This window comes from Acomys minous, assembly GCF_964271855.1.
Source record: "Acomys minous genome assembly, chromosome: 3".
Taxonomy (NCBI): Eukaryota; Metazoa; Chordata; class Mammalia; order Rodentia; family Muridae; genus Acomys; species Acomys minous.
In genome coordinates, this window is record NC_140485.1 from 71,919,505 (window position 1) to 71,980,452 (window position 60,948).

The 60,948-nt window shown below is 48.9% G+C and overlaps 2 protein-coding genes across 3 annotated transcripts; one reads left to right on the forward strand and one right to left on the reverse strand.

The window, feature by feature from the left end:
* Nucleotides 1-25,529: 25,529 nt before the first annotated feature.
* On the forward strand, nucleotides 25,530-26,365 carry GTSF1L (gametocyte specific factor 1 like). The gene has a single exon (XM_084777648.1). The coding sequence runs from the start codon at nucleotides 25,840-25,842 to the stop codon at nucleotides 26,290-26,292; it is 453 nt and encodes a 150-aa protein (XP_084633774.1). The 5' UTR covers nucleotides 25,530-25,839; the 3' UTR covers nucleotides 26,293-26,365.
* Nucleotides 26,366-29,517: 3,152 nt separating this feature from the next.
* Nucleotides 29,518-60,110, reverse strand: MYBL2 (MYB proto-oncogene like 2). 2 transcript variants are annotated; one of them, XM_084775086.1, is made up of 14 exons: nucleotides 59,798-60,110; nucleotides 55,321-55,417; nucleotides 54,396-54,467; nucleotides 53,020-53,112; nucleotides 51,128-51,348; nucleotides 46,249-46,408; nucleotides 41,132-41,419; nucleotides 39,268-39,678; nucleotides 38,416-38,555; nucleotides 35,243-35,345; nucleotides 33,468-33,581; nucleotides 32,435-32,536; nucleotides 30,448-30,597; nucleotides 29,518-30,033 (listed from the first exon to the last, which is right to left on the reverse strand). In XM_084775086.1, the coding sequence occupies exons 1-14, from the start codon at nucleotides 59,815-59,817 to the stop codon at nucleotides 29,905-29,907; spliced, it is 2,100 nt and encodes a 699-aa protein (XP_084631212.1). In that variant the 5' UTR covers nucleotides 59,818-60,110; the 3' UTR covers nucleotides 29,518-29,904. The 2 variants fall into 2 exon arrangements, with proteins under 2 accessions (XP_084631212.1, XP_084631213.1); XM_084775087.1 differs by having other exon boundaries at nucleotides 35,243-35,342; nucleotides 59,798-60,109.
* Nucleotides 60,111-60,948: the final 838 nt, after the last annotated feature.

A 60,948-nucleotide genomic window follows, 5' to 3' on the forward strand; every position in this document is an offset into this window, starting at 1 on the left:
GAGAGCACCACCTCTATGAAGTGTCCTCTGACCTCACTATGCATGTCTTTGCACACTCACATACCTATACACAGATATACACACAACAACAAGAATTTTAAAGAAAAAAAAAAGTGAGGTACAGGAAAGGTTAGAACAAGAACTGCCTGCCTCTGCCTCCGGAGTGCTGGGACTAAAGGGGAGCACCACCACACCCAGTGCCCCCCCTTCTTTTTTAAGGCTCTCTCGTGCCCCAGGCTGGCTTGGAATTCACTATGTAATTGAGAACGACCTTGATCTTTCTGCGCCTGCCTCCTGAGTGCTGCCATTAAGTATCCAGCATGGAGGGCTGTGGAGATGGCTCTGCGGTTAAGAACGATTTGCTACTCAGGCCCAAGGACCCAAGTTCGGATCCCACTCAGTCACATAAATTCAAAAAAAAAAAAAAAGCCAAGCATAGCCATGCACGCCTATAAATAACACTAGCACACTCCTGGTGGTAACACTAGGACACATTCTCAGGTGGCTCACTGGGCAGTCCATCTAGTTGAAATACACTGAGTCCGCAGTTTGATGAGAGACCCTGACTAAAGAAAACAAGGCAGCCGGGCGTGGTGGCGCACACCTTTAATCCCAGCACTTGGGAGGCAGAGGCAGGCGGATCGCTGTGAGTTCGAGGCCAGCCTGGTCTACAAAGCGAGTCCAGGACAGCCAAGGCTACACAGAGAAACCCTGTCTCGAAAAAAAAAAAAAAAAAAAAAAAAAAAAAAAAAAAGAAAGGAAAAAAAAAAAGAAAACAAGGCAGAGCACAATAGAAGGTTTCCCTTCTATTCCCCCCTCCGGCCTCTACCTGCACATATATATGCACACATGCATATGCCACACACATGGGCATACCACGTGTACACAAAAATGCGGAAAACTGTACACAATGCAAAAAAAAAAACCTGTACACACTGTGGGAAATAGGACTACACACCCCACAGAAGAAGCTGCAAGAGCTTGTGTGCCCCACTCTGCCGTAGCTGTGAAGCAGCCAGGGAGGGAGAGGGCAGAAATAACGCACTGTTCGCCTAGTCCCCAGCAGATACTTCTCCTGGAAACCATCCGGCCTCACCTTGGCATGCCCCTCCCCTTGGCACTTCCGGTGCCCACAGGATAGACAGGAACCCAGAGGAGCAGACAGCCGCAGCGTCAAAAGAGTCTCGTCGCAGCTGGGCGGTGGTGGCGCACGCCTTAAATCCCAGGGCTTAGGAATCAGAGGCAAGCAGATTGTTGTGAGTTCGAGGCCAGCCTGGTCTACAGAGCGAGTACCAGGACAGCCAGGGCTACACAGAGAAACCCTGTCTCGAAAGCAAAACAACAACTTTAAAAAAACAAAGAAAGGTCCCATCGCTACTTCCTTTGGCTCTTTAAGGAGTTCGACTAAGAAGGAATGCCCAGGGCTGGAGATACAGGCCAGGGCTAGAGCTTTGGGTTCCATGGCAGCAAACAGAACCGCGTGAGGCTCCATCAGTGGCTGCACAGGCAGGTGGGGTGAAGGAAGTGACGGTCCCGCCACCCTCACAGTGGGCCGTTAGGAAAAGGAGAGACTGCTGAGTGGAGAGGGTTAAGGAGCCGAGCCAGCAGCCCCCACAAACACCTTCTATGCTGCACTCCTGGCTGTTTCCATCCTGTGAATTTAAATGCATTCTGTCACACTGAGTTATGTCACCCGGAGGAAATGCCCAACCCGGCAACGTTTTTAAAGATTATTTTTTAGATCACCTATCACTATCCATTTGAGGAACGATTGTTCAATCTGAAAAAATAAATTCAAAACTGTCCCCATCTAAGCAAGATGGAAAAATAACTTTTCCCTATTCTTCCCTTTCCTTTCTTTTCATTTTTTTTTTTTTAAAGAAAGCTTATTTCTGAAGGACAGATTTGAAAATCCATTTTCACCTTGACGTTCTGGCTGGATTTGAGCACGTAAGCTGAATATCGGCCCTTATCATACTGATAGACAGCGAGTGGACAGGCAGCTGTGTGACCCCAGGCAATTCACTTAACCTCTCTGAGCCTTAATCTCAATCGTTAACCTGTGATAACAATACCGACCATGTCATCCAATGAGATGATGTTCAGGATGGTCCTTGAACATGAGACAGGTGCAAGGTGTCTGTTCCACTCACCTTTAATTCATTAAGGGCAAGGAGCAGCTCTGGCCAGTTTTTTCCATGCGGAGGGCTGCATACTAGACCTGGAACACAAGAAATACTTAGTATTAATGTATGTTGGATGGATGCATACACGCATAGATGGATGGATGGGTGGGAGGATGGGTGGATGGATAGAAAGATGGATGGAGCCAGGTGTGGTGGCGCATGCCTTTAATCCCAATACTTGGGAGGCAGAGGCAGGCAGACCGCTGTGAGTTCGAGGCCAGCCTGGTCTACAAAGCGAGTCCAGGACAGCTAAGGCTATATAGAGAGACTGTGTCTCGAACACACACACACACACACACACACACACACACACACACACACACACACGAAGAAAACAACAACAACAAAAACCTAAACTCTCCCGAAAGATGGATGAATGGATGGACAGATGGATGGGTGTGTGTGTGTGTGTGTGTGTACGGGCAGACAGATGGATGGATGGATGGATGGATGGGTGGATGGATGGTAGATAGGTAGGTAAGTAGGTGAGATGGATAGATGGATCCTACTTTGCTTTCTGCTGCTGTGATACACACCATGACCAAAAGCAACTTGGGGAGGAAAGGGTTTTTCATCTTATAGTTACAGTCTATCACCAAGGACAGCTGAGGCAGGAACTTGGAGCAGAATCTGACACAGAGGCCATGGAGGAGTGCTGATTACTGGCTTCCTCCATTGGCTCTGCCCAGACTGTTGCCTAGAGATAGTTATTGCCCTGCACCTCTCCTGGGCAACACAGTAGAGCTGGCAAAGGAGGCAGGGGTGCAGGTGAGCCAGCCTTGAGGGCAGGAAAGCAGGAGAGATGACCCTGCCCCTTGGTGGCTGCAGCATTGGGTGAGCTAGCCGGAGCAGTGCTGAAGAGCATGCCCTGGTGTGGGGGTGTGGGAGAGCTGGCAGGCTGACCACTCAGCTCCCATCCAGGCCCAGATCCTGGGCTTTGAGTTTGCCCACCCTAACATCTACCCTATCTATAAACTGCTGGAGTGTGTGAGGGGCCAGTCCTGCAGATCCTAAGCTACAGGATCTCCATGACACAGAGTGACAACAGGATATCCAAGAGGAGTTCCAGTGAAGATGGATCCTCATCAGAAAGTGTAGCAGAATCCAGAGGCCTCTAACCGAACCAATGACTCATTGCAATGAATATTTGAGGGACTGGAGATATGGTTCAGTCGTTAAGAGCACTGACTGCTCTTCCAGAGGTCCTGAGTTCAATTCCCAGTACCCACATGGTGGCTCTCAACCATCTATAATGCGATCTGGTGCCCTCTTCTGCTGTGGAGGCAGAGCACTGTATACATAATAAATCTTTTTTTTTTTTAAATGAATATCTGAAAGTAAAGATGTGTGGACAAAAAGCTATACTGTGAGCTGGGAATGGTGGCACGGGCCTTTAATCCCAGCACTCAGGGAGGCAGAAGCAGGTGGATCTATATGAGTTCGAGGCCAGCCTGGTCTACAAAGCAAATCCAGGACTGCCAAGGCTACACAGAGAATCCCTGTCTTGAAATAAACCAAAAAAGGTATATTGTGGGACACACTTTGATACATTACAGCTTCTACAAGATTTTGTTGTTGTTGTTGTTGTTGTTGTTGTTGTTGCTTTGTTTTGTTTTGTTTATTATTTCTTATTTTCTTTGGGGGGAGTTGGAAGGGCAGAGGGTGGATATTAAGAAGTGATGGGGGGATTAGTGGGATTGGGGTACATGGTGTGAAATTCACAAAGAATCAATAAAACATTTTAGAAAGACAGATGGAGGCAATGGTATGCTAAGGGGAAAAAGCAAACAAATACAAAACAGCTTGCAAACCAACAAACGGCCAAAAGTAAATAAATAAGCAACCCCTATGTGTAGCGTCCTCCAATTTCCAAGGCGTTAATATTTGCACTGAGGCTTGTTCCAAGCTTCTAACATAGTATGACCACATGCATTCAGAGCTGCGGCACACAAGCCTCTCTCTGAGAGCCTAGAAGTCAACATCTGTACCAGGTGGGACACAGGAAGAAAACAAACGAGAGAAGAAAGTGAGATGTCCTGGGGGGAGGGGGGATGTGCGGGAGGGGGGATGGAAGGTTCCCAGCACAGCTGTGGGCTACACCTAGTCCAGATCCCGTCCACTGGAGCCACCCCTTTCTTTTTCTTGCTTTCTTTTTTATTTTTTATTTATTTATTTATTTATTTTGAGACAGGGTTTCTCTGTGTAGCCTTGGCTGTCCTGGACTTGCTTTGTAGACCAGGCTGGCCTCGAACTCACAGCAATCCGCCTGCCTCTGCCTCCCGAGTGTTGGGATTTAAGGCGTGGGCCACCACCGTTCAGCAAAGCTGCCCGTTTCTGAAGGACCAGGCTAGGAGAGCCTCCGTAGTGCTGGACCATGATCCTCCAACAGCTTGAAAAATGGGACCCTCTTCTTCTCACAAAATCACACTTAACAGCGCGGTGACCATCTCTGCTAATGCTTCTGGGCCTAGACTGCTGGGCACACAGCCCTGGGGAACTGCGTGGAACTCTCTAGAACTCTCCCAGCTACCCCATAACACAGACACCTGCCATGCCCAGGTGGGCAATGGGCTTGCAGCGGCGCCCCCTCCCCTTCACGGGGTGATTGGCATTCTGTTTCCCCAACCTAAAATATCAGAACAAGAGAGATCTGTTGGACACTTGACCGCTGTAGGCTTAGAACTCACAAGGAGCAGGGAAACAGGTCTGCCCTGGTTCTGTCCTAGTCTGGCTGTGTGTGCCTAGGAAACCTCTTACCCACTCTGAACCTTATTTTACTCACCTATAAAAATAAGATGAGGGCAGCAGGTCTTCAGAAATCAGCCAGTTCATGCTGTGTTATGTAGTTTCCAGTGACTTCTAGAAGACCAGGACCCACTGAGTTTAGAGTGTATCCATTTCTGACATTTTATGACATCCTAATCACTTATTGTATTAATTTAAATCATACAGGATGCTTTTTTTGTTGTTTGTTTGTTTGTTTGTTTTTCCAAAAGAGGGATTCTCTGTGTAGTCCTGGACTCACTTTGTAGACCAGGCTGGCCTCGAACTCACATTAATCTGCCTGCTTCTGCCTCTCTGAGTGCTGGGATTAAAGGTGTGCGCCACCACGCTCGGCTCAAATGCCTTTCTTTTAAAAGGACGTTTAATTTGAAAACTTGGGGGGGGGGTTGTTTTGTTTTTTAATGCAGCGATGTTAACTCCTGGAACACCCTCATATCCAATTTTACCAACTCTGGTGGGAAGAAAAAAAAAAAGCGGCCATCCACTTGGCTGTCTATTCCTCTAGGGCTCCAATCCTGAGACAAAAAAACCCTCAAATTCAGAGCTTTCATCCCCAGAGAAAAATGACCCTCACCCACTTCTGCTTTAATGGGGAGAAGGGGGGCAAGAGCCAGGAGCACACTTGTCACTAAGGATCCCGGCAAATCTTCCGAACCCACCTTCCGAGTAGTTGATGACCGCCGAAAATAACCAGCAGCCACCCAAACACTGCCTGGACAGGAAAGCAAAGAAGACACTGGAAAAGAGATCTCCTGATGAAATACAAGCAATTAAGCTAAAAGTCCTATCAAATGCAGCCTGCCGCTCAGCGGCCTGACACTTAATTGGATTTTCTTTTTCCATTGCCCAGCTCCTTTTCCCTGAGAAACAGGCTTGTTCACCCCAAGATCAAGTTTCTGTCCCCCAGAAACCAATGAGAGGCAATCAACTAATTGGCCCAGGGAAGGTTTCTATGTTTTTAAAGAAAGTTTTCTCAATAATATTAAGAATCGAATTTTATGTGCCTGATCCTCTTTCAGGCTTCGACTTCCTCAGGGTACGTGGGAGCCCTAGATTCAAGGCCAGTTCCATCTTTATCCTGAGTTTGCCACATTTTGTTTGTTTATTTGTTTGTTCTAGCTCTAATACACAGGGAAGACTTCAAAGGCTGTTTCTGCCTCTACGTCTTTTTTTTTTTTTTTTGAGACAGGGTTTCTCTGTGTAGCCTTGGCTGTCCTGGACTCACTTTGTAGACCAGGCTGGCCTCGAACTCACAGTGATCCACCTGCCTCTGCCTCCCAAGTGCCTGGCTCTGTCTTAAGTTCCGTCATCCAGAGCCAGGGTGACAGCATTGTCTCTGCAACTCCCAGCCCAGCCATCACTGTACCTAACCTCCCATGCAGCCCGAGCCAAAGATGCTGCTCCACACCTGCACCCCCACTTTCTCTATGTGCACCCCATGCACACATTCACTTATTGTAGCTCACACCTGCACAGTCCCACATGTCACTCTGCCCCATGTGTACAACACACCCAGGTGCACGTGCACATTGACACCCTCATGCACACACATGGAACACACATGCACATGTGGGCACACAGTTACACATGGCCCCTCATAGAAAGTCCCTCACATATACATCCTTCTGAGAGAGAGAGAGAGAGAGAGAGAGAGAGAGAGAGAGAGAGAGAGAGAGAGAGAGAAGGTTTTCTAAACCTGTGGGTACATCTGCCCCACTCATTCTGACACACCAAACCTGTGTAGTCCGACTATCTCCCACAAGGCATCCATCCTTGAGTATATAGCCCATGCTCCATACTCCAGGACTCCTCCTCTGCTGCCACGTATGCCTCAGCCCAGATTTCCAGGCCTTGAGGACCTCCAGAAACCTGTCCAGTACACCCAGGACCTTCCAGGACTATGTCCTAAATTCCTCTCAGGCACCTGGGGTTCCCAAGTGCACCCCCGTGCTGGGCTCCATAAAAGGGAGCAGAGAGAACCAGGTAGATGTTGTCTCTAGAACATTTTCATTCCAGGCAGTCCCCTGTCTCAGACAGGTCCACTCAACACGACTCTCTAGCAGATAGGTAGTAAGAACCTGTCAAGAGGGGCTGGAGAGATGGCTCAGTGGTTAAGAGCACTGACTGCTATTCCAAAGGTCCTGAGTCCAACTCCCAGCAACCACATGGTGGCTCACAACCATCTGTAATACGATCTGGTGCCCTCTTCTTGTGTGCATGGAGACAGTGTACTCATATAAATAAAATAAATAAATCTTTTAAAAAAAGAAAAGAAAAAAGAACATGTCAAGAGGTCTCCAAGAAGTGGCATGTTCATGACGTCATGGTGGAGGTGTCTGTGGAAGAGTCTTCACAACACCTGGAGACTTGGTCTGAACAGGGAAATGGAGCCAAGGCCAGCTCTCACTGGCTGACAACACGGGCTGCTCACTTAGCCTCCTGTAGCAGCTGCAAAGTGGAGCCAATGGCTCCCACTGGCCAGGCACCGGAAGGCAGGCAGAGCTGTCACGCAGGTTAAAAGAGGTGCCTGATGCCGACTTTCGAGGCCACGCCAGTTTAGCAGAACCTTCGGGATCTTCAGGGAGCAGGAGGCCTGGATGCCAGAGGGAATGGGGCCTGGGGCTACTTCTACTGGTCTTGAGCAAAGAACCTGGGAGAGAAGCTGTGTGGGCCAGCAGGGAAGGAGAGAGCCACTGAGTGGGGCCAATGACAGACACCCTCCCGCCAAACCCTCTAGAGCCTCTTTCAGAGGATGGGGTGCAGGGTAGCTTTCTCTGCAGGTCTGCTGGCTAGGCCGGCCGGGGTGGTGGGAGCTGGAACGGATGCTCTTTGCAGCTGATAGCTTCTGTTTAGCTCGTCCCCCTGTCTCTGTTTTCATGTTTTCCTCTCTCACGCTGGCTGTGTGGAGCACATCTCTCAGAAAAATACTTGCTTTTGAAAGTTGTTGCCATAACAACCACTTCATTACTCGGCAGGCCCAGTATCTCAGAAATGCAGAATCTTTCCTTAAAAGCGTGCGCTGCACATCAAAGGGGAATAGGAGCTCATTATTTTTACATTATTTTGCAGGCAAATAGATATTTTCCAATACACATTTCTTTTCTAAGTTGATTTTCTTGTTCAGTGGAAATGCACATTTCTCTCTTAACCCTTTCCTGCCTGCAGAGCTCAGGGCCTGGAATCCACGCTTGTCAGAGCAGGAGGGAGACAGCACTTCTTTGCTGGGCTCGCCATCCCTCGGCCCTCCATGCTGCAGTCTGTGAAAAGTGGTCCGCTCTAATTCACAATTTGCTACGCCCAGAAATTCTAGAAAAGATAGGCCTTGGCAGTTTTGCATCCATCAGCCTTCCTCAGCCTGATGCTGTTCAAGGCAAGATTTCAAAAACCAGTGGAGCTAATGACTTTTTTTTTTTTTTAGGTTTTTCGAGACAGGGTTTCTCTGGCTGTCCTGGACTAGCTTTCGTAGATGAGGCTGGCCTCGAACTCACAGTGATCTGCCTGCCTCTGCCTCCCAAGTGCTGGGATTAAAGGTGTGCTAATGACTTTCTTACGGGGGCCAGATTTAAGTCAGCCTAACAAGCCAACATAACCAAGTGGGGATGGAGAGGGGTCCAGGACCTTAGCTTACAAATGGGAGGGTGGCCTGAGTCTCGCAATTCCCTCTAAAAGATGCCCTGCCTTGTCTCTCGTCCTGTGTTCCCTGTGCTTGCTTGGAAGACTGGTTTCTATGTCTTGCTCCCTGCTGCCCTGACACAGCCTAGAACAGCGCTGGACTCTGCAGGCACCACGGCGGTACTTGCTGAGTGGACAGTGAAGGTGTGGCAAACATTCTGCAAAGAAGGGACTGTCACTGTCATTCTTTACAGACAAGGAGCCTGTGGTGCAAAGAACTTAAGTGACGTGAAGACTGATAATGATTAACAGGAGCTGGGACAGGGCTGCCCAGCACTGTAAAATCATAACAAGTAGCATTTTCAGCTTTTTTAAAAGCGTGATATGTGCATCAAAAATGCAGAAGGGAGCCAGAGACAGACGGATCGCTGTGAGTTCAAGGCCAGCCTGGTCTACAAAGGGAGTCCAAGACAGGCAAGGCTACACAGAGAAACCCTACCTCAAAAAACAAAACAAACAAACAAACAAACAAAAAAGAAAAGAAGAAAGAAAGAAAGAAAGAAAGAAAGAAAGAAAGAAAGAAAGAAAATGCAGAAAGGGGGAGGTTGCAGGAATGGCTCAGTGGTTACGAGCACTGGCTGCTTTTGCAGGGGACCCAGGTTCTGTTCCTAGTACCCACATGGCCACTCACAACTATCTGTAACTCTAATTCCAGTGCCCTCTTCTGGCCTCTACCGGTACTGCATGCACATCATGCATATACATACAAGCATATACATACGTATAAAATAAAAGTAAATAAATCTTTTTTTTTAAATACAGAAGGCTAGAGGCCCCAATATTCTCCTGTCTCTGTTCCCACAGTGCTAGAGTTACAGGTATACACTGCTATACTTAGCTTTTTTTTTTTTTATGCAGGTGCTAGAGCCAAAGTCAGGTCTTCATATTTGCTCAGCATGCACACTGAGCTGTCTTCCCAACCCCGCAGCAGCTGTTGTTTCCATGAGAAAGTATCACATGATTGGTAAACTCCTGCTAGTGACCTACCAGTGCCCTAAAATGTAGACATTGCTCTAAGTGATATTCCTGGTGCACCACAGACACGGGAATTGAAGCCAGAACCTTGGGGTCCCAAAGCTCGTAGAATTGTCAGAAACTTCTCTCTTAGACGACCATAGGCTCACTAGACAGCCAATCACTGAACTAGACCAGAGCAAGACGGAGAGCTCTGAGATCCCACAATCCCATGGTTACCATCTTAGCCTCTTAACGATCTTACATTTGATCCTTCCAGCCACCCAACACCCAGCCCACATCTTCCTTTAACTTTAATTCCCCCATATGTGCAAAATAAGAGAAAATGGTTGTCTGTGTGGCTGAAGATGACCTTGAACTCCCGATCCACTCTGTTGTATTAAATTCTGGTTCTGGGAATCCAACACTGAAGAAAAAAAATTAAAGATTAAATCTCGTCAGCCCTCTGTATGTTCTCTAAGGAGAATCTGCTTGTTCAAACTATTAACCAACTTCTGTGCTTTTTTTTTTTCTTCTTTTTTCTTTTTGGCTTTTTGAGACAGGGTTTCTCTGGGTAGCCTACGCTGTCCTGGACTCACTTTGTAGACCAGGCTGGCCTCGAACTCACAGAGATCCGCCTGCCTCTGCCTCCCGAGTGCTGGGAGTAAAGGCATGTGCCACCTCACCCAGCTTGCTCTTTCTTTCTTTCTTTCTTTCTTTCTTTCTTTCAAAGGAGCTTCAGTAGGTTAGGCTAGCCTGGAACTTGTATTTAGCCAAGGCTGGCCTCGAACTTTTGGCCTTCTGCTGAGGGCTGGGATTAAGGGGTGTATCACTGAATGCTACTTCCCTCACAGATGCCTACACTCAAGGGCTACTGTCTGACTTTTCTTCTGGACCAGTTTTTAACAGCTCTCTGGCTCCTTCCCTACAAATGTTTGGTTTTCTGTTCAGAAAATAATAGATGACTCTTTCCTGGTGGAGTTCACCCCACACAGGGGAGTGAGCACCCCACCTTCCCAGGTCTCACACCCTGACCATGCCTCAGAACAACTGTCCTCCTGCTGCTTTCTGGTACTTTCCAAAGCAGCTTGATGCCTGTGCTGTATAAGGCACTTCATCCCGGGCCTACTGCTTGCCTTTGGCAACTATGTCCCTCTAATGGATGCACACGTGTCTTTTGTGAGTACTGACATAAAAGTCGCCATGGAGACATAGCCACAATGGCTAATTAGACAAAAAGCGCGCATCTCTCAAGCCTTGACAGCAGCGTGGATGCAATAAATGTGTATCATATTAGTCAATCATATGCCTTCCCATTTCTCTCTCAAAACATCTGCAGATAGTCCCTGGCAACATGACCTTTTTATGGAAGCAGACTTTTAACCTGGTGGCCAGGCCTTTCCAGATCTTCAACCACAGGCTTCGTTTGGATACTGGCCAAAGGTAGCTGGGGATGTGAGGGCACTTACTGGGATAGCTCAGCTGGGAGAGCATTTCCTTGGGTTGGATTCCCAGAACCAGAATTTAATACAACAGAGTGGATCGGGAGTTGAAGGTCATCTTGAATATTGAGGTCAGCCTGGGGGGTAAAAAGAGCTACACTGCCGGGGTTGGTGGTAACCAGCCGCAGGGGTACTCAGCCACTGCCAGCATTCACACCTATAGCCAAAGCTGCCCATGTGGCCCTTTCCTATTCCCTCTCAAGGACCCCAAGCATGTTCCAGACTGTGTGGTCCTTGTACACCCTCCAGCAAACCAGCTTATACACACACACACACACACACACACACACACACACACACTGCCATGGGCAACACCTAGCACCTATATTGACTGGTTTAGGGGTGTAAAGCAGGCTTTTTTCTGTTGGGTACATGCCTGAGAAGCCTGGAGACAAAGGTTACTAACTGCCCACTCTCTAAAGGGAAAAGGGAAATGCTTCTCTAAAGGTGAGAAGCAACTGCGTTCCCTCCGAGGAGTGCGAAGAGTCTGCGGTACGGATGGGTGATCGATCGATTGGTGTGGTTATCCATGCCACAGGAGCTGGAATTGCTTAGCAAACCTCCAGGCACAACAGCCCTGAGGAGGCGGAAAGACCCACCCTAAAGAAGGTGCGTGCCATCCCCAAAGAGAAAGCTGGCCGAACACAATTGCGTGCTGGCTGCTTCCTGAATGTTAATGTGCCAAGCTCCGGGCACCCTGACTTCCCACCACGGTGAACTTGTGCTCTTGAACTGTGGGCCAAAATAAACACTTGCTCCCTTAGGTTGCTCTTGTGGAGTGTTTTATCACGGCAGCCGGGAAAACAGCACGCCCAATCCCAGGAATGAACCTGAACTGAAGGGAAAATGTCCACGATACAGAATAAAAAGCCCTGAAACGTATCATCACACCTGTCTCAGATACACTAAGAAATGAGTTCAAAGACACACAGGGCGTGAAGGTCAAGGCTGGACAGATGATGGCTTAGCTAGTAAAGGCTCTACTGAGATCAAGACATTACACGCAAACTACAGGCGTGTGCTAGGAAGATCACTGGATTGCTGGGGTGCTTCCTTGGGGTGAACACCAACGCCTTGGGTTTGAACCCCAGCATGAAATAAAACTAGACACGGTGGCAAATCCCAACAGTGGGGCGCGTAAGCTGTAAGATCACAAGTTCCAGATCGTTCTCAGTTACATAATAAACTCGAGCCCAGCCTGGGCTATGTGAGACTTTATCCCAACAAAAGAAAAGCAGCAAACAAGATCATCACCTATAGCCAGGTGGTGGTAGCACCTGGGAGGCAGAAGCAGGTGGATCTCTGTGAAGTTTGAGGCCAACCTAGTCTACAAACTGCATCCAGAACAGCCAAGGATTCACAGAGAAACCCTGTCTCGAGAAACCAAAAATAAATAAATAAAAATGAAAAGTAAAAATAGAAGTGCTAGACAGGATAACCCCTTTATCCCTTAATTATCAGCATAGTTTTATCACTCAGCAACAAGCAAAGAAAGGAAGCTGAGGCAGACTGTGGTCCGTGCCTCCAGAGGAACTGGCACAGAACTGCCAAGATGGAGCATGTTCAGACCCTGGAAATCTCAAACATGAGATTTAAAATATCCTGAGAGGGAAAGGTGTGGTGGGACAAAGCTCTCTCCTGTTTCTGACCCTGCCTCGGGAGCATAGGACACAACCTCCAAGGTGGCTATGGGTGGTCAGTCACATGAGCTTGTCACCTGTTAACTTCTCTGCCCTGGCCCCCACCCCCACCTCCCAGTAAACAGAGCATTGCCAGAATCCTAAGTCCTAGCCAATGAGATGCATTCATCCTCAAAGCCCCGCCCAGTTGCCCAAGGTTTATAAGCCCCCTTTCACATGAACTAAAGCAGCTAGCATCATCTACTTCACTGAAGGTCGTCTGAGACTGGTTATTTATTCAGAGCTGTTAATACTGGGGCAAAAAAGATCTCCCCTTCTCCCGGAAGAATTCATAGCTGGACCTGGGATTCAACTGCCCACCAGGCAGTCGCCATAGAACCACCGTGGTCACCGCCAGAGCTTGCCCGGCCACCATGAGCTTCTGCTGTTCACAGACTGCGTCAGCATGGATCGCTACCATGGTCTTTTGCATCTTTGCACAGCTCCACCCCACAGAGCCTGTCTGCCCGAGCAAGAGCAAGCAGCTGGCTGTTCCCTACGCAGCTGGTCCATTTGCGGGACTCAGGTCAGACCTCTGTCGCCACCTAGCTTGGTTTCTGAGCTCCCCGCTGCCACCGGGCCTAGTGCTGGCAGCCCAGCTAAAAGAGCAGCACGCTTCTTGAGAAGAAAATCTCCTTTTCCTGCACCCCTGGCTGTACCCGAAGGTCTTGTGACACGGAACTCGTTCCTGGCTCCTGGTATGTGTCTCATCCTTTTCGGCTAGGTGCTCAGACCTTCCGGCGGAGAAGCTTGCATCCTCAGAGACACAGAACCACAGCAGAAGACTCATGAAACTAGCCTGGGAAACAGAGCCAAACCTGTCTCAAAAATCTAAAAATTAAAATTCATATTACTTTTGGTTTGGTAAGATTGCACTGCTGATAACGGTACTTACTGGCAAACCTCATGACCTCAGTTTGGTCCCTGGAAAAGCCACATGATGGAAGGAGAAACTGAATCTCAAAAGTTGTCCTGGTACCTCTACATACATACGGTGGCATGTGCCTACACATATCCACACAAAATAAAAATAAGTGAAGTAAATGCTTAAAAAGTATGATTCTTGGGGCTGGAGAGATGGCTCAGTGGTTAAGAGCACTGGCTGCTCTTCCAGAGGTCCTGAGTTCAATTCCCAGCACCCACATGGTGGCTCACAACCATCTATAATGGAATCTGATTCCCCTTTCTGGTGTGCATGAAAACAGAGCACTTGTATACATAAAATAAATAAATGTTTTTTTTTAAAAAATCTATATGATTCTCAGTCAGGCGTGGTGGCGCACGCCTTTAATCCCAGCACTCGGGAGGCAGAGGCAGGCGGATCATTGTGAGTTGGAGGCCAGCCTGGTCTACAAAGCCAAGATAACATAGAGAAACCCTGTCTCAAAAAAAACAGAACAAAACAACACAAAACCAACAACAACAATTGAGGAAGAATCCCAAGGTCAATCTCTGGCTTCCACATGCATGCACGTACCAGAGAGAGAGAGAGAGAGAGAGAGAGAGAGAGAGAGAGAGAGAGAGCCCCTTAGGTCTTCTGTCCTGAGCTGGTACTGTACTTTCCTGTGGTGAGAAAGTGGTGGGAAGTGGTCAGGTTTGCAAAATTATATTTGCACGTCTGGGGCTCTTCACACTCCTAGGGGAGATCTTTGGGAGCAGGAATCTTTTACTTAGGTTGAGCCTTTCACGTTCACCGAAATGATGCCGTATAGGTCTTAAGTGTATCTATCGCCAATGGCAGTGAACCATGCTCCATGTTCTTTCTTTGCAGCCCTGTTCTCTTCTTGGAAAGAAGCCAGACAATGCAACTTCTAGTTTTGGGGACTGCCCCTCCTGCTGTTTGGAGGAAAGGGTCCTGTCCAGATGCCACTGGTGAGCTCCTCAGAGTCAGGTGGCGGGCAGACAGCATCCTCAAGATAGCTCACAGAAGAACCAGTGCGCCTGGCTCTAGCCTGGCTTAGGTCTAAGGTCAGCACTTCGGTGACATTAGGGGCTTCCAAGATGCCACAGCAGCACATGCTGCACATGACCAGCATCCCGCGCAGGGAGGCTCTCCACTCCACGTGAGCAACAGGAAACAGCCTGCCCTGGAGCCTGGCCACAGGAGGAGGCATGTGGAAAGTCAATGCAGCCATGTAGGCAGCAAGGCCTCCTGCCTTCCAAACAAGGCCAAAGAGGGCCAAGAAAGGGGGCCAAGTCTCCATCCTGTCTGGTGATGAAGCCTATGACAGACCGGTGAAATAGCCCAGCAGGTAAAAGCAACTGCTGCCAAGGCTGGCGACCCAAGTCCAGTCTCTGGGATCCATGTGGTAGAAGGAGAACACAGACTCCAAAATTGTCCTCTGGCCTCCACATGCGCCATGGTGTATGTGTGTTCTCTTTTTTTCTTTTTTTTTTTTTCTTTCTTTCTTTCTTTCTTTTTTTTTTTTCCTTTTGTTTTTTTTTTTTTTTTTTTTTTTTTTTTTTTTTTTTTTTTTGGTTTTTCGAGACAAGGTTTCTCTGTATAGCCTTGGCCATCCTGGACTCACTTTGTAGACCAGGCTGGCCTCGAACTCACAGCGATCCACCTGCCTCTGCCTCCCGAGAGCTGGGATTAAAGGCGTGTGCCACCAAGCCCGGTGCCTCATAAATAAATATCTTTATCAGTTTTTTCAGAAAGAGGCTCCTACCACTTGGTGCTTGTTGACTGCCTTGCTGGTGTGGGAGCATTAAAGGAGAAAGCGGAGTCCGTGTGCAAGGTCAGGGAGGGGGCAGGAGTTGACCAGCTTGAGCAGCGATGCCATCTCTGCCCTGCCCTGCTTACTGTGTGGCCTTGGGAAACTGCCTGAGCCACTCTGTTCCTTGGGTGGGAATAACTGACAACTTCACACGGTCAGGGGAGAAGAAAATATGGTGTTAGCCAAGTGTCTAACCCTTAGGCCCTTAGAAAGCTCTAGTTCATCTTTGGTCCTGACACTTAACTTCATGAATGTTCCTTTGCCAGTCGTGTAGAGAGAATTAAAGGTGGGGTGCCCAAGGGCCTCTAGAGCGTCAGGCCAGCTACATGCCTGGGTTAAATATAGTATGCTTGTACATTTCTATATGGGATCACAGCGGCCTCAAATCCCCAGACTGGACCACAGTGGTCTCACACATCACCAGAAGAGCCATGGGCCTGCCCTTCTAGGGAAGGGAACAAGGAAGTCTATTCTCTGTGGTGGCTGGACTACCAGAATTAAAGTTACTAGATTTCCAAGGAAGTGGTAGCCCATAGCATGAGGCAGCCCCTGAACGAACTCTAAAACGACCAAAAGAAAACTAACGCTTGGAAGGCTGAAGGTGCCACCCAGATGTCCCACCCCTCGTGTGTCACTGAGCAACAAAACTGGAGAGGCTATCAAAGATTAGATGGCCTGTGCCAGATGGGAAGTGATTGCTATGTGACAAAGCCACACCTAGCAACAGCCCCGGGTCTGGTACCCTGCCTCCTCAGTACCGGCTCCCTATGACACACCTAAACAGTCTGGCAGAGATCTGGAAGCTCGGCCATGAGCCGCCCCAGATGCTCCAGGGAGCAGATGCGAGGCTTTCTGTTTTGCGTCACACCTGTGGTGACAGCTGAGTTACAGAGAACGCTTACAGTCATTGCGCTCAGAAACCACACACGAGTTCTATCCACCGGGGTTTCGGTATGAATCTGGGTCCTAACTCTCCTCTCCGCCTCATCGCATGTCTGCACAGGGTAACCTTTTGAAGGGAGTTTAAGAATTAGTCATCACGGCCTAGTTAAAGAAAACAATATGTTCTCTGGTTGCACTGTTTCCAGCGAGAGGTGGACATCAAATGGTAACTTTCACCTTGCTTACAGGATGACTCTCAGCTGGTCCTGCACCTGCTCTGTATATCTCCACGTTTGGTCTTTAAGCAGCTATGCCTCTACCCAGATGCCGCCCCGCCCCACACACCCGACCCTGTGACATCTGGTTCACTCTTCCATTCTGTGAGCTGGGTACCATGACTCCAAATCTTCTTTGCGACACAGACATTTTGCTCCAGTTTGCCCCTGTGCAGTGCCCAGCCCCCACGTTCTAGCCAGCTCCAGCCGCAGTCCATTTTCTCCTGCCTCAGCATGCTGCCGACTTGCCCGTCCCTGCGCAGAATAAGCTCCCTCTTTCCTCAGGACCTTTGCACGTGAGACTGCCATGCCCGAAACACTCTGAGTTGCCTCATCGGTTCCTCTCACGCTCCAGATGTCAGGCCAGGCACAGCTGCCTAAGGGAAGAAACTCTCAGTCCCAGTAGCACCTTGTAGCAAATAGCACCCTTCTAGGCAGCTGCTGTAAACAAACTGTGATTTCATATTAAATGCACCTTTTTCCTATGATATGACTCCTAGACACACAACAAGTATGGGCTTAAGAAGGGCAAGGATGCTGTGCCATGACCATCACAGCCAGAAAGGATACAGAAGGGATTAGGGCATCTGAGGAGATGGCTCAGTCAATGATGTGCCTGTCAGGCAAACAGGACCACCCACATAAGAAGCCAAGCATGGTAGTGAGTGCCTGTGCCTCATGTCGCAGGGACAGAGACAGGAGGATCCTTGTAGCTCATTGGCCATCCAGCCTAACCAGACTGGTGAGCCAAGTTCAGTTAGATCCTGTCTCTAAAGATAAGGTGCAGAGGGGCCGAGGAAGATGCTGGCCTCCTCACCCACATGTTCACACCCACACATACACATACACATATACACCCACACACACATACAGGAGAAAGAAGTGTTCTGTGTGAGATGTACGAGTAAGAAAATGCTTTAAAAACAAACCAAATCCTCTGGTACTAATCCAAACAAAAAGAAGTGGGCAAAATGCAAAACCAACCTCCAGATGGCCATTCCATTTAACGTTTGTCACAAACACACAGGGACCTCCCCTCGGCCCTGGAGCACTGTTCTCCAAACTGTCAAGGCACGGAAGTCCAAATCCCCAAGCACCAACTTGGTCCACCCACAGCTTTTGGGACACTGAATCCACGAGTTTAGTCGTCCTCCACCCAAAACCACTCTACAATTGTCAAATGCCCAGGTAATTCTGAAAGGAGGTGTGTCCACTTCGGTCTGAGGACCTTTAAATTAGAGTCTGTACCACTGAATAACTTCCTCACTATTGAGCTGATCTCCGACCCACAACAGAGGCCACCTGACAATAGAGGCTGGGGAAGTGCTGCCCTCTGGTGGTATCTGGCTGCGTAGCAGCAGCGGGCTTTCTAAATTGACATCCTGGTCGCTCTTGTCCTTGTGGGGCCAGACCTCCTGGTTTCAGTCTTTGATACTGCAATGACTTTTCATTTATGAACAGAACATTATCAGAGTTTTCTAAACCTTGGATCTTTGAATATCACCATCTTTTCGCCTGTCCTATTTCTGTGCCACTTTAACTAAATGTATTTATGAGAATAATTCACTGTCAAAGAGAACCTCAAGGGGCTGGAGATGTAGTTCAAAGCTAGGCAAACACTGTGTCCTCAGCTGGAGCCCCAGCACCTCAAAAACAAGAACAAAAATAGTAACTTGAGTTCCCACATTTGCCATAATGGAGGAGAGATACACAGTGAAGTGGGGGAAACAACTGAAAACAAAATCAGAACTATTAACATTTAAAAAAAAAGCCTAGTGACTCGACTCATCCCACAAAGGTACCTAGCACCAAGCTCTAACACCCGGACTTTAGTCTCTAGGACCCACACAGTGGAAAGAGAACAGCAGCTTCACACACACACACACACACACACACACATACACTGAATAAATAAATAAAACAATTTTTAAAAATAAGCATAAGTATTACCATTTTGCAAACAAGAAAATCAGCACTGGCTTCCTAGGTTCAAAGTGACAAACACTGATAAGATTCTAGGCCACAGCAGCACCTTTGTCACTGAGAAGCCATTGTTTGCCAGACCACATGATCTACAATGCAATAAAGACAGGAATGTCAAACAAAAAGGTAAACAAACAAACAAATGAAAAACAATCACTTGGAAATTTATTTCCTAATCAAGCAAGTCAAACAAAGGAAGAAAACGCCAATTATAGGCTGTTCCGAGCATGTAGTGGGGGCTGGAACTCCAGACAAAAAAACCTGGGGAGTGTAACCAGAACATTCTATGCCATCGTTCCTTGTGGCTTTGTCATTAAACAAGGAAGAGTGGAGGTAAATGACATATTTAACCCAAGAAAGAAAATAAGCAATGAGATAAACCTCAGGGGGCGGAGGGGGGGGGATCAAAAGCAAAGATTAATGTTGTGGAAGTTCTGGGTTATAAGTAAACACGGCTTTGTTTTAATCCCAGGTGTGGGATGTGGGGGCTGCTCCAGTTTGTCCACAGCTGATAACTGCCTCATGAGAAGGCACGTGATGTTGTCAGCTGTGAACTTGCCTTGTGCCGGGAGGGAGGGGTTGTGGTCTTTGCCAATTGGGATAAACCCCAGACCCAGAGAGTGACTCCGAGAAAGAAGGCTGCTCACACCTTCCCCCTGCTGTTACGGTTTAAGAAGAATTCAGAGGTCTCCTGAAATGAAGATTGGACTTGCCCCACCCCCAAAATGACGACCCTAAACAGCAGGAAGTAGGTAAGAAAAACTATGCCCCCTTCTCCCCACTAACCTTCTTTCTCTCCTACCTGGTGTTGGGGTGTTGGAAGGATTGGGAAGGAGTGCAAGGAAAGAGAGCTAAGGAACCCAAAACAAAACACGCCAACAGTTGGTAGCATCTCCTGTTAAGCGATTCTGGTCCGAAGAGAGCAGATCTGATCCCGCTTGCGTGATGGAGCCTATCTATGTAGACAGGCCTAAAAAGCACTATCCAGACAGGTGTGCGTACAGTCTTCTCTCTGCTCAGGTTACCATGGTGAGCAACCTCTCAGGTCCGAGGCTCAGAGAAGATGCTGGGAGCAGGCTGCCGGCTGGAGGACCACTCAAGACGTCTTTTAGAAGCACAAGTACTCCCATCTCCCTTTGTCACTAATGGACTTAACATGTGCCTGCTGTGCTAATGTGTGTTTGGCCATTAAACACCCTAACAGCCTACGTGCTATGACATGGTTTCCGGGGTAGATGAAGTGCAGCCATTGCCATCTCCACATGTGGCCTTTCAGGGGTCCGAAAACTGCAGCCTGGGTCCCCGGTCATGAAAAGGCACGTTCTGGGTTGCGTGGAACAAGGGCCAAAGCGTCTGTTTACTGCCATGGCTCCTCCTGAACCGGGCTGCAGGCGCCACAAAAAGGGGATCTGTCACATAAATGGTAGGAAGTCACTTTTTTTTTTTTTTTTTTTTTTGGTTTTTTGAGACAGGGTCTCTCTGTGTAGCCTTGGCTGTCCTGGCCTGGACTCACTTTGTAGTCCAGGCTGGCCTCGAACTCACAGTGATCCACCTGCCTCTGCCTCCCGAGTGCTGGGATTAAAGGCATGCGCCACCACGCCCGGCTAGGAAGTCACTTTTTACCAAAGACACTTTCTGAGCAGAGCGAACCGGAACTTTCCTTGGGGGTGTTTCCTCACTTCCCGGCTCACAGGGAATGCTAGAGCTCCGCCTGAGGTGCGCTCTGTCCAATCTCAGCAAGTCCCACAAGCTGAGCCAGGACCCAGGTTTGTTCCCTGGCAGAGGTATGTTCTATGTGTGGAGAAAAGGAGGTGCATACCGGAGCCAGGAGACTCGGGAAGACGTCAGGATTGTGGGCAAGGTTCTGTTCTCCTTCCGGGCTTGGTACCTAGAAGTCCGGCAGCTCTATACCCCTGAAGTTAGCGTGTTTTGAACAGCAAAAAAAGTCAGTAGAAGTGGCACTTAGCATTTACATATATATCGTGTGCACTGGTGTTTTGCTTGTATGTACCTCTGTGTGAGGGTATGAGATTCCCATGGAACTGGAGTTACAGACAGTTGTGAGCCACCATGTGGGTGCTGGGGATCAAACTAGGATCCTTTGGAGGAGTAGCCAGTGCTCTTAACCTCTGAGCCATCTCCCCAGCCTCGTATTTATCATTTCTTGGTGGCAGCTTTAAAAGCCAGGGCAAGCAGCTGGGAAGACAGCTCGGCGGGTAAGAACGCCTGTTGCTCAAGCACGAGGACCTGGGTTCGAATCCCCAGCACCCGTGCAGAAAGCCAAGTGTGGTGGCCATGCACACACCTCTAATTCCAGCGTTGTGGGAGACAGAGACAGGAGGATCTCTGGGGCAGACTGGGTACCAGCCTTTCTGTGAGTCCAGTGAAAAATCTGTCTTGAAGGAATATGGCAGAGCATTATAGAGCAAACCCTCAAGGCCTCCTTGTGCCTCTGCACCTACTCACACACGTGCACACATCACACATATGAAGCACACATACACATACACAGAGCCAGTGCATGGTTCACAATGTGCCCCTTCTGCCCCATAAGCCTAAGGCCCTCGTGATAACTCTAGCTTGTGTCAAGTTGACACCAAGCCAGCCAGGATGTCCCAAACTGCCACCAATGTTCAAAAATCTGAGCCTATGGTAGAGTAAGGGACATCCTCAGTGCTTAATAGCACAGGTTGCTCTTCCAGAGGATACTGGTTCAATTCCCAGCACCAATACAAAGGCTGTAACTGCAGTCTTAGGTATCCAAAGCTCTCTTCTAGCCTCTGTGGGCACTGCATACACACTGTATACAGGCACACATGCTGGCAGTACACCCATACATGTAAAAAAAAAAAAGTTTAAAGGTTAAAAAATAACCCAGTGAGCACTAGGTTCAGTGAGAAACATTGTCTCATGTAAAAAATAAGGTGGGGAGTGACTGAAGAACACACCCCATGTCACCCTCTGTTCACATGTGCACACCCATAAATATGCACACACATGTGCACCACACTCTCATAACAAAAAAACAGCAGGGGTATCTGGCAACAGATCTGTCCCTGCAGAAGAACAGTGAGCTAATGCATAGATCCGAGGAAATTATGGTTTATCCCACAGGACATATGTGTAAGAGGGTATGAGACGCTGCGGACTATAGTGAGTGTAGCATTCGGGCCCTCAGGAAGGAGAGAGAAGAGAGAATATGGCAGACGTAGCATCTGAGGAGTGGCTGAATTGTTTTCCAAAACCAACACAAGATAGTCATGGCCAGGTTCAAGAAGCCTAATAAAGAAATAGAGTGTCAAAGCTCTAGTTGGCCTGAACCTGGGAGGGCGGAGCTTAAAAGAGGCAGACTAAAGTCTTATGCAATTGCCAACTTTATTCAGAGCATCGGACAATTTATGTTCTTGAGAGTTAAGCAGGGTCATATGAGCAAAGGTCACATGAGTTCAGACTTATACAGTCACCAGGGCAAGGGCACATTGGTTCAAGCTGTGTAAAGTTGCTAGGACAACAGGTGCTTGAAAACATCGTTCTGGATAATAACGAATGGTTAAGATGAGGGGCAATCTATGCCTGGGCGTGGTGGCGCACACCTTTAATCCCAGCACTCGGAGGCAGAGGCAGGCAGATCGCTGTGAGTCTGAGGCCAGCCTGGTCTACAAAGTGAGTCTAGGACAGCCAAGGCTACACAGAGAAACCCTGTCTTGAAAAAAAAAAATCTAAAGGAAACCCGCTCCTTAGTATGGCACCTGGGAGGGCTTGAAAGGACACTCCAAGAACAACTCACGTGAAGAAGTAACAGAAGTTGCAAGACTCTGGTCTTGTTTAATTGGAGTTTCTCACAAGCTCTCAGAAATCAAACACACCTTCACTTATGCACCATTCATGGGCTCCAAGAATAGAAAAAGAATGGAAGAGAAATCACCACCAAGCCTGCTAAGCCACACTAGAGGCTGAGCCAGAGGCAAGTTCAAGGCCAGCCTAGGGTACAGAGTGAGTTCAAAGTCAGCCTACGTTGTTACAAAGTGAGTTCAAGGCCAGCCTGGATAATTTAGCAAAACTGTCTCAAATTCAACAATGAAAAACAGTTAGATGCCATAACTCCATGGCAGAGTGTTTGCCTAGTTTATGCATGGTGGTGGGTTTGAGTCTCAGTAGAACACACACACACACACACACACACACGCACGCACGCACGCACGCACGCACAAAGAAATGCCATAATACCATATTTTTTTTGGACCATTAGATGCACCTAGGTTTTAGAGCAGTAAAACAAGAAAAACACTTTGGGGGCTGGGGGAGTGATTCTTATGGTCCAAAAAATATGGTAACAGAAGAAAAATTATCTCACTTTAATAAAAAGATTAGACTGTGGAAAAACCAAAAGTAAAATTTCTATAAGACAGACATAGAAAAGGAATTAGATTACCTTCTAAGCAAGTTAGGGAAGGGCTTGGAGAAAGCTCGTCAGTAAAGTGCTGGCCTCAAAAGCTTGAGGAGCCTAGTTCAGTCCCCAGAACCCAGGTGAAAATGTCACAGGAGATCGTGGCACCTGCTTATAATCCTAGGGGTCCGAGGCACAGAATTGCCGGCCAGCCAATCTAGCCTAACTGGGGAGAGGCAGGGCAGTGAGAAACCCTTTCTCAAAGGAGGTCGCCAGTGTTTCTGAGGATAATACTTGCATAGTCATCTGCTGCCACATGCAAACACAGACAGGCACACATGGGCACGTGCATGCATGCACACACACGCAAGGAAGAGTGAGTACCTGATCTGAACTCTCAATTCCATGTAGAATGATACAAATTGGACTCAACTCTAGTGGAAGGAGGAAGTAACACATCACAGTCAGTGAAAACACTAATTAAGAGTAAGAGAGAGGGGGCTGGAGAGATGGGTCAGAGGTTAAGAGCACTGACTGCTCTTCCACAGGTCCTGAGTTCAATTCCCAGCAACCACTTGGTGGCTCATAACCATCTACAATGAGATCCGGTTAAGAGTATTTGTTGGGGATTGGTTTGATGTTTTGATGCTAATTAATAAAAAGCCATCACACCTGGGCAAGGCAAATGGGATAGGCGTGGCTAAGGTTCCCCTGTTGGCTCTGTTTTTTAACAATTAAACTTTATTATACAACCCAACTAGCTTACACAAGAAGGAAAAAAGGTTAAAGGGACAAAAGAGTGAACCTTCTGGTATCCGATCCACGGCACGGGTCCTTAGGTGTCTCTCTGGCTTGCGTGCTGGTCCGGCCTGGTCGCTGCTCCTACGCGCTCTCCTCTGGGCTGAACTTGTTGTTCTCTCCCCCTCACCTCCCTCAGTCACATGGAAAGGGCGGTCTCCTTCTCCCGTTGAGGGTCAATTAGGAAAACAATAGCCCAGGTGGGGTTCCCAGGTCTGCTTCCTGAATTCCAGGCGCAGGATGGCTCCACTAAGTCTATCACAAGGTATTCATGGGGTGCCCCAAGGGTAAAGCCCGCCAAGACTGCTTCCACCTGTGACAAAACTTAATCTTTCCCACATTCCCCCGCTTGGAGACACAGAGAGAATCTTGGGAAAAAGGACTAGAGAGACGTCTCAATGGTTAAGAGCATGCGTGCTTTTGCAAATGAACCAAATTCAGTTTTCCAGCACCCACATGATGGCTTACAATTGTCTGTAACACCAGGTCCAGAAGATCCAGAGCCTCTTCTGGCCTCCACTGGCACCAGGCATGTGCACGCGTGCAGGCACACACACATACATACACAAAGTGCACTTGCACACATCCAGAAAAAACATCCACACACAGAATACATCTATTTTTTTAAATTGGTAAACCACCTATGGATACTTCAATGTATAATTACTAAACACTTTAGAAAGCATACACATTGAGGGAGGCATGGACACATTTCTTCGATACTGAATAACTGAATACTTAAAATAAGGGATGACACCAGGTGTGCTGCACACACCAGAAATTGTAGCACTTGGGAGGCTGAGGCAAGAGGATTTCAAATTTGATACTGCTTAAGAAGTGTTGGAGAGATGGCTCAGAGGTTAAGAGCATGGGCTGTCCTTCCAAAGGTCCTGAGTTCAATTCCCAGCAACTTCATGGTGGCTCATCTATACTGAGATCTGGTGCCCTCTTCTGGCATGTAGGCATACACTCTGGAAGAATATTGTATCCATAATAAATAAATAAATAAAAAATTTAAAAAGTAACCTAGTAGATAGGATGGATGGATGGATGGATGGATGGATGGATGGATGGATGGATAGACAGACAGACAGGCAGACAGACAGACAGACAGACAAACAAAGCAAAGACTAAGCTCAGCTGACAGACTACTAGCCACAAGTGCATGGGGCTCTGGGTTTTGTGCCCAGCACCATGTAAACTGGGTATGGTAGCACACATTGTAATCCCAGCATGCATGGTGGAGGTCATACTCAGCTACGTATCAAGGCCAACCTGAGCTACATAAGCCTTTGCCTCAAAAGAGAGGGGAGGGAGAGCACAGAGGGAGAAAGAAAGGACTGGCAAGAAGGCTCACTGGGTGAGCTGCCAAGCCTGATAACCTGGATTTGACCCCCAGAACCCTCATGGAGGAAGAACCAAGTCTTTCTTGAAAATTGTTCTCTGACCTTCATAAGTGAGCCACCACATGCCACTCCTTACAAATAAATACATGTAAAAAAGATATTTTGAAAGACAGCACAAAGGAAGCTGATTTAAGTGGAAATGTATAAAGGGTTTAATTATCCTAATAAAGTCTGAAGCTGCAAGTGGCAATGCTCATGTCATAACCAAATTTGAATACAGCTCTCCTCAAAGCCACTCCCCCAAGCAGTGGGTGGTCCTCTCCTGATGTCATAAGTGACCCATTGTGACCACCCATTCTGTCCGCTGACAACACAGGATATCTTGGCCGCTTGAGTCAAAGTGAGTTATAACCTGCTAACTTCACCTCCTTGGAAGCTACTGTTTTTGGGCTCTTGTATCTACCCAAGTCAACTTCTCTGGTGGCCGTTTGCTGGCTTTCTCTGCGAAGCGGTTGCTGACAGAACTTGAAGAATAAGAATTTCACTCCAGAGTCGCAAGAGCCAAAGTCTGGCAGAAGACAGTACAACCTTCCTACTAATAGGCACTTTTCCTTGAGAGGTGTGTCATTTGTACTTTGGGCAGCAGGACACCTGGCTTCAAGTCAACTCCCAGAATGGAGCCAGAATCCATAGAAATTTGTCCTTATAACCCTCACCACCGAATCCCACTCAGCAGATTCCAGTACCACCTGGCATCATGCAGGAAGAAGAACCCCAAGAAAGCCAAAAAGATGGCCAGCTGTAAATACAACGCCTGCCACGTGGTCCCCATCAGAAAGCTGGCTGAACACGAAGCTACCTGTGTCAACAGAAGCTCGCTGGAGGAGGAGGACACTTTGGGCCCTCTGCAAGTCAGTCTCCCACAGCCGCAGAACGAGGACCCACTACAGGTCCACTGGCTTTCCAACCCTGACGTGTGGAATGTTGACAGTGCCAACTGCCACCCGATGTTCGTCCTTAAGACTTTTGTTCCCCAGAAACTTGTTTGTGAAAGCGACACACAAGAGTCAAAGGGAGGGGACCAACCCTCAGATCCTCAGACCAGGACCAGGAGGGCGAACTTCTAACAGGAGCAAGAAGGCCTCTCAAATGAGTGGGTGGGCCCGCATCTCATCAGAATAAAAACCTGCAAAGTAACTGTCCCAGCTATGCTGACTGTTCCAAAAATCTTGGGAAGAATCTGCGGTGGCAGGGGGTGTGGGGAGGGGGGTGGGGGTGGGGGGGGTGGGGGTATTTTTTGTTGTTGGTTTATTCACTTTATATCCTGATTGCAGCCCCATCTCTCCTCTCCTCCCAGTCCCACCCGCCCTCAGGAGGTGAGGTTTATAACATAGGTGAGATTAAGTAGAACCAACTCCCACGGGCAACACTTTAAATAGCCACAGGAGAGCTTTGGTTAAGTAATTCTACCATCTAAAACTTCACCCGGCCCAGCTAGCCACATGTCGAAAATGAGGTTGAGTACCAAGTTACTCAGTGAGGTTATTTATAGCATTGTCTTATCCATAAGGAGGGCCTAGGTGAGGAGATTTATGTTGCAGTTTTACAAATAAGAGAAGGGACCACCAGGAATCAGGCAGAAAACCTGCGTACAAATGTGTAAAGCCGGACACTGCTTGTTCAGAAAAGCTAGGCTTAGCACACCTTGATGTCTCTTCTCTGGCAGCTTCTTGGTTCTATAGCATGAAAACAGCCAGGGACAACACCTAAGCCAGCGAATGGATGTTCCAATAAACTGTCTACACAAACAAGCAGCAGGCTGGATTTAGCCGGCAGGACATAGATTGCCAACCCCTGAGTTTAACTGATAAAAAAGCAGGCCTAGAGGGAGCTCCATCCTAGTATGCCATTTTACTGTGCCTATGCTCGCTGAGCACACAAGATGTAACAGGAGTCTCTGTCCACTGATGATTAAATGGCCATCGCCTGGTCCTTCCGGAAAGCGTTTCCTCCCTAGAACCTAATACCAGCTGCTTCAAGGGAGGACAACAAAGTAACCAAGGGCAACCTCTCAATTCCTCACCTGTGCACAAGTCAACATGTTATGTGGTTAAAACAAAACAAACAAAAAACCAGTAAAGCACCAACCAGAAGCCAAAATCAGGCTTTCTGTTACGTTTTCTTGGGCTAGCTTTCACTTGTCCCCGCCCCCAACCAGACAGAGTTTGTGAAGTCCTGGCTGTCCTGGAACTCACTGTGGAGACCAGGTTGGTCCAGTACTCGGGAGAACCACCCACCTTGCACGCGCCACCACTACCCTGCTGGGTTTCTAACATCTTAAGGAAGAAATCTTTATTTTGGTTTTTTTTAAGACAGGGTTTCTCTGTGTAGCCTTGGCTGTCCTGGACTCACTTTGTAGACCAGGCTGGCCTTGAACTCAGAGCTCTGCCTGAGTTAACACCACTACCTGGCTGAAATCTTTTAGAGACTTGGTTTTACTGTGTAGAGCTGGCTGAACCAATCATATGAGCCAGTTGGCCTTGAACCTTGTATCTGCTGGGACCACAGGTGTCCCACTACTCTCTATTTAGGAGGAAATCTGTCTTGTTTGGTTTCGCTTGGGGGGGGTGGGGGTGGGGGTGGTTGAGACAGGGATTCTGTGTGGCCATGGATATCTTGGAACTCAGTCTATAGACCAGGTTGGCCTCAAACTCAGAGATCGGCCTGCCCCAGCCTCCTGAATGCTGGGATTAAAGGCCTGCTTGCTTTTTTTCAGCATAACTTGAACACACCTCACACCACCCTTCCCTCGTCAGTTGTTTCCCCAAAGTTGTTCCTCCACCCACCCACCCAGCCTTGGGGCTGTTATTTACAGGCCACCATTTCTATCTTGTTGGCTCAACCCTGCCCAACTTTCAGATAGACCTAGCCCCTTCCTACTCCTATATCCACATCCTGTTTCCAGCATGGAGCTCATCACGTTTGCCTAGGAAACACCAACTCTGGATGAACCCAACAGATGAAGGCTGCCAGGCCTCACCACAGCTCGGAGGTTCCTCCAAACTCACCTACAGCTGGATCCCTAGCACAAGTGAGGAGTATCAGGTCCTCCCATCCCCAGGGGGCCTCTTCCTCTGGATAGTTCCTGAGAACAAGATCATAGTCAGGAAAGGACACAGGGTAGAGTCTGGGGTCTCCTAGGCCAGCTCATCAGGATAGCCAGAGGCTTCCAGGGGCCTGGGCTCCTCCCTAAAGTCTTTAGATCCAAGGATTTTATCGCCAGCAGGCAATGAATTTCTAGCACCATGTAAACAAGGCAGTTCAAGCCTCTTTCCCCCAAGGAAGCAGCCTTTTATGGCCCCCCAAAAAAGGAAAAGGTGGGGAGGGCAGACCCTGTGATGGCTAGCCTTCATTGTCAACTTAGTTGACATTTAGAAGACACACATTTGGGTGTGTCTGTGAGGAAATTCCAGAGACTTAAAAGGAAAGACCCACCCTAAACGCAGGTGAGCCCAGATTGCATGGAAAGCGAGCAGCCTTCATCACCAACTTCCTGAAGCCTCACTCCAGCCACCACCATGCCTTCTCTAGCACAGTCCCCAAGCCAGTGTAGTTCCATCCCTCACCTAAGTTGCTTCTTGGTCACAGAATCGAGAAGAGCACTAACAAGGCACAGGGTCGAGGCAGGAGCAGCTCGGCGACAGAATCAGGCTCTGCATGCGCTAGCTCAGTCATGTCTTCAGAAGTTATCTCTTTGCCCTGTTGGAGAGGATCTGCCTCAAGTCCCCTGTGACCAGGGCTAAGTATAGGTCTCCCAGAGGTTCACCCAATCTCCAAGCTAAGACACCCATGCAAGCCGCCGCAAATAGTTCCTGGTCTAGACATTGGGCTCAGCATCTGTCTCAGGCTTGTGACTGACCACCACCTATGGCCCACGCTCTACCCACTGAGCCTAACAAAGGAAAGGGAACAGCCAGGCAACTGCTCCCAAACTTAGGATAAAGCTCTTGGGCTGGGCAGCCTTCTGTACATTGGCCACCAGAGTTGGAAGGTTCTGCCAGCCTTCTCATTTACCAATGGTCTATCCCAAGGGCTGGTTCAGCAGAGGCAGCTGCTTCTTGGAGGCCATGAGCGCCATCCATGGCCTATGCCAAGTACAGTAAGTACAGCCATTCCAACAGGCTCTCCATCCACCCCAGTGTCCACCCCACCCTGAATTCTTGGGAGCTATAGAGAAATAGATACCCACTGTGCAAATGTGTACCCCTGACGACAGAAGTCCACATGCCTACATATTAGAAGAAAGCCACCAAGGCACTTCAAGCAAGACCCAGAGGGAAGAGGTAGGGCTGTATAGGGAAAATAGTATTTTATTGTGAGACAATGTACCAACAGGGGATAAGAAAAGGAGCACCCTAACCATGCCCTCCAGGGGCCTGAGATGAGGTCAGGCCTGATGAGAGAGCCCCTAACAGGGCTCCTTGTGGCACTGGGGAAAGGACAGGCAGGCCCAGGAGTGGGGCTTTGCTCTGTTAGCATCAGGAGCTTTCCAAAGCTAGACCTGGGGACAGGAAATAGTGTGTGTTACACCTCTGCTGCCTGAGTGGTCTGAGTGGCTGGCAGCAGGCTTCCTGAAGGTGGTCATTTGATTGTGACTTTAATACATACCTCACCCCCCCCCCCCCCCGAGTCCCCGAGTCCCTGTAAACATGAGAGTAGGCCTATGCCCTCCAAGGCCTTCAGGACAGAATGAGGGTCCGAGACGTGTGGCTGGGCTTCAGGCGTCCCAGGAACTGCCGGGCTTTCTCTTGCATGAAGAGCTGGTCTTTGGTGCCCCCGCAGGCCACCATCTTCCAGGCGCTGGACATCTGAAATGAGGTGAGAAGGTTAGCTCTGTACAAGCCTTGATGGTCCTGGCTAGCAAGGGTGGGGACACTTCTAGGACCTTCCCTCTAGATGCTAGAAGCCAGCTTGTGCTCCCTCTATTTTCTTTGGTAGACTTGGGGAACTTATCTGTGGGCTTTAGCAGACAGGATAGTAGGAGGCAACGGCCCAGGATAGCTGCCCTTAGAACAGAGCTAGCACACACAATGACCAGGCCTCAGGAAGGAAATGGGGCTGGGGGCATCTTTCCAGGTGAGGACAGGAATGGCTTCCCATAGGAAGTAAATAGCATTTGGGCTAAGACCATAAAAGTTAAGTCAAATGGCCAGAAGAATTCAACACAACAGTCAGGCCCTGGGGTGAAAGGACAGTAGGACCTGTTTACAGCAAACACTCACAGGGGCAGGGGCTGGAATGTGGCTCCGGGGCTTCTGGGTGGCCACCACCTTCTCTGGTTTGGCCTGTAGGAAACCCTGGTTGAGCAGGCTGTTATCCTCTTTGATACCTGGCAGGGCGAAGCTGGAGGAGCTGGATGGGACGCTGGATGGCTGAAAGCAAAAGCAAGTTAGTCACCACTTTGCCACAAGATCTCTGCAAGGAGAAAACAAAGCAAGAACAACACAACCTGGTATCCTGGCACTGGCCCGGCTGCTGAGATCTGGAGCAAGATACGGCTCTAAGCGTCAGTTCCCTTTCAGATTCATAGTTTAGAGGAGCTCCCTTAATCTTTTTTACTTAAAGGATTAAAGGGGTATCTGGGAACTGCTCATTTCAGGGCCCAGCAGCACCAGCTCCTGGTCCTGGTCCAGAAACACCAGGAAGCACAACTGGGATGTGCCACAGGCTCATAAGGCACTCCCTGCCCTGCTCAGCAGCTTGGGGTGGGGTGTCCCTCAGCACAGGCTAATTATTTCCCACACTCATCTCCACAGCAGAGCTCACGCCCAGAGTTGGTGAGGCCCTAGGATCAACCCCCAGTACTACTTAACAAAACAAAATCAGACAGAGGCAGCAGTGCACACCTGTAATCCCAACACTCTGGGAGGCAGAGGCAGTCAAAGCCCAGGACAGCCAAAGCTGCACAGAGAAGCCCAAACCAAACCAAAAATTAGTACCTCAAGTAGAGGCAGCCAAAGGTCTGAATGAAGGGAGCAAGTGCCCTGTCTGGCAGGGTTCCCTGGACAAAAACTCTTCTAGGAGGACAACAGCCCTACCTGTAAGGTCTGTTTTATAAGCCACGCCCCACCCCCTCTTCACTGCCTCTGCTGGTGTCAGGTCCATAAGAAACTCCAGTTCCCCAAAGTCCAGTAATCTCAACCTCAGCCTGGACTATAAAAGGATTTCTGGCAGTCAGATAATGGCCAGCACTCCTTAGGAACTTGTGGAGCTGGTTCCCCTCTACTAAAAGCAGCCTTTCTCCTTCCCTCTGGCAGAAGGGACCGATAGGCGCCACAGTCTATCGGTACATCACAGCTCATGATGGCCGCCAGGCCCTCAGTATCCCAGCCACCTGTTAGCTCTTCTCATCTCCCTCCAGCTACCCTCTCTCCTCATAACCATGCTATTCTCACAGCGCTTTCTCTACTCTCTCCCCTCTCACATCTGTCTCAAATATCTAGACATCCTGGCCATGTCTAGTCTGCTGTCCACGCTCAGTCTACTTTCTCTCTCTGCTCTGGATTCCAGATGCATGAGGGCTCGCTCTCATATCTATAATTTAAAACAAAACAAAACAAAAAAAAAAAACCACTACTACCCCCCCCCCCCATCCTTCCCCTTAACCACAAAATGGCCATGTCATCAGTTTATGCACCAGGTCAAGCTAGGTCACATTCCATCAGCCGCAAGGGACCAGAGGCACAGCAGCTGGGTTCGTGAAGACCTCTATGGCCAGAAAAGCAAGGCTGGCCCGCAGGCCAGAGTGGCGTTCAGGGTTATATGCCTCAACCAGCTGGCTGGGGACACACATGGTGGACACTCAGTGAGAAGGGTAGTACTGGGGACCCACAGTGTTGTAGCAATGTAACTCCTGCCAAATAAGACCTAAGAGAGACATCAGAACTGCCCAGTTGCTGGGCGTGGTGGCGCACGCCTTTAATCCCAGCACTCGGGAGGCAGAGGCGGGCGGATCGCTGTGAGTTCGAGGCCAGCCTGGTCTACAAAGTGAGTCCAGGACAGCCAAGGCTAACACAGAGAGACCCTGTCTCGAAAAACCAAAAAAAAAAAAAAAAAAAAAGAACTGCCCAGTGAAACTCAGACTAGGTGTGCAAACCTGCCACCTCCTGCCAATCTTCCCAACGCTGAGCTCAGCTAGGGGACCAGAACTGCGTTCCACCTAAAGAAAGGGTCCTTTCCAGAACTAGCCGGTCACTGTCACCCCCTTACCAAGGACAGAGTTTTAGGCAGTGAAGACGACATCAGCTTCCCATCTTCATCCACAATGTCAAGAGCCAGAGACTTTCGGACTTTCTTGACAGGGCTTCGCCGCTGACGGTGAAGGAGAAAGAAATGGATGGTTAGCGCTGGCTGTCAGGTTCCCATGGTCACAGAATCAGGACTTTCAAGAGTGGAACCTTCAAGGCCCAGCTAGCAGCTCTTGTTCTAATCTAAGGACACAGGAAAACCAGGAGCCCTTGGCCACACTTGACTCTGACCCAGGTGGCCTTTATACCCTGCCAGATACTGGGTCCTTCCCAGCCTCACTGCCTAGGACTATCAACTCTACCTAGAGAGCAGTCTAGGGAAAAAACAAACAAGCACACACACAAAGACAAGGAAAGGATTGCAGTGCCACATGTGGCTAGAAGGGCTATAGACAGTAAAATGGGAGGGAAGCTGAGCCCGAGTCTGGAATCTCACCCAGTGTCCCCGTGAATCAAACCTCACCTGATGAAACCCCCATGCTACTTTCATGGCTGTGGTACGTGACACTCCTATGAGCTCACTGTGACTACCATCTGATCTTTGTTTTGGTTTTGTTTTTTCAAGATAAGGTTTCTCTGTGTAGCCTTGGCTGTCCTGGCCTCACTTTGTAGACCAGGCTGGCCTCAAACTCACAGTGATCTACCTGCCCCTGCCTCATGACTACCATCTGAAAGGAACCATCAGAATCTGCCCCCTTCATTCCCACATGAATTCAGTTGGCCATGAGGTGCGTGCTGCATGCCCATCTCTAGCCACCAAGCTCTACGGAAGTCTCACGTGACCACTACTGCACCCACTACCAAGCTTACTTCAGAATGGCCCATTTACAATGCTGGATGAATGAGTGCATCGTTAAAGCACAGGTGGAGCCAGGTAAGAAGCCAAGACCCTCTGGAAGGCACACACGAGATACTTCATGGGTCCTTCTGCCCTCAGGCCGGTCTCTGCAAACTGCCCAGGCAGAGGTGAGGGTCTCAAGCCCATAGCCACTTACCCCAGACTTTTTTTTCTGCTTCTCAGGCCTCACATCATCCTCAATGATGAGCTCGATGCCAGCTTCAGAACGTAGCACTTCCTTCAAGTCCTCTTCCAGGTGTGGAGTCTGGGGCTGTGGACAGAGGCAAGGGTGGTCCACATGAGGCCCACTCAGGCTGTGTAGGTCTAAGAGAGGTAAACAGTACTAGGCAGGCAAAGAAGGGAGCCTCTGCCAGGGCACTGACCTTACAGGCATTGTTCAAAACCACTAACTGTCCCGCTTTGGACAAGTGGACAAAGACCTTGACCCTGAAGGCCTACTTGTCCACCCCCACATAACCCTGTGCAGCAATATCATGTCCATAGAGTAAAGGAGAACTCAGGCTTATACCAAGAGCCACAGTAGTTATTAGAATTCAGATTCTTGAGCCCAGCCTTCCCCAAAGTCCCAGCGACTCAAGGGTCAAGGCAGAAGCATCACGTGAACCGGGGAATTTCAGACTACCCCCGTCTATAGCCTCAGTATTTGTGAGGCCAAGGCAGCAGGAATCAGCCCGGGCAAGTTGAGACAGTCTGGGTGTGCTGGCTAGTTTTCCATTAACTTGACACAAACTAGAGCCATCTCAGGAGGGAACCTCAACTGAGAAAATGTTCCCAGTCAGACTGGGCTACGGGCAATTCTGTGGGAACATTTTCTTGACTAATGACTGATGTGGGAGGGCCCACTGTGGCCTGTGCCTCCCGTGGGCAGATGGTCCTGGAGTACATAAGAAGGCTAGTGGGCAAGCAAGTATCCAGCAGTCCTCCCTGACCTCTGCTGCATCAGTTCCTGCCTCCAGGTTCCTGGAGTTCCCTCAGGGAGAGACCTAAAACTATAAGCCAAAACAAACCCCATTATCCTTAAGTTACTTTTGGCCAGTGTTTTAACAAAGCAACAGACACCTAGGGCACCAGGCTTCATAGACAAAGTTATCTTAAGAACCATACTGAAATCCCAGCTCCTTCAGCCCTGGTCCCACACTAACTGGGACCCTAGGAGTGCATTTCCATTGCTCAGGCCCAGGAGCTCCAAGCAGCCTCTCCTCCCCGCTCAGTGAAAGGGCATAGTGGCACTTCAGAGGTCACACAAGGAGGGCCTGAGCTACTGCTGCCAGAAACGAGCCTGATGGGCGGACTGCGGCATTCTAGCTCAGCAGACAGCATCTCCACGCCAAGAGTAAAGGGCAGTACCAACTAGTACTCTGCCACACATGGGGTCTCCGTGCCCGGAAACCCCACTTTAGTAACCCCACTAGAGTCCCTTTGTTGAGTCATTCCTTCCCTCCTCACCATCTCGTGCAGACTGGCTTATCATCTCCTTGCCTCAGCCATCTTGAGTGCTAGATTATAGCCATGGGCCACCATACCTGGCTTCCAGCCTTTTTTTTTTTTTCCTTTTGCTCAGGCTAGGCTCAAACTTGCTAGGCAGCATTAGATGGCCTTCAACTTTTGATCTGCCTGCTTCCTCCACCTGCCAAGTACCAGTATTAGAGGTGTGTATGACCACCATGCATGTCTTGGCCCTTTTAAGTTCTTAGTTACTCAGGTAGCAACGTTTCAATATTGATGTCCCCCGTCCTACAGTTTCAACAAGATGACACTACCTCTACTACCAGCCAGTGTCTGCCTGGTACGAAGGGACTCAAGAAGTGTAGATGAGGTGACAAGTAGAAACTGTGCTTTGCTAGAAGAATATAGAGAAGAAAAGGGCTCCTCAACTCCACCCTGCAGACCCACAGCAGTGCTGCCACATACCAGGGGCTTCAGTGGTCCGTACTTCTCCAGGGCGTTCTTGAATGGGGTTGGCGTGTGGGGAGTGTTGTCCATGGAGTACTTCTGATCTGGGGTTACAAACCTGCTACAGGCCAGAGGAGGAGGCTCAGCAAAAAGACACAGCAGACTCCCACTTGCCTGGTCATGACCAGCGCCTGCCCCCAACCTACCCCCACTCTTTCCTACCATACTGGTCCAATGGTGCCTGCCTGACTGCCTTCCTGCACAAGTCTAGGTCAGGGGCCCAGAGGAAGGGCTATCCTCAAATAAAGAAAGGACAGGAAAGAGGGGAGAGGAGACCATGACAATGATTAAGAGTGGTGCCCCATCAAAGGACACCTCAGGACATCCCAGAGACAAGGCAGGCCTGCAGTCGTATTTCAGGCCTAGGAAGACCACACCCCATGTGTCCTCTCTACAGAAGTGTGTGATACTAGACAAGACCAGGAGGCCAGAAACTCCCCAGCTCCTGTGATCACAGAAAAGGCAGAAATGTGGAAAGAATACATTTGCAATGCCCCCATGTGTTCACTCTAGCCCTTCTCAACTCAGGGGCCATCCTGCTCTTTACAAGGGTGTGCTTTTTATTCCTTAAGTTCTTGACACCTATGTTTCTGAGGGGCTGTTCCTGACCTCTGGCTTTAGTGGAACCCCTCACCAGTGCACCACTCCTCGGGCCCAGGCAACTTTCTCCTTCTGGGACCAGTGTCTATTACCACTAAGGGCCACGTATTGATCGGTGATGTTTAGAGAGCCTGTCCTAAAGTTACAAATATCGCACAGCTCACACCCACAGCATTGTGCTTCTCACTTCTTGTACAGTATAAATTAAGAAGACGCAGTCCTCCAGAAAATAGGTTTTTCACCGGAGTTTACTCAACCACATGGTAAGCAATCTGAAAGCATTTAATATAATTTTCCAGGATTTATCTACATTTTTTTTCCTTTTAAAAAATTTTAGGGGGCTGAAGAGGTGGCTCAGAGGTTAAGCGCAAGCACAGACTGCTCTTCCAGAGGTCCTGAGTTCTATTCCCAGCAACCACATGATGGCTCACAACCATCTACTTTGTGATCTGATGCCCTCTTCTGGCCTGCAGGTGTACATACAAGCAGAGAATTGTATACATAATAAATACACCTTAAAAATTTTTTTTTTAAATTTTGTCTATGTGCATCTGCATCTAAGTGTGCACACCACAGGAGTGTAGGGCATGAATGACTCAGGAGGGTGTCAGCTCTTTTGCTTGCAACCGGAGTTACAAGTGGTTATGAGCCACCACATATGCAGGTGCTGGAAACAAAGCAGCCAGGGCTTTTACCCACCAAGCTGTCTCTCCAGCCCCTTACTACTCCATGCACTTTCCTCTACCACAAGGTTAAGCATATACTTCATCACTGGGCTCTATCACACTTGGGACACTTTAAACCAGTGCTGGGTTTATTGGTGTTTTACTCTTCCATAAGCTGAGAACACCAACATCTGTTAGCGACCCACCCTTTTTACCAAGCCACAGATAACCTCTTATGACACAGGGGGTTAAAGTTCTGGCTATGGTGACATCACATCTGTGATACCGGCATCTGGGAGTCAGAAGTAGAAAGATCAAAACACCAACTTGGAAATGTAAGTCTAAATAATTCTTGTCTAGAGTGCCTTAGTAAAGGTCACAAAGAACCTTTGGATCTGTGATAATAATCTGCATTTAAAGATAAAGTCTTCCACCTCTGGTCAAAACAGAAGAGCAAGAACCAGGTACACCCTCTCACCAACAGAAGGCAGATGAACAGTGGTGTTGGGGACAAGTGACACCAGGGAGACCTTGGCTACTCCAGTCCTCTATCTCCTAGCTACAAAACAGGGAGGGATGTGCGAGCTGCAGGAAGACAAAGAGTCCATCCAACACTGGGCTGGAAGGAAGGGCTGGCTGCCACCGAGACAGCCTCAGAGGAATGCAGCAGGTCCTTCGGAGCAGGCAGCAAGGCACTATCCCATGTAGACAGGGTAAGGAAACAGGACCAGGCAAGGACTACTCAGAAAATAGAGGAAACAGCATGTGACACACTGGCCTGGGAATGTCACTCATCCTCATCTGCTGCACCGGAGTGAGCTCCATCCCTTCTTTTGTTGAGACAAGGTCTCACTATTCAGCCTTGGTAGGCAGGAACCTCATAAAGGTCCAACTACCTCTTCTTCCTGGGGGCTAGGATTAAAGGCATTCCTACCTTGCTCTGTCCCTTCTTAATAAATCTTCTAAAATACCCACTTCTAAATAACTCAGTTGTAACCCATAGAACAAAATGTAAACTACAAAAATACACGGCAGCAGAGTTATCACAGGCTTCCAATCAGAGGTGGCAGGGCAGGCTAGGCCTGTTGTGGCTCAGCATCCCTGTTGAAGCATCTCCTAACGTAGAGCCCAGGAATTTCATCTGAATGTAGGAAGTGCTCCTCAGCCCTATCGTTTTAGTGACTGCTACACAATGGGCTCATAAACTGTTTCTGTTAAGTCATCTCATTATGCTGGGCAAAATTTCTAAACCACTTCTTTGGACAGACTGCAATGTCTCTGCAGCAAAAACAATGAACAGCAATGAAGCAAACCTCATGGGCCTGGAATTCCATTACGCCACAAGAGGAAGTGGGCACACTGTAAAAGTCCTTCCTCACGGGAGGCTGAGGACAGACACAACTGCAGCACTCTAGGCTCCTGACTCAGAGCCCAGGGGCACTTTCTGGTTCAAACGCACCTGATCCATACTTGATGCTTATCAAAGGAGGGGGAAAGATTAAGTTTTTGTGGGAGTCTGAACAGTTCCTGAGATCTAGGAATAACAAATTAAAAAACAAAATTGAGGGGACAGGTGTGGTGGCACATGCCTTTATTCCCAGCACTCTGGAGGCAGAGGCAGGCAGGTTACTGTGAGTTCAAGGCCAGCCTGATCTACAAAGAGAGTTCCAGGACAGCCATGGCTATTACACAGAGAAACCCTGTCTCAAAAAAACCAAAACAAAACAAATTAAATAAATAAAATAAAAGTGAGGGACAAAGAAGGTCAAGAACCAGGCTCTTTAGATGAGGACAAAGAGATGCGGTGGCCACTCCCCAGGACCAGAACACCTCCCCATTGTGGGCAAGTGGCTGTGCGGCACTCACGATGGATACTTCTGGTGCAGGGGTGTCTTATCCCTGTGCAAGGGTGTGGTGACCACCACCTTTTGGCTACACACTGGAGTGGATGTCAGTGAGGGGCTCTCCAGTTCCAGGGTATCCTGTTTGTTCCAGAAGTTCAGAAACTGCCAGGAAAGAGACAGGACACGTGACAAAAGGATCGTGTAAGGACTCTTGAGGCATTTAGGGGGACAGAGGAATAGACGCTTAGACACCCTTCTTCCCCATGACTGCTTATCTATAAGGTTGAGGTCTTGACCTGACCTGTAGGACACCAACAAAGATTTCTTTCAACAAGTACTCGGCCCTTTAACTCACTGTGGGAAACAAACCTCTGGGTATGTCTCCAAGAAATCTCTCTAGATTAGGTTAAGTGAGATGGGACTGGTGTGGGCAGCACCAGTCCATAACCAGTCTTAGACTGGATAACAAGGAAAAAAAGGAAGCCAAGCTGGATTTCATTCTGCCATCTGATTGGCTGTAGACCAGCTGCTTTCAGGTCTTGCTGCGGTGGACTATACTTTGGAACTGAAGCCAACAAAGGCTGTCCTTCCTTCAGTGGCTCCCATCAAGTGATGAGCTACAGCAACAGGACAAGTGACTAATGCCCTCAGCCAGTTCCACTCCTGGTCTCTCATTTACCACTCATCTGGATTTATAACCCTAAGTAAAGCTCCATGAGGGCAGGGCTAGGCCTGGCTCTGCTCACCACTATGCGCCTAGCTCTTACCACAGGGAGAGAGTGAGTACTGATTATCTAGTGCACCTGTGCCAGAACCCCACTGGGCACCAGATGTTTATGTATGGAAGCCAAGCTGGTCAGAAGGGCCCACACACCTGGGAAGGAGAGAAGGGAAGGGTCTTGACGGGTGTGCTCTTCGGTGTAAGACTGTTACAGGAATCCAGAAAGGACAGGCTGGCACTGTTCTCTGTGACAGGCGACAGGGCCACACGCCGTTTCTTCTGTCGCTTGAGCACTGAGGGTGGTGTGCCAATGCCTGAGCCCCCAACCTCAGTGCTAGGAGAAATGGGGATCAGCTCGCCCCGGCTGCTCCGGCTCAGGTCTGAAATGGTATGGCCATCAAGCCGATACTCAGTCATGCTGGGCCCCGGTGTGGTGACCTGGCGGGATGACAGTGCCTGGTGTTGCGATGTCTGGGGCTGCACTGGGCTGCTGTTGATACTGCCCTCTGCAGATGGTTCTTCGGGAAGATCAAATTTACTCAGGTCACACCAAGCATCAGGGTCCTGCCAGAAAGAAAGGTTAAAGCCCTAATACAGTAGGACGTAACTGATTACAGGAAAATACAGCAGTGTCAGACCTGGTCCCTTACTCCTGGTGTCAATCATCAACATTTGCCTTCATTCTCTCAGTGTTCTATGTACTATACTGAAGTGTGAGCAGGACGCTTGCCCGCCAACAGCTTTACAATCCCCATAGCAACCCGCTGGAAAAACATGACTTTGCTGTTAATTCATGACATTTATTTGCTTGTGAGTGTAAGGAGTTAGATCTCTCCTACCACAAAGGTCCTGAGGACTGAACTCAGATGGTCAGGCTTGGTAGCAAGTGCCCCTGTCTGCTGAGGCACCCCACTAGCTCCCTTTCCTGCCTTCACACCAAGGAACCCACGCTAAGCTCTGAAGAAGACAGAGAATGGCACGTCCTCCACCTTTACCCAAAGGCTTCTTCTAGAAGCAGAAGGTTCCACTTTGATCCTGGAAATGTAGGCCCTGAGTAGACCCAGAGCCCAGTTGCAAGGTGCGGTCCTGGGGACTTGCTGGAGCCAGGGGCAGCTCATTTCTAAGAGTGGAAACTAGCTTGCAGCTAGGCTGACCTCAAAGATCAGAGGTCCAGGAAACTGATGGCATCTTGGTGGTAAGGAGGCATATCCTGCAGGAATGCCGGGGAGGGTGTGAAGGGGATAGCGTAGGGTTTTATAGACCCTTTTCCAGTAGAAGAAAACCGTGGAAGAGTCAGTCAGGTCTGAGTCACACATCAGGACTTCACTGCTAGCTGACACAGCCTGAAGCTGGATGTCACATCAAAAGGGGTGCCCCCACCCACAGGCTCTCTGGCAAAGTCACTGTTTAGCTTCTTTCTCAGAAATGACACATTCTTTTCTAGGCGGAGAGTTACAAGAGCCATACACAAGGCTCCTCCCCAAGGTTCTAAAGCTGTAAATAACTGCTGGTGAAAAAGAGACTCTGCCCTGAGGGTTGCATGAAAGTTGGACAGGAAGCTCCAGAAAAGACTGCTTTGATGAGTCTGCCACTCAGACTGGCGCAGCTCTCTGGTCTTCAAGTCACCCACAACCCCACAAGCATCTGTAGGGAACTCAATTAGTTCGCCATGCTAGACCTGTGTGCAATCATTTCCATCTGGGGCAAACAGGTATGTGTTTGTCTCCCCCAAAGCCACACAGGGGGAGCACAACCTACAACAGACAGCCCTGGGTTGTGTAGCCACACCCCACCCACTTGCTCCTCTAGAGGCAACTATGACTCCTGGTATTTCTGGGGCCCCTCTCTAGTGAGACCTTTTCACCCCATTCCATGTTGTAGGGCAAAGAGTGCACTGACCTCACTGGTGTTCCGCAGCCTGCTCAGAGCTGTGCAACCCCCATCAGTCAACAAATGCTAGGATAGTGGGAGGGGAAAAATAGAGAAGTTCACAAGAGAAGTGCTGAGACCAACATACCGACTCGATCAAGTCTAGGGCTTCAGAGAGGCTGGACCCTACAGCAGGGATGAGGAGGTTCGCCGCCTCCACCACCCATTTGTAGGGCAGGCTGGTTTCTGGTGAGGAGTCCTCCTGGTATTCACGCCTGAGGGATTCCAGGGGCTCTGGGGTGTGCACTTCTCCCAGATCAGCAGGGGCAGGCTCACACTCATTAGCAAAGGTGGCAGCTGCCGCCGCCTCCTCCTCACTGTTCTCCTCTTCCTTCACAGCAGAGGGTGCCAGGGGCCAGCTGGTCATAAGACTTCCCTGTCGGATGCAAGGGAAAGCTGTGTATTTGTTTAAGTATTAACTGTGCTGCAGTTTCTAGCTAAAAACACATAACCCAAATCAAACACTAAGGAAACTCATATGAACATAAATTGAGGAACATTCCAACTATACTGGGCACTTGAAAAAAATATTCGTATTGACAGAGGCTAATGAGACTTATGGATAAATAACTGATACAGGTATGTCCATAACAAAATGGAACAGACTATAGATGAGGCAGGGCTCCAGAATCCATGCTGGGCATGGTAGCACTTGTCTATTATCCTGGGACTTGGAAGACCAAGGCAGGAAGATTACCAGAAGTTACATAGTAAATTCCACAGCAGCGTAGGCTGGCAACCTGAGTTTGACACATAAGACGCATTCGGTAGAAGAAAATACTCTGTGTGTACACACACGTACACACACACGTACACACACACACACACACACGTACACACACACACACGTACACACACACACTTTTTTTTTTTGCAAATTTCTTTAAAAGTAAGCTAACAAAAACAAATCATTACTACAAGGTTCAGAATCATCAATGTGGCCGTCTCTGAATTAGAAATAGACGCACCAGCTGGGCAGTGGTGGTGCACGCTTTTAATCCCAGCACTTGGGAGGCAGAGGCAGACAGATCACTGTGAGTTCAAGGCCAACCTGGTCTACAAAGTAAGTCCAGGACAGTTGAGGCTACTGGGGGAGGGGGGTGGGGGTAGACATACCATGAGCATAAGTGATTGCCCTTATCATAAGAAACACAAGCTAAAGCATGAAGCACTCATTCAGGGAATACAAATGTAGTAACTCAGGGCTAAAGAGATGGCTCAGTGGTTAAGAGCACTGGCTGTTCTTCCAAAGGACCCAAGTTCAATTCCCAGCACCTACATGGCAGCTAACAACTGTCTGTAACTCCAGTTCCAGGGAATCTGACACCTTCACACTAATGCACATAAAAAAATAAAAAATGTATGGCCAGGCGTGGTGGCACACGCCTTTAATCCCAGCACTCGGGAGGCAGAGGCAGGTGGATCGCTGTGAGTTCGAGGCCAACTTGTCAACAGAGCAAGTCCAGGACAGCCAAGGCTACACAGAGAAACCCTGTCTCAAAAAAAAAAAAAAAAAAAGTAGTAATTCGGTTTTTCTTTTTTCCCTCTCTTTTTTTGAGGCAGGATCTCTATGTAGCCACAGTTAGCTTGGAAGTCTCTATGTAACCGACCTCTACCTTCAGGGCGCTGGGACTAAAGGCTTGGGCCCAGGCACCCAGCCCTAGATAAAGTAAATCCTAAAGGGACACACAAGTAATACAGAAAGTTAATGCAAGTCTGGCAAATGGGACACTGAGCTGAGACCTGGGGCTGCAGGTCTGTGGGAGGGTGCTTATCTAACAAGAACAAGGCCCTTTGGAATGGGATGGGGGTGGGGCCAATCTCAAGCATGCTCGGGAACTTTCCCTTTATTCCTGAACCTCTTCTGGATGCTTATTATAGAGTCTAAAATTACACGCTTTATCCTAACACTGACAAAGAAAACTGATGCGTTCAATCCCTGGCACCCACACAGTAGGAGTGAACTCTGGCAAGATGTCCTTTCACCTCTACCTAGCGGTGTGCATGCTCCTTCTCCAACACACACTTACACAAGATAAATGTAATAAAACACTGAAAACAAAAGCAAGCCAGAGAGGGGCGGGTGAGACAAAGGCTGAGCTGGTCTCCTGTGCTATGGGCCCATGTGGGGCTCAGATCCACCAAGGGAAGGCCAGAGCTTCAGACAACAGCGTCAAAGAAAGGTGCACGTCAATCAGCTGACTTTCTGCAAAGCAGGACCTTTGGTGGCACCACTGCACCCTAGGCTCACAGCTCCCCTGGTGGATGCTTTTTCTTTAGGTCAGAAGCCTCTGGTTGAAAGCATACTACTGCTTAGATATGCAGGAAACTGCAGAAGCAGACTTCTTCTTAAGGGGACCTCCAGGGAGTTGGACTAGAGAAGACACCTTTTTGCTTTCTTCCACCCTTCTCTACAATTTCAATTTCATAGCCCCTCTACAGAGCTGCATTTGTCATCATCAGGAGATCAAATTCTCAGAATCTAGAACTCACCTCTAGCAGGAAGCTGGAATAAGCAAGTCTCCTCTCAGCAGAAAGTATGAAGGGTTCAAAACAAACACACATGCCATTAACTAGCCCCGCTCACAAAAAGCAGACAACACAGGGGGGGCTGTTTGCTATGAAATCTTCACACTGTCATCTTTGTTTTCCAATCTGAACTTTAAAGATAAGTTTCTTGACCTTTGTGTAAAAAACAAATCACTGGAGTCGGGGTTTAAAATATAATGCCTGGGGGGCTGGAGAGATGGCTCAGAGGTTAAGAGTACTGTCCACTCTTCCAGAGGTCCTGAGTTCAAGTCCCAGGAACCACATGGTGGCTCATAACCATCTATAATAATGTGATCTGATGCCTTCTTCTGGCCTGCAAGTGTATGTGCAGGTAGAGCACTGTATATATAGTAATAAAATAAACCTTTAAAAAAATAAATAATGCCTGGGTGCTAGCCTTGTAAGTCAGTTGCTAGAGTGACTGTTCAGCGGCAGGAAGCCCTAGTGAGATGGCTGGGTTTGGTTGTCAACTCGACTACATCTGGAATTAACTTTTGAAACCCAAGCAGCTGGGACATCTGTGAGGGATTTTTCTTAATTAAGTCTTTGAAGTGGGGAAACCCGCTTTTAACCCTGATCTTTTGTGGTGGGAAGATCCACCTTTAATCTGGGCCTCACTTTTTGCTGGCAGCCTCTATAGAGGACACGGAAGAAGGAAACTTTTGCCCTTTGCCTGCTTGCTCTGACTCTCGCTGGCAAGTCCATTCCTTCTCTGCCATTAGAGCCTTCCTTCTTCAGGATTGCAGCACACACTGAAGGCCAGCTGAGACATCGGTCTAGTGGATTGAACAACTAATTAACTATTGGACCATACATGACTAGGCAGGCACTGTTGGAAAAGCTGGACCACAGCCTGTAGTCACTCTAATAAATCCCCATTTTATAAACGTGTATATGTATAATGGGGATTTATATAGATTATATATCCATCCCATAAGCTCTGTTCCTCTAGAGACCCTGCCTAATACACCAGATAAACTGGGCATGTGTAGGGCATATGCATGCAACTCCAGCACTCTGGAAAGGATGCAGAAGAACAGAAGTTCAAGGCTATCCTGAACTACGGGGGAAGCTCAGCCGGGGTAAAATGCCCTGTCTCCAAAAACCAGGGGTGGGTGGGTAGGACGTGCAGCAAGGTGGCTTGTAGGGTGACAGTGCTCGCTGCACAAGCCTGACAACCTGAGTTCAATGTCCAGAATCCAAGGCAGAAGAAGAGAACTACTGACACCCAAAGGTTACCCTTTGACCTCTACACATGGGCTTATACTCACCACACACATATACATGAGCATAAAAATGTATTTCTTAAAAAGGAGAAAAATATAGTTCTTTTGGAATGGAGATTTAGCATATGCACATATCAGTTTCATTGTTTATAACTGTGGAAATTATAGATAGAAAACACATTAGGGAGATAAAGGGTAACAAAAAAGCACAAAAGATTCTGGGTAAATGGTAATACAGACATCTTGGTTATGGTATGGTTAAGCAGCTATAAATGCAGTGTGCCTCTTATCATAATTAATTATATATGCTGAATGCCAATGCATGTGGGTTTTGTTTTTGTTTTTTGGTTTTTTTTTTTTTTTTGGTTTTGTTGTTTTTAAGACAGGTTTTCTCTGTGTAGCCTTGGCTATCCTGGAGTCGCTTTGTAGACCAGGCTGGCCTCGAACTCAGTGATCCACCTGCCTCTGCCTCCCGAGTGCTGGGAGAATGCCAATACATCTTATAACACAATAAATCTGATCTTTTTTTAAAATGGCAAATAGGGAGGTATCAAGATTACTCAGCAATTATGAGGTCTTTACTGTTCTTGCAGGACTCAGGTTCAGTTCCCAGGACCAACATGGAGACTCACAACCCCTTGTAGCTTCAGCTCAGGGGTTCTAGTGCCCTCAACTGATCTCTGCAGACTCCTGCGTGCACATGGTACACACATACACATAATAAATGTTTTAAAATTAGAAACAGGTTGGTGAGATGGTTCAGCAGGTAGAGTGAGCTGAAACTGCCAATGGCAGAAGGAGAGAACCAATAAGCTGGCCTCTGAAGGCCGGACACAGTGGCACACACCTTTAATTCCAGCACTTGGGAGGCAGAGGCAGTTAGATCTCTCTTGAGTTGGAGTCCCGCCTGACCTGCACAGCAAGGTTCAGGACCGCCAGAACTACACAGGGAGACCCTGTCTCAAAAGACCGAAATGGGGGAGGCAGGGGGGCTCACCATGATCAAGCTGTCTACTGACTTCAACTTGGGCGCTTGTGCGCTCTCTCTCTCTCTCTCTCTCTCTCTCTCTCTCTCTCTCTCTCTCTCTCTCTCACACACACACACACACACACACACACACACACACACACACTTTCAGTTTGCAGATTGGAAAGAGACATAACTGAGAAAAAAGCAGCTGAAGGGACAGGAGGCTGAGAACTCCTCTCCAAGCCAGTCCTCAGTGTCATCCATGAGGCCAGCTCTCCTCTCCTGTAGGCAAACGAGGGCTCCGTCACAAGGAAAGCCCTAGAAACACATTCGGCTCAACGGAAGAAATGAGTGAGTAGCTCTGGTGAAGGACTGAGGAGATAGGGTCAGATAACCAGGAAATAAAGCAAACCAACCACGCTGGAATGGAGCCCAGAGCCCGAGCAAGGCTGCCCTCACCTGGCCCTCCACAGGTTGGGCGCTGTGGCAGCGGTCCTTGTCCTCCAGCTCCAAAAGCAGGTAGACAGGCTTGCAGTCTCTGGTCTCGTTTGGGAAGCTCCCCGTGTCTACCTTCCTTTTGATGGTGGAGTTCCAGTGGTTCTTCACAGCATTGTCCGTCCTGTGGGAGAGATCCGGGGCCTCTGACTCGCCGCTCTCAGCTGCGGCTTGAGGCTTCTCCTGCCCCGCTGCAGCGTGTCCCCACATCTGTAAGGCTCAGCTCTACAATGAAGTCTCACTGTTTCCAGCCCTTTGATGGTTTAGCAAATTTCCTCTTATCTCCATGAAATAAGCAAATACAGACCTGATGGCAGGACGACTGAGTACATGAAAGCTGGACGGACCCACAAAGCTTCTCTAAAGAAAGAGCAGTGGGAACTGCCGGCAAGCTGCTGGGCCTCACAACAGGACACGGCAGCAGGCACGCAAGGCCAGTCCAAGCGCTAGAAGGAGCGGGCAGAGCCCAGCAGCAGTGGGACTAGAAGGCGGAAGAGTGGCTCAGGGCCACCAAGCCAACCAAGGTGACGTCTGCAGATGAAGACCCAGGCTACTGGCATGACCAAGGCAAATCACGCCACACAGGGAAAAGGTTCTGAGCTCCAACCAAGAATCAAGGGAGGCCTCAAAGATCACACGCTGGAGTTTAAGTTATTAAAACAGGCAGTTAGGCCTTGGGAGACACTTATCGCCTGGCCTCCTCTGTACTCTTCCTCCTAGGACCACACTGCACCAACAAAGACTCAAAGCAAAGGTATAGTAGGACAGGGAGGAAGTGGCAGCAAATCAGAAGTTAGAAGCAATCAGAACGTGAAGCCGTCAGGCAAGCAACAGTGAGCCCAGCAGACTAGGAGCTGCAACCAAACTGACCCTACAGGAGGATTCTAGCAAGAACTGGTTCACCCCAAGGTTCCTCTCAGAACTCCAGGAGCCCCAGGACTCAAGCAAGCAGACAGAGTGAGGAGCGCAGAGGAGCCACAGGTTAAGCAGAGCAGCTGAGCTCCTGACCCTCACCTCCTGGCAGGAAGAGGGAGGTTTCCTCCTTAGAAAGAAGAAGCCCAGCAACCATGGCCAAAGAACAGAAACAGTACACAGGACAGAAACTGGGGCTCCATGGAAATCTGCACCCTGGAGCTGAGATTCCAAGCCCTCTTCTACCTGGCCCTGTCAGCCCAGGCAACAGTCTCCTTATCTACCCCCTCAGGGAAATGAGTAACTCCAGAGAAATCCCATTAGTTCTTGGAATATCCTCCCAAAGGGCTGGCAGACGCCAGACTCCCGCAGTAAAGGACATCAGCAGATAAGCACAGCCAGTGTGCATGGTTCTAAACCATCCTCAAAGCTGCAAAGGGCAGCTGCAGACCAGCATTTCTCCAATGCGAACCTCCAGTTTAGCCAATTAGGAAGAGAAAAACAAAGAGAAAAAGCACTGGGTTCTAACCTTCCTAATGATTCTGCGACCCTTTAATACAGTTCCACATGTTGTGATGACCCCCTAACCATAAAATTATTTTGCTTGCTACAGAGTAATGTAAATTTGCTGTTATGAATTGTAATGTAAATGTCTGTGGTTTCCAACAGTCTTGAGCAACCCCTATGAAAGGGTAATTTGACCTCCAAAGGGGTACAACCCAAAGATTGAGAACAGGCTGCACTAGACAAACCCACAGTGCAGGGAAGGAGTTTTGCCCTTTGATCTTTTTACATAATATCAACAGTGAAATAAGCAGTTGCAAACATACATTAAGAACTTGGTCCAGAAAAGGAGTGAGAATTTAGAAAATAAAACTTCTCAGTCAAAATAATTTCCAAAGGATTGAAAAGTAAAAAAAACTGAACCAGTTGGGCTTGGTGGCGCATACATGTCATCCTAGGACTCAGGGAGGCAGAGACAGGAGGATCACTGTGAGTTCAAGGCCAGCTTGGCCTTTAGGAGTTCAGGGCAGCCAGGGCTACGCAGAGAAACCCTGCCTCGAAAAAACAAAAACAAAAAAAAACAAGAGAGCAAACAATAAAACCAAGAAATTTCTCAGGAAATCAAATCAAAGAGAAAACAGGAGAAAGTTGAGAAGATCACAAAATAGTCTCAATATTCTGAACAAAAATTATTTTCAAATTCTACATCTACTCATATCATCTATTAAATGCGAAATAAAAATGGAGCTCAGAGCCAGGCGTGGTGGCACATGCCTTTAATCCCAGCACTTGGGAGGCAGGGGCAGGTGGTTCGCTGTGAGTTCAAGGCCAGCCTGGTCTACAAAGTGAGTCCAGGATGGCCAAGGCTACACAGAGAAACTCTGTCTCAAAAAACCACAACAACAACAACAACAACAACAAATTTGAGCTCAGGATGCTAAGGAAGGATGCATCCACTAAAACAAGGAAGTAAACAAAACAGGAGAATTCTAACAGTAAGAGGCCAAAGACATCCAACTTTACAACAGAGAAAACAGTCTTGAACTCAAAGGAACGGGTGCCCCGTCTGCGTGCATGTCTGCGGACAGCACACATGCAGTGCGTGCAGAGGCCAGGAGAGGACGTCAGATGCTGTGGAAGTGAGTTAGAGGGCTGTGAGCCACCGTGTGGGTGGTGGGAGCCAGTCCTCCACAAGGGCAGCAAGCGCTCTTAACTATTGAGCCATCTCTCTACCCCTGCTTTAACTCTTCTTCCTACCCCCTCTCTGCCCCCCCCCCACCCCCCGCCCCTGACATACAAACCACTCAGTTTTTCAAAACAGGGTTTCTCTGTGTAGTCCTGTTGTCCTGGAACTCACTCTGTAGACCTGGCTGGCCTCTAACTCAGGGATCCACCTGCTTCTGCCTCCCAAGTGCTGAGATTAAAGGTGTGTGCTGCCATACCTGCGCGCTTTCACCTTTCTACATAAGCTATTTCTATTTCATGCCTAACTTAAAAGGCATGACTTTCTCTCCATCAAATCAAACTCTAATAAAAATGGTCTTTGAGGTTTAAAGAAGATCCTCATAGGGCTTGGTGGTGCACTTGGGGAGGCAGAGATAGGAGGATCTCTGTATGTTCGTGGCCAGCCTGGTCTACAAAGCGAGTCCAGGACAGCCAAGAAAGAAAAATCTGTGAAAGGGGAACACTTAGGAAGAACAAAAGCCAGATAAAGAAATATACACATAGACAGTAGTGGTACTGGAGCTCTATGGTTGAGGCAATAATAGTATAAGTTGTCCTAACTAAAAAGTGGAGTCACCCGGGCATTGGTGGCGCACACTTTTTTTTTTTTTTTTCGAGACAGGGTTTCTCTGTGTAGCCTTGGTCATCCTGGACTCACTTTGTAGGCCAGGCTGGCCTCGAACTCACAGCAATCCGCCTGCTTCTGCCTCCCAAGTGCTGGGATTAAAAGTGTGCGCCACAGCCGGGCATTGGTGGCACACGCCTTTAATCCCAGCACTCGGGAGGCAGAGGCAGGCGGATTGCTGTGAGTTCGAGGCCAGCCTGGTCTACAAAGCAAGTCCAGGACAGTCAAGGATACACAGAGAGAGCTTGTCTCGAAAAACAAACAAACAAAAAAATTAGAGCCATGGGATATAATAGAAATCCTAGTCAGCTCCCCACATGCCCCAACACAGGGTCTCTATGTAACCCTGGCTGTCTTGGAACTCTCTATATAGACCAAGCTAGCCTTGAACTCAGTGATCCACTTGCCTCTGCCTCCCAGGTGCCGAGGTAAAGATGTGAACTGCCGCCGCCACCCCACCCAGCATCTAGTTCATTTTAATTAACAACTTGATAGTCATCGGGGCATTGGTAGCACCTGCCTTTAATCCCAGCACTCTGTGAGATCAAGGCCGGCCTGGTGGACACTGAGAGTTCAAGAACAGCTACGGCTATGTAAGGACCCTGTCTCTGTTTGCTAAGTATGAGTGTGCAAGTAGGCTAGAAACAAGCAGGCGAGCAGTGCTCCTCCTTGGTTCTGGCTTCAAGGTCTTGCTTTACTTCCCTCAATGATTAACTGTGATCTGAAAGCATGAGGCAAATAAACAAACCTTCCCCCCCCCCCCCCTTGCTCTAGGTGAGTGTTTTATCACAGCGACAGAAAAGGACCTAGAACAATAGGAGGCCATGGGCACTGGGGAAGCACTGAGGGTTGGAGAGTCCTAGGAAGCTACATCTTCCATGGCCAAACACCAAGAAGAAAAACATCACAGGGGCTGAGGAGACCGATGGTCCAGCAGCTAAAAACACGAATCCTCTTCCAGTGGATGTGGAGTTGATTCCCAGCACCCACGGAGCAGCTCACTACTCTTAACTGTAGCCCTAGGGCACCCAATGCCCTCTTTTGGCCTTCTCAGGCACCAGGCATGCACATGGTACAGACACACAAGCAGGCAAAACACTCATACACATAAAAACAAAATAAAAAGAACCCACAAGTATAATAATCTTAAAAGCAACAACATCATAAATATGGAGACTGGCTAGACATGGTGCACACCACCCACCCACATCCACAGCACTGGGAGGCCAGGTCACAAGTTTGAAGTCAGCCTGGGTTCAACACCAGTATGGATACACAGCAAGTCCCTGTCTCCAAATACAAAGGACGGGTCTTACTTAGTAGAAAAGAGGAGATGGGGACAGCAACTAGCAGCTTCACCATATTCCTTTTAACAGAGTCCAATCTGACTTCTGGTGCTGTCCAAGTGGCTCCTGGGACAGCCACTTTTCTTCCTTCTGATACCTGTTCTCCGGGAGACCCAGAGACAAGGTTGGTTGAACGTTAGAGCGCAAAGGACTATCCGCAGTACTCGGGGACACTCACCTTCTGGAACAGCACCCTGCCCATCCCCTGCCTACCAGAAGGCAGCTCACTCACCTCCCTGGCAGCATCTTGGCGATCTCAGCCCAGCGGTTGCCCAGGACTTTATGGGCCTCACAGATTATGCGATCTTCCTCCTCGGTCCAGCAGGACTTTTTCACCTCAGGGTTGAGGTGGTTGTGCCAGCGCTCTCGGCACTGCTTCCCCAGGCGGCCCTTCAGGTGCTTGGCAATCAGCGTCCACTGTTTTGTGCCGTACTTCTTCACCAGCTCAATGACCTTGAGGAAAACATCAGTAGGAAGACCAGCCCCTCCACCACCTTCACTTAACATCACAATACCCAGGTGGGTCTCACCTCAAAGGACCTTTATAGCGCTATAAGCCTGAGAAGTCAGCCCCAAGCAAACACACATGGTGACAAATCCTTTCAGCACCTCTGTGGAGATCAGGGTCATGGAGCCTCAAGTCATGGTTACATAGAGTTACATTTCAGTCTTCAATCACTGCTTAGCAAGCCTCTCTTGCTCAGGACACAAGCCATAACAATCCCAGCCACCTGAGCTAGGCCCCGCCCCAATTCTTTGTTTGTTTTAGCTTTTTCAAACAAGGTTTCCCCAGTAGCCCCTGGCTGTCCTGGAACTGCTCTGTAGACCAGGCCAGTGTCAAACTCACAGAGATCGGCCTGGCCCTGCCTCCCGTGTGAGCGATCACTGCCTGGCTCTCCTCTCCGTTCTTTTTTGTTTTGTTTTGTTTTGATTTTTGGTTTTTCGAGACAGGGTTTCTCTGTGTAGCCTTGGCTGTCCTGGACTCACTTTGTAGACCAAGCTGGCCTCGAACTCGCAGCAATCCTCCTGCCTCTGCGTCCCGAGTGCTGGGATTAAAGGTGTGTGCTACCACTGACAGGCTCCCCTCTCAATTCTTGATACACACGTATTTTTATGTGCACACAGCCGCAGCTAAGAACTTTTGTGTGGAAATATTCTATTTCATCTGGGTAGGTAAAACAATTTGACACAGGGTCTCACTGTGTAGAATAGGGTCGCTTTTTAAACTCCTAATCCTCCTGCCTCCACCCCTCCAGTGCTGGGATTACAGAAGTGCATCACCACACCCAGTTTGCTGTGATTTAAATTTCTTTCAGCAGTCACACCCAATGTGGATACTAGTGTGCGCCTACAATGCCCTTTGTGCCCTGCTTTTCTTGGGCGCTGTGCCTGCCAACATAAAATGGCAGGTTACGGGTTAACACCAGGGAGATGTTCCAAAGCTCTACAAAAGAGCTAGAGAAAAGCAGCACAGGGTGGCCATAGCTCTGTGCCTTGGTTTGCCTGCCGATAGCATGGAAATAACCCACCTCACAGGACTATGCACTACAGACCCAAGGCCTTAAAATGTCGAATGTGGCAAACACCTGTAATGCTAGCACATGGGACAAAGAGCGCAGAATCAGGAGTTTAAGTCCAGCTTTGGTTACACAGCAAGTTTGAGTCAGCCCAGGCAACCTGAGAACCTGATTCAAAAAGGAAAAAAAAAATTCTAGAAGGGAGGTGTAGCTCAGTGTTGGAGAGCCTTGCCATTGGTTTCATATCTACCATATCATTGTAGCATCAATGGCAGCAAGCCCCTTGTGGGTACCACCCATCACCTTTCCATGGTCATTGTGGCAGGCACAGTTATCAGTTAAATTCATGGAAAGGTGGCCACTATAAGCCCAGCCCTCAGAAGGCTGAGGTCTGAGGAACACTGTGAGTTTCAATATCCCATCACAAATATGAGACCAGCCAGGCTACAAAGCTCTCCTCAAAACACACACACACACACACACACACACACACACACACACACACTTCACTTCCCTCTAAAGACACTTAGGATTAAATTGGGTGTGGTTTTGGCATGTTTAGACTCACTGGCAGTGGTGAAAGCCCACTGTGTATGCCAACATTTACCTTCTGATCTTCCTCTTTGGTCCATGGTCCCTTAACAAGGTCTGGATTCAAAACTCTCAGCCACCGGTACTGGCATTGCTGGTCTGTGCGGTTCTGGAACAGGAACAGAAAGAATTCTGAGACCATACAATTCAACTCTGGTTGAGCCCTGAGCCAGGGGCCAAGAATGCACGCATACTTCAGGTAGCTGTGCCTTACGTGCCATACACCCGCCACACACCAGAGGCCGATCCACCAGAACATGGGTAAATTATTTTTGCCTCAAAGGACAAACACAGGCCCTGTGGAAAGGGGCGTCCCATCCTCTGAACCTAGTATGTGCACTATCTCAAAGTCTATAAGGGGGCTGAAGAGATAGCTCAAGGTTAAGAGCACTGCCTGCTCTACCAAAGGTCCTGAGCTCAATTCCCAGCACCCACATGATGGCTCACAACCATCTATAATGAGATCTGGTGCCCTCTTCTGGCATACAGGTGTACATGCAGGCAGAACACTGTACTTATTTAAAAACAAAAAAACAAAACAACAACAACAACAAAAAAAAAACAGCCAGGCATGGTGGCACATGCCTTTAATCCCAGCACTAGGGAGGCAGAGGCAGGTAGATCACTATGAGTTCGAGGCCAGCCTAATCTATAAAGCAAGTCTAGGACAGCCAGGGCTACACAGAGAAACCTTGTCTCGAAAAACAACAAAACAAAACAAAGCAAAGTCTATAAAAGTTCTATGGAACCCGGGCATGGTGGCACAAGCCTTTAATCCCAGCACTTGGAGGCAGAGGCAGGGGGATGGCTATGAGTTTAAGGCCAGCCTAGTCTACAAAACAAAACAAAACAAAAAAAAGTTCTGTGGTTCCTGCTTTCCTCTTGGAGGACATTTCTCTTGGGAAGGAGTTGGAAGGGAACTCTTATCCTCAGGGGTCTCTAAATGTTTGGTGTAGTAGCTCCAGTCTCCTGTGCGGGAACCTCAGCTTGAAGTTGGCCCCATTGATGCTGCCCCTCGGTTTCAAGATCATGGCCCAGAACTAAGTGTCCACTTGCTCCTGACTTGCAGGAAGGAATACAAACATTCCTTTGGGCCCAGGACTAAGGACATGCTACAGCAGCTGTGTGGAGACCTTCTTATTGGGTGCTTTCTGGTTTGTGGTGATTGGGTTTTTTGTTGTTGTTGTTGTTAATGCTTTGTTTGTTTGTTTTCTTTGTTTTTCAAGACAGGGTTTCTCTGTGTGGTCCTGACTATCCTTGAACTCAGAGATCTGCCTGCCTCTGCCACCCCATGTGCTGGGATGCCAGGCCTCCCAGCCACACTTATGCTTTCTAAGCACCATTCACTAGAGGCCACCCAGAACCCTTGCCCTGTGGAGGAGCAACACTCACAGGAAAGTGGCTGGCCAGGAACTTCCAGTCTTGCTGTCCAAACTGCCTCACCAGGGTCCTCAGCTGTTCATCCTGTCAATGTAAGAAAGACACAGGGCTTAGCTCACGTGTGTGGAAAGTCTTATAGACGCCATGATACAGTCACATTCATACATTCACTCAGGAACTGAGTTGAGTACCTACTAAGTGTCAATATTAGTCACAGTAGCAGGCAGCAACAAATCCGCCTCAAGGAAAGAAGATGCTAAGTGACTGCCTCTTCAGCCAGGCAGATAGGTTTAAAATAAATAAATAAATATACAAGCAAGCAAGCAGGCAGGCCAGATGAGGAAAGGAGATCGGGAAGAGGGATACGGCGGGAGAGGATGACAGAAAAGAGAAAACTCAAGTTTAAACTTATTCTCACTATGCAGTCCCAGGAGGGTTGGGGGTGTTTAAGCCACAGTCTCTGTCCTTAGAATGCATCATCAATACACGGATCAGTTGATTAGTAGTCTGAGAATAAGTCTGCTATAAATGCCAGTTTGCCACTGCCTCGTATGGGTCTTTATTGCAGTGGAAACAGAGTCCCCACCAGTAATAATGTCATATATATATATATATATATGCACCCTAGAACACTGAGGTGAATAAAGCCTCCTTTATAAGCTACCTACTCTGTAACACCAGAAAAGCGACTAAGATAAAGGGCAAGAAGCACATGACAGAAACTGAGGTCTGAGGACTAACTCTCTAGTCCTCAGATTTTAGAGCGTGAGAATGCTCTGAGGAGGCCCAGTAGATAGATGGCCCATCAACTTCCTCACTGTCCCTAGATGAAGACATCAGACACAGAGCTAAGCTTGGCTGGCTGATCAACCTCCTCACCCCTCTACCACCATCTTCCCTCTCCTCCCTGGTTCCGGGGAACAGCTGTATGGCTCACCTCCTCGTGCGTCCATTTGACCTTGCACTTGTTGTCTCTCTGCTCCAGGAGGTCGGAGTCTGCAAAGTCCTGGTAGTGATACTCATCCAGCTCCTCACTGTGGAAGTAAGCTAAAGGTCATTGACAGCACACTTACACTCCTTTACCTGGGGATGCTGGTGTGTGGCCAGGTCAGGCCAACCATAGGGAGAGCGGTTTGGGGAAGCAGGCCTTTCTTTTTTACTTTTACAAAAGGAGGTACAGGCCAGGAGGTGGTGGCACACGTCTTTAATCCCAGCACTTGGGGGGGGGGCAGAGGCAGGCAGATCTCTGTGGTTTGAGGCTAGCCTGGACTACAGAGAGAGTTCCAGGACAGCCAGAGCTGTTACACAGAAAAACTGTCTCAAACTGCACGCGCACCCCAAAACAAAACAAAAGTAGGTACAGGCCGTGTGCGGTGGCCTGTATGTTAATCCAGCACTCAGGTGTTTTGTAGAAAAGGTAAGGGTTCAAGGTTGTCCTAACTACACAATAAATTCAAGCCCAATCTGGGCTAAATAAAACCCTGTCTCAAAAAGACAAACTTAAAGCTGGGCGTGGTAGTGCATGCCTTTAATCCCAGCACTTGAGAGACACGGGCAGGTGATCACTGTTGAGTTTGAGGCCAGCCTGGTCTACAAGAGTCCAGGATAGCCAGACTGTTACACAGAGAAACGCTGTCTGGAAAAACCAAAAGAGAAACTTAAGCCAGGCTGAGTGGCGAACGCCTTTAATCCCAGCACTTGGGAAGCAGAGTTCAGATCTCTGAGTTCCTGGCCAGCCTGGTCCACAAAATGAGTCCAGGATAGCCAACGCTACACAGGGAAACCCTGTCTCGAAAAACAAAACAAAAAAGCCAAACTTACAAGTAGACTTTTGCCTTCTGTTGTTTTTGTTGTTGTTGTTGTTGTTTCTTTTTTGAAACTGAGTCCACTGTTCTGGATCTGAAGCCCAGCAGACTCAGTCTTTCAGAGTCTGTCTCCGTCATCTGCCAGTTTCTCTCTCCGGGCTGTCCCAGAACTCATTGTGTAGACCAGGATGGCCCCAAACTCAGATCCTGCAGCCAGTGCTGGTGTTAAAGGCACACCCCACCATGTCCAGCCCTCTGCTCTCTGTTTTCTTCTCAATGAAAAGGGTTTATGGGCCTTAAAAACTACATTTATTTAGTGGTATGCCTGCCTGTGCACCAGCATCTTTATCTATCGAACCATCTGTACCTCGAGCAGGAGCTTGAGCTCATACTTTGTTGTGTTTGTTGTTGAGGGAGCCTTGCTATGCAGCCCAGGCTGCCCTCAAGGTAATCCTACCTTAATCTGAGATTATAAATTCAGGCACCATGCCTGGCTTTACTTTTCCTTTTAAAGCATGCTTCGTTTTTGGGATAAAATTGTCCAGCATGCACAAAGCCCTGGCTTCTAACCTCCCCATCTCACCACAAATACAAACCAAAAACTCTTCCCAAAGTCTGATATTTAGCCAGGCCATAACCCACACTCTGGAGGCTGAGACTGAGGCTAGCACGGGCTAGCCAGACCTACCTCAAAACACAAACACAAAATGATATTTAAAACCATAGCCCCATTTTTTTCTTCTCAATAACAAACTTACAGGCGTTAGGTTGTTTTTTTTTTTTTTTTTTGGTTTTTCGAGACAGGGTCTCTCTGTGTAGCCTTGGCCGTCCTGGACTCACTTTGTAGACCAGGCTGGCCTCGAACTCACAGCGATCCGCCTACCTCTGCCTCCCAAGTGCTGGGATTAAAGGCATGCGCCACCATGCCCGGCGCATTAGGTTGTTTTGTTTTGTCTGGTTTTTTTTTTTTAAAAGACTTATTTTCTGTGTCTATGTTTTTGCCTGCATGTATGTCTGTGCACCACATCTATGCCTGGTGCATACAGAATTAGAAGAGGGTGTCTGATCTCCTGCACATAACCACACACAAATACATAAGGAAGCAAGGAAGGAAAACAATCAGTTATACATAGAAGGCTGTTAATCCTTCCCCAATTTCCCAGGACCTGCATCAAATCACCTCTAACAAATACAACCAAAGAGCATACATTTGTAACTGAGAAAGCAGAGATCTCCAAACAAGCAAGACAAGGCACGATTTGTGCCCAAAAGGGTTCTGTTGGTGTCTACACACGCTTGCCTTTCTTCCCTCACACTCAGCACAGCTTCCCAGTCACTCCCACACGCCCAAAGCACTTAGGAAAGCCAGGCCCTGCCCTCAACTCCAACTTCTGGTCTTGACATCACCCACAAAGGTCAGCTCCACCTTCTTATCCTGGAACTTGGCACAGAAAGGCCGAAAAGAAATATTTGCCCAGGGAACGAGTGGATTTGTGAATGAATGAATACTTGCAAAGATGCAGCACACTAGATCCTTAACAGTTTCACATTTTTTTAATTGAAATGAAAAGTTCCTAAACCGAACAATACATGTCACTGGATCTGGAATGCAGATTTGTTTTGTACCATTGTAAAATAGGAAGCAAAATCTTCTATGTTTTGTGGGTAGGGTGTCTCTCTGCGTGTCTCTCTCTCTCTCTCTCTCTCTCTCTCTCTCTCTCTCTCTCTCTCTCTCTCTCTCTCTCTCCTTGTCCTGACTTTTAGAGACAGAGTTTCTGTGTAGCCTTGGCTGTCCTGGACTCACAACAATCTGCCTGCCTCTGCCTCCCAAGTGCTACGATTAAAGACATGTACCACCACCACCAGGCTGTGGTTGGTAGGTTTTGTTTTGTTTTGTTTTGTTTTTCAAAGACAGGGTGTCTGTGTCACCCTAGCTGTCCTAGACTAGCTTTGTAGACCAGGCTGGCCTCGAACTATCAGAGATCCACTTACCTGCCTCCTGAGTGCTGGGATTAAAGGCCTGCGGTGCCACGCCAGGCTACTAAGTATAAACAATTAATTGAGCTTGCTTCTCCAATATGGCCCAAGCCCCAGATTCTATGAGAAGCTCAACCAATGTCCCAGGATGTAAGGATTCTGTGTAGACAACTCTGATGCTCCAGCGCCGTTTACTAAGGACACTATTAAACAGACGGTAGCACGCATCATCCACATGTCTTCTCACACATTCTCAAGGTCTCTTTTAACAGATGTGAGAACTGAAGCCAACAAGGGTTATACTGTGTCAGGCTCCACACCTTTACACCCTCACCCTCCCTTCACAGCTATAGCAGAGGCCACTGTGTGGCTTAACTAAGAAAAAAAAAAGTCGCATTTTTGTACACATACCCTTTTCTCTTGCCCTTGTACATTCTGGGCTGTGCTCCAGGGAAAGGTGAGTCAGAGGCTAAGGGGGAAGTGGGGCACTGGGGTACAAGGGAGTTACAACATGTGGCAGAGAAAGCGAGGCTCCTGAGGATACAAGGGCACTGAGCCCATGCTTCTCAAGGGTCCCTCCAATGAGCCCCGGGGCTCTGGGTGTAAAACTTCCAGGCGATTTTCCTGGGCAATGAACCCCTAGAAACTGGGGTATGAGAAATCACACTCACTAGTACCACGGACCCAGTGCTTTCCAGCCACGAGGAACTCTGTGGAAGTAACCAAGCAGGGCATCTCTGCTCTGTATCCTCAAACTAAGCCCGGTTCCGCCATTGGTAGGCGTGGGGTAAGGTGTTTTCAATGGGAGAGACTCCCATTGAAGGGAGGGAAACCACGGCAGGACCCCCGTTATGGACCCACGCCTTAAAGAGGCTGGAAAGCCCGGAGGTTAGGCTAGGCCCCCAGGGACACAGGTGTAAGAAGAAAGGTCCAGGCTTGACCCAGCCACTTGCCCCCTGGGGGAACTAATAAGAGGGAAACCAGGTTCCAGCCTTTGGCCCAGCAGCTGCTGGCAGAGCGGTCTCGTTACACATCATCGTTCTTTACTCAGCCCCAGCTGCCCAAAACTAGCATGGGACAGGAAGAGGGTTTCTGAAACCAAACCAAATCGAACCGGTCGCTGAATTCCCCCCTCCCCGCCCCCCTCCCAGGAGACTGACAATGAATCCCCGGCCGCACTCCCCGCAGAGGGCCCAGGGGCTTTGTGCTTCCCGGAATGCTAACAAGAAAGGACCGCCAACAAATTCGAGCCACTCTTGAACGACAAGTGTCTCCCAGACTTCTGCCTTCCACTCGCTCCCACAAGGGAAGGCATTCTCCCTGCCTTGTAAAGAGCCTCCAGCTGACACCGCGCGCACCAGCCTTCCTTCCCCACCCTGCAATTAGGCGGGAGACGATGGACCTGATCCAGGGCCGGGACCCGGTCTTGAGGGGGAAACCCGCGCTTTCAGGCTCCCGGGCCTGGGCCCGAGAACCCGGACGAGAAATACCTAGAGTCCCTTAGAGTGGCGCGACCCCTGCACCGGGCGGCGCCTCTGCACCGGGCGGCGTGAGGTCCAGCTCCCGACGGGACCCCCATCTCACGTTAGCCGACCGAAGGGGAGGGGCGAGAACCCCAGCGCAGTCTCTCACCAACGCGTCCGCCGAGACATCCCCCCGGCCCGGGCCGCGCCGCGCCCTTACGCCCGCCGGCCGAGCCCGGAGCGGGAGCCGGGCCGGGGTCAGGGCTCAAGCTGCTCCGGCTGCTCCCGGCCCCAGGCGGCGCTCTGAGGCGTCAGCGCGTCTGCAGGTCTGGTCGCGCCGTCTCAGGAACTGCAGCTGCCTCGAGAGCGCACTGAAGCACTTTTCCTATCTCCCGCCAAGTACGTCGGCGCCGCCCGGACCTGGCGCGCGAGCGCGGGGGCGGGGCGTGCGGAAGGGGCGTGGTGTTCAAGAGGCGAGGGGCGGAGCCCGCGCGCCAGAGCCCTAGGAGGGGCCAGCAGGAGGGGCGGAGCCTAAGGAGAGGAGGGGAGTAGTTTACCTGAGGGCAGAGGCTTGCGTGCGGTCTCTACTCCCCCCTGATACACCTATTTTGGGAGGCGAGGCGCTCGGGCAACGCACACAGCAAAGACTGAACGAAGCAAATGAGGAGAGCCAAATGGGAGAATCTTCCCGCCCAAATTGTCACGGCTCTAGTCTAAGCCCCTGTCCCTACAGCACCCTCGCTCCCTTTTGACTGGGGTTGCGCCTTTTCCTTGGCAAATCTCGCTTCAGGTGCCTCAGAAAGACGCAGCTAAAAATGCCAACATTTCTCTCACGAAACTTAAACTTCTTTTTTCTCGAAATTAATTTTTTTACTCCATATTCAAGCTTGTAAAGGTTTTCCAGATCACCATGCCGACCCCAGAAAGGGGATATTTAGCCTCCCAGCTATTGCTTGGGCCCTTATCTGGACCAGTAACTCCCCACACCTCCCCCCACTGGGGTCTCCCGCCCATCTCTCTGCTTGCTGGCAGGCGCGTTTCCCCAGTCGCCATAGGAGCATCCTGGAATTCCAGCAGCCTTTCCCAGGTGGTGTAGAAAGCCCCAGCTGAAGGTTTGTTGGCTTAAGCTCAATTTCTGATGGCTTAAACCAACTCTCTTAGCAATGGTTGTTCATTTTAGGTTGTCATTTACCACTTAAATTCTGAATGCCACCTTACTGGGACTTCCTGAAAGAAAGGATAGGAGCCTGGAAGAGCCCCAGCCAATCACCTTTTAGGCAGGGCTCAGGCCTCAGATCCCTTTTCCAAAAACTGAGGCAT

What these genes read in the sequence shown, in the direction of transcription:
- MYBL2 (XM_084775086.1), bottom strand. Translation starts at nt 59,817, where the DNA reads ATGTCTCGGCGGACGCGTTG. An exon ending in TCCTGGCCAGCCACTTTCCT is followed by an intron (nt 53,113 to 54,395) that starts GTGAGTGTTGCT and finishes TTCCTGTTCCAG; the next exon opens with AACCGCACAGACCAGCAATG. An exon ending in AGCAGAAAAAAAAGTCTGGG is followed by an intron (nt 32,537 to 33,467) that starts GTAAGTGGCTAT and finishes CTTCACCGTCAG; the next exon opens with CGGCGAAGCCCTGTCAAGAA.
- GTSF1L (XM_084777648.1), top strand. Translation starts at nt 25,840, where the DNA reads ATGGAGCCAGAATCCATAGAAATTTGTCCTTATAACCCTCACCACCGA.